This window comes from Coturnix japonica, chromosome 5 (assembly GCF_001577835.2).
Source record: "Coturnix japonica isolate 7356 chromosome 5, Coturnix japonica 2.1, whole genome shotgun sequence".
NCBI lineage: Eukaryota > Metazoa > Chordata > Aves > Galliformes > Phasianidae > Coturnix > Coturnix japonica.
In genome coordinates this window covers 20077868-20149956 of record NC_029520.1, presented here as the reverse complement: position 1 = coordinate 20149956, position 72089 = coordinate 20077868, and the positions used below count along the sequence as shown (strand labels likewise).

Here is a 72089-nt window from a genome sequence, read left to right as displayed (position 1 = left end):
GAAAAACAGTATATGACCTTGGCTTGTATCTTGTGAAGGAATCCTAAGTGAATGTTCTGTACCAAAAGTGGAAAGTTACCCATCTGTTTATTTGTGACTGATTGCTCTCTATCAAATAAGTTTTAAGGGAGTTATTAAGACTTTTTAATTTATACTTAATTTTAGATTAAGTGGAATCTTTTCCCCTGTTCTGTTTGTACTTCTCTTCTGATTCTTCAAAGAATCATTATAGAATGTTTTCTTTTTATTTTCTACCTTTCTGAACTGTGATACATTTTTGACCTGTTATGCCTTAATTGTGGATCACAATTTTTAGTTTCTTTCATTTTTTCCCTTGTTCTAATTGCTTGCATGCTCGCTATTTGAAGAACATTAGTAGATTAATTCTGAATATTCTGAGAACATAAAATCAATTTCTGTGGCAAGAATATCTTTTCTTTCCCATGAAGCAAATGCTGTTTTCCTCTTTGTCAGTATAGAAGAGATCTCATTTCTGACCCATTTTTTATTTGTGAATGAACTGGCCATACACAAGTCCTGATATGGACCTGACTCAGCAAGTGCTGATGAAGCTGATGAAGCTTGCTGATGTTCTTGCAAGGTCACTCATAATTTATTTATTTATTTATTTATTTTTAAAGGTAATTGTGTTTAGGGATGATCCCTAAGGGATAGAAAAAAAAGCAAATATCACTCCTACCATCAGGAAGGGCAAAAAAGAGGAGCTACAAATTGGTCAGCCTCACCTCAGTTCCTGGGAAGCCATGGAGGAAATAATCAGGGAAACTGATTCTAAACAAGTTAAAGACAGAAGATGAGTGATAGTAGCTGGTGTGGATTCATGAAAGGACTAAATATGGTAAATATGGTTATTGAAAGGATGGTTGGCAAGGTAGATGATGGGGGAACAGCAGATGTTATTTTTCTTGATTTTAGTAAGATTTTATGTAGCCTCCAAGTTACATAATTTAGAATAACTTGAGAAGTGCTGACTAGAAAAGTGAACTGTGGATTGAAAACTAACTGAACTGCTGATCTTAGCTGTTTTAGTGGGCAGCATGAAGTCCAGCTGGAGACCAGTCAGTATACCAAGGGTCAATACCAGGATCGATACTATCTAGTATTTTCATTGATGGCTTAGGTTATAAAATAAGAGTGGACCTACTGCAAGTTCTCAGGTAATACAAGATTGAGAAGGAAAATTGATACAGCAGATGGTTATGCTGCTATTCAAAGGGACTTGAGATGGTTATTTGTATGTAGTGAATTTTTATAAATAAAACTGCAGACAAAATATAGAAAGCAATCTATTCAGTGTTTTGAATGTGAAGCTAAAACGTGGATTTTTAAAAATTTTTTTATTTTTTTAAGCAAAGAGGTTTTCTTCTCTAACCAATATATTGAAGCTTGCCTTTGAAAGCAAAAGAAATATCTTAGTAATCTTGAAGGTCTTCAAAATCAAACTGGGAAAGTTGCTGAATAATCAGGGCAGTTGCTTAGAACAGTGTTAATGGCTCTTTCCTGCTATGGTAAGCAAAGCAGCATCTAGGAAACTGCTCTTGTTTCAGGAAAGATCACGTAGTAGATTTACTGTTAAAGGTCTTTTTGATGACAACCAACCTACAAGAAATTGTCACTGATGAAAACTTGCATAATACAACCTGGTAGAGTACTGAAATATAGTCAGACAATGAAAACTAAGCTCTACCAATGTTCCTGGAAAGGTAGCATGAAATCAAGTAAACTGTATAAAAGACAGATAGGTTGTATGATTTGTCTATCTAGATCACATGTGCACTATAGCCAAAAATTAAAAATGAAGATTGAAAATTTAATTTAGTTATGTAAGACACAAAGTGAGAAATGTGGAATCATTGTTACTGGGAGGGCTGGTAGTGAATTCACTCTTTAGATTGTTTAACATTTTCCATTATGTTATAAATTTGTAATACCTTTTTCTTTCTTTCTTTCTTTTTCCTGATGCTTCTTACAAGGTAAAACAGAAGAGAAAAAGGTAGAAAAAAAGCTATTTAATTTCTTCTTTTTGTTCTTCCATGCTGATCATGGGACATCTTTCCTTATCTTCCTCTCTAGTAAGGAAACCTTTCAAGCGAATATAATTTTGGTTCTGGAGTCATGTTCTCAGATACTACCTTTGTGGTTGCCCATGTGAATTTTATTCTATTTCTTTAAATCTCTGTATTACAATACAGTTGGTAATTACATGATCATGCTATTCTTATTTAAGATTTGCATATCGCTTAGTAGCTGAGATTTTTACATAAGGGAAAAGATTAAAGTTTTATGAGGAAATTTTTCCATAAGGTTTTACTTTTAATGCAACATGTAAAATAAAGCAAAGAAAGAAAAATAAACTCAGTGGAATATTATTCTGTTTAAAATACCAGTGCTAAAGGAAGAGAACATTTGAAGGAAATAACTGTAATATTTTAGGAAAAATACAGTTCAGCTGGAAGGTTTACTGCTTTCTGAAAGAAAAATAGTCTAGAGATGCGGGGACCTGATCTGGTGAGGATATCATTTTGCATAATTTATTTGCTTCTTGTCAGTATTAGAATTGTGTAGAATATTTTCACAGAGTAATGGGAAAATGTAGGAAGGGGAAGATGCAGGCTTAGGGAGGCCTGTTGGATGTTTCTGTAGCAGCATAGTCATTTTACTTTCTTTTAATGATCCAAAGCTTCAAAGTGTAGAATACTGAGACTGCAATTGTTAAGGGTGGGGAATTCTCAGAAGGTACGTGTGTGAGTGTTGCTATCTAGCACTTGAATATTCAACTTCAAGGATTGGTATTAGGGTTTATGAATATAGAATGCAAGTAAAGCAGTAGATAAGTAATAGTGATCCCCAATTTTTGCTTGCACAGTCATGTAAGATCCACTGCTTACAATGAAAAATTCCTATGAAATATCTGGTGGTATCTAAGCAGAAAAGAGAGAGAGAGAGAGAGGCTTGGTAGGAGACACCGTTTGTGCTAATTTGGACAAATTTATGTTTGTCTCTAATTTTGATGCAGATGCAGTGAAGGTTGAAGAATGTGTGCATATATATATATGTATATATATATTTTCTGTTATGCAGCTCAAAATGTGAATAATAAATCATTTATGACATTGACCTGAAAATACATCGCAACGTTATGTTATTCAGTCTTCAGCATCTATTCTGAATTTTGAGGGATATAATGGCCCTAAAAATGGTACAGGTCTATGTAAATAAATGCTATGCAAAAATGCTTGATGGGAGTTCTGTCCTTACAGGGCATAACAATTGAATAAGGGAGATTATTTAAAAATAAACAACTATTAGTAACTTCCCTGACACTGGTTTTATAAACTGCTGCTGATATTGTGATGACTTGTGTATTTTAAATTAAGCCAGTTTAGGATAATTTCTTTTTCTACTACTCAAACCCATTAAGTTAGCGTAATTATCACAGTAGGGAACTAGCTATATAGTAAGAATGCCTGGACTCACTTTCTCTAGAAGGAATAAATGACAAATAGAACTCCCACCAACTCTAATACAATCCACAGATTTTGAAGAAAGAACATTTTAATAGGATAGATTTAATATTATACCTCTTGGCATAATAACTAGGATATATCTTAAAAATATCGTGCACAATGCAAACATAAGTAACAAATATGTATATACATGTATATGCACAGTATATAAAGTACAATACTCTGTGTTTCTTTGCATTGTTCACAAGAGGATATCAAAGAGATTTAGAAATGTTAAGTGAAAATATACTGGTTAAATTCAGCAGGATTTTAATCTGTACCTGACAATCTTATATTTAGTCCTCAATACTTCAGTTTATTCCTTTTCTTTATTCTCATGTAACAAACCGAAACACTACTATAGGTTAGAATTTCTGATTAAGCACTTTACATCTTTCCAGATGTCATTACAAATGAATAGAGTAGATGTGCCTAATTTCTGTACCAGCAGACAAGATGTGCAGTGTGTTGTTTAAGGGAAATAGTGAAAGATTTCTACCCAAAGTGCACCACAAAAACTTTGCACCCTTTTATTCTGTTGTCATTATCAAACCTCTGTATAGTTCACAGGGCTGCATAATGAATACCTGTCTGATAGGACGTTAATTGATGGGGCAGAGATCAATTACATCTTCTGTCTACTGTTACCAGAGTCTTACTGAAAGGAGTGTTTTGAGTTGTTTTCAGTGCTTTCTGTGGGAGAGGAGAAGATTTAGTCACATAGATGCCTGAAGTTACATTTTGTATCAAACAAACAACATATATGAATAGGAGAGTTTTTAAAGATGAAGAACCTATCTAACAGTAAGACAATGTGTAATTTTTTCATAGTTCTTATTCTATGGGGTTTTCAGGACATGCTGTCAGATTGAAAACAAAAGATAAAACTTGGCCATTTTTTAAAAGAAAGCTCAGACAGGATGAATCCCCTGTGTCAAGGAGAGAAAGCTAAAATGATGAAAGTGATGGAGCTGAGACAGGCTTGGTAATATGAGATGTGTATGGAAAGGAACCTGTACCTAATGCAGTCCGAAATGCATTATCTGAAAATAAAACAGTTGATGATGGAGGTCCATCTACACAACAAATTGTGTGAACTTTGCGAAGCTCTGAGAGTAAACACTGTCTGGATAATGTTGATTTCTTTTTTTTTAATCCCCCTCATTTCCAAAGCAAATGTTGGCTGAACGTTGATTGAATGTTACTCAGTTGAATGTCTCACTGCTGAACAGGTGGCTAAGACCTGCTTATTCATGTTGTCAACCAGTAGCATTAGCTTAATATTTTGTAGGATACAGTACTTTGCTAACAGTAACAGGAAATAAAATATTGGAAAGGGGTGATCTTTTGAAATTTCTACTTTTTACTGCATAGAGGAGCAAAGCCAGAAAAGCAAGCGGTCTCCTAAATCAGTCTTCAGATCATAAACTAAGAGAAAAAAACGCACACAAAAAAATAAATCATTGTATTTATGTTTCAACACAGTAAATCTCTAGCACAGGTAAAAGGGATGAACTGTAGGAATGAGTTTCTTCAAAGATTTGATCATGAGGAATACAGAGAGGAGATTTGGGAGTATCAGTTGTCAGAATTTCTAGACTACATTTGACTAAGGTCTTTAAGGACAGCTGGGATGTGTAGATCATGTGTTGCTTCATTTAGCTGTGGTAAAGTTAAAGTGACACAGTTCTACATGATAAACTTTTTGACAGTTGTGGTCTAGCCTGATGTGCTTCTGTTGAGTAAGCACTAATTTTGTTCGTTTATGAGTAATGACAGAACAAATTTAAGAGAAAGGCAGCAAAGACTCAAATGTAGATGTGTTGTTCCTCCAAGTCTTCAAAGAAAGCAAAGTAGAACTCACAATTTATTGATTCTTAATCTGCGGTTAACTGATAGAATACTTTTGTCCTGCACTATACCCATTAAAGAAAATACAATTGCAAAGTAGGAAATGAAATAGATCTTCAGAATTTTTTTTTCTTCTGTTTCTTCTTGGAAGAAGTGCTAAATGGTCATTCCTTTCTTCAGGTGATTCTCATACTATAAAAACTGACATCCCTTTTCTCTACTACTAGGCAGGCTGCCCACACACTGCCTGAAGTAAAATACGTGTCCTCCCTGAAACATCAGAATTTGTTGAGGCTATTTATCTGGCACTTCATTTGTGTGTGTCATAGACATTTGAATTGGCACAGCTTTTGTGATTTCACAATTCTCCTTTCTCCATATCAAATACAATTTATATTGGGAATGAAAAGACATAACAAGAATTAATTCTGAGGCTTTATTAATCCTTTAAGTGATGAGATTCAGGATTTTTTTTTTCACTGAGGCAACTATGGGTTCTCTAATTGAAGGCACTGAATGCTAATTAGAATCACACCAATAATTCTGCAGAGGGCAACAGTTCTAATAAGGAAAATCATGGAAGTGGAACATTTCTAAACAGCGCCATTAAGTTTCTTCTATCAGGACTCAGATAACGATATAGAAAGAAGATGAAAATAGATGTTACATTTGGCTTAGGGAAGTCCTAAGCTGCGCTATAGATACCATATGCATCCTCGTGGAGATACTGGGGAGAATCCTGTCCTCATCTCCCTCTTTCTTTACAGACATTTACCATTTTGAGAGACTGATATAATTGTTTAATATAAGAAAGCAGTTGTGGAAATAAGAAAAAATAACATTATCCTAAATATGTTTATCAATTTCAATTGAGAGAGCTAACTTCTTTTTCTGTCCCATTTAGTTTCTTATTCCTTTATTGCTTTGGAATTTGTATGTGAATGAACACAGGCATAATAACTTATAGGTGTTGGTTCATTTAAATTTCTAAATGGAATTGTGTGTGTTGTTTGCTGTCCTCTAAAGATCAAACAAACCTAATAACATGAATTTGAGTGATATCAAAATATCACTCTTGTATTGTTCAAGCTAGCTACTCTTTAAAATATACTCAAGGAAAAGATAATTAGCCTCTGTCCAGGGACTGCCGTACAAACGTCCTTCAGTGAAATATCACTTACACTTTCAATATATCTTGAAAGGCTTTATTAAAGCATAATACAAAATTCTCTCAGAGCACTGACACATGCCAGAGGGCAGATTAATGAGAGCTGGGTAGCCAAGCCACCTGTCTGATTTCTGAACTGAGAATTTGCTGGAGATGTAAGAAATTGCTGGATGAGTCAGTAATTTTTCATTGCCAGAGGTACAGAATCTTAGAATTTCTTTGACTTCCTCTGCAATATAAGGGGCAACAAGTGAAAAGCAGTCTTAGCTGCAGGGACATTTGTACTGCTTCTGGCTGTAATGTCAACATAACTGTCACATTTGTCACCTTATACGGTAATTACTTGTGTCTCAAAGAGGAAGCAGCTGAGTGTTGGGGATTCATCTTCATGGCTGTTTAGCTGGAGTTAGAAAGATTACAATGGAATATTACAAATAATTAAAAAATGACAAGTATCATACGATCAAGACTGATGCATCACTGTTTATGCTCTGCTCTTAAATAGTATAGCCATACTTGTTTGAAAAGGCACACCAGTGCAACATTTGCTCTGCTGTGATTGAATGTATCATAATATATTCTATTTCAATAGTGGATAACTAAAAAACTTGCAGTTTCAGTGAAATATATTATGGCAGCTTAAAATAGTGACAAATGAGAAATATTTACCTTTAAATCCTCTGATTAGAGCTCTGACTATTATTTCCTCTGACTTACAGGTGTTACTGTGATAGCTTCTTGAATATTCTGTATCTGAGGAGAGCTGTCTTCGTCCCACTACACAAGTAATTTTACTGCAAAAAAAGTTTGTAGTTGGAGTGAAGAATTGTCCATAGACAGCAATCTCTGTAGAGGAGACATAGGCTATACTTCCTTCTGAATTCAAGGTGCAATTCTTGTTAACAACTACATTGTTGACGTATTCATGAATGCTTAGTGTAGGAAGTTGGCACTGTCAGCAGCTTCCTCATCCTCAGGACTTACAGATTGTTTACTGGAGCTTGCTACTTCCATGGCATTTTTGTATGGCTTTGCTCTTCCTTTGGGATTTCATTTTTGTGTGAATCCTCTCTGTGGAGTTTCTTGCATGATTCTTGTCAGTCACCTTTTTATTTTATTACTGCTACTTTTTTTTTAATTATTTATTTTTTTAATTTATTAGTGGAAGGAAACTTAGGTGCCTGTAGTTGAAAAAGATTTTACTCACTGTTGAATGTTCGACTGGATTGGTTGCTGAAGATATTTTATCTGTCAATAATATGATAATAACAGTTGTCATTTCTTTGTGGTTTGGTTCTGTGGTGTGGAATCATCATGAAGGTCTCTAGAATAATGAGGATGTTCTATCTGGAAAGAGGTTCAAACTCATGCAACATTAGGTAGGGTCTTTTGACCAATCTGATCTTGAAAGCTTTCAAATTCGAGAATTTCATTGCTGTCCACAGGCTGGATTAGAGTGTGCCTAAGCTTTAGACTTCTAACTTAAGGACGACTTAGGTATATCCTCACCTAAAACATCTCAAAGAACTGGCTTCCTTACCCCAGCTCCTCCAAAATGACTGCATCTTTCACTGTATTTGGGAAAGATGTATTCCCCTTAGGGCTGTAAGCATCTGACCCCTGAATCTGGAGCACCTTTTTCCTTTTCAAGATTTGGTGCAACTGGGCTTTTTCCCTTACTTCATACCTGTACTAAATTGAGAACTTAGAGGGGAGTAGGTGAGATTGAATACAGTATGGGGAATTCAAAGTGAATTACAGTGAGGTTGAATGAGCTATAGGGAAGGGCAAGAATCTTCTACTGTGCATGCCAGATGTGTCATGCCAGAACATTAATCTGGCTTGCTCCCACCATTTTACTTCACAGAGCCCCTCAGAAGACAGGAATCAGTGGGCTACAGGGAAAATAACTTGTGCTGGCAGTATTTATTCCCTGCTATACTGTTCTTTAGTAACCTTGCTGCTGATCCTCCTCCTGTCCCTAGCATGATGTCCCCTATCATGGGAATTACATGACAGAATACAACTGTAGTTAAGGTGTGGGGTGCAGATTCGGCTATGTGGCATGACTGCTTGATTCTCAAGCTATGTCACAGAGACACTCTCAATGTACCACCAGATGTATGCTTATTATGTTATCAACATAGCATATTTTCCATCATATGATCAGTGTTGAATATGCTGATGTTTTTAGAGTAACTGGTATCGCTTTGCTTTTGTAATGAGATGGATGGGGACGCCTGAGCACTAGTGCCTATGTGACTTGTTTTCTTTAAAAATAACCCACACTATTGTAGAATATAAAGTCTGCAGAAACTGTTCTATTCTTATATTTACTAGGAGATCTGAAGAAAGTGGCTTAGAAGGAAGCAAATTTATTACTGCATCTGGTTCAGTTCTTGCCTACAGAGCTTGTCTCAGGTCAATGCATACACAAATTAAAATTCTCAAATGTGACAGATGGTATTTGTTTTTGGTGAGTGTTCTCAGTTGCTCTCTGTGTCCCTTTGAGAAGTAGATGTAAAAGCAGCCCTTGGAAATGACAACAGGGGAGTGGATTCATCTTTGGGGAGAAGGGAGCCTTGTCTGGGGAGCAGTTTCCAGGGCTGTAAGGTATGACATTAGGAGAATCTCGATGGGAGGCTTCAGCCTAGAGGGACTGAGAGACTGCTCAGAGCAGACAGCAGATATCTGAGGTAACAGAGTGAACTTTTTTGTTATCAGAGGAGACTAACAAAGTTCAGCACGGTTCAGAAAGCCAGTGAGTTATCCAAAGCTATGCCTACAAGCAATGATCTGTCTCCAGGGACACAATGGGCAGAGAGCAGAGTTATTTATGAGATTGTTTTACTTTCTATCTGTTTGATGCAATTGCTTTGAATTTTTTTTTTTTTTCACTCTAGGCATGGGTATCTTTATATATATATAAACTTGTCCCTTCCATTTTGTGTCTGAGGTTATCTTGCTATAGATAAAGATCTAAGCAGATCCAAGTCAAAGCTCAAACCATTATCAGCTTCCTTCAAATCAATAATTTCTGTTTATTTACTGTCTTTACAGTTCCTGTCTATAGAGGACACCCTCAACTGAACTTTGGTGTGTGGCTCACTGATAGTTTTGACATGACTGTAGAACAAACAATAATGTCTAGAAAGTGAAACCTTTGATCTGTTGTTTCTGCTATATTAGTGTTCCCCTCTCTACCAGCACTGCATCTTGTTTCAGTGGCCTTTATAGAAAATGCATGATTTTTCTTTTCTGGCCTCTGTATTACTCTTAGCCACTCTTCTACTTACATGCACAACTCTTCAAAGCATTTGATGACTTAGCTTGTTTGAAACATGCAATTTTTCTATTTATAGTGCAAGTAGGAAGAGATCTAAAGAATACAGTTGGGTCTGAGTGATTGTGGGCAGCAGAGTTCTTCCACAACTTCACAGAATTTGCCAAGATGTGTAGGTGGTGAGAGGAAGTGGAGTCTAGTGGCTTGAGGGTAGATTTTCTCAGCCATCTGTGGGACTAGAGAAGTATTTATATTGTGACTTAAGACTGTGTTGGATTTTTCCCTGCTTTCCTCAGTTCTTTTTGCTCATCTCTGGGTTTTCTCACATCCAGTCTTAGCATTTACAGACTTGCACAATGACACACAAGTGAAAAAATCCGCATTAAAGAAACTCACAGAAGTTCTTTAGATCATAACATTATATTGGGCTGTAGGGAATATGGGATAGTTGCTTGTTATGCTGCAGTACATCTTATCTGCTGGTGCTCTTGCCTCATTCAGCAAGTGATAGTTCTATTATTTTGCAGGCAGATGGTCTCAGAACTACAAGTGTTAAGTTGGCTGTAGTGCTTGTGGACTGGATTGGCTGCCGTCTCTAACTACTAAAAAATCAGTAAGTGCAGTGGAAGAATCCTTCCTGCCTTGACTTCTTTCAAGCCATGCTCTCTCCCTGAGCTGTAGCAATGTGTAGTTAGCCAGTTAGTGTTTGTTGTCCTTTGAAATGTTTCCTTCACGGGAACTTTCAAAAAATATTCTCCATCACCTTCAAGTATATGTTTGCAGAACTTTTATTTTCTAAAGAAAACACAGCAGTAAGATAAAGAATTAAAAGTATAAAATCTCCAGAATGAGAAAAAAACAATGAGTAAATCATCAGTGTTGCTTGTCAATTCAGAGAGATGGGACAAAATGAAGAGACAGTTTTTCCCAATCATTGTCGGTCTTAAGGTTGACAAGCCTTAAGCCAAGAATATAAAAGGCACATCCAAACATTGAACAGTGGTTTCCAGTTTAAGAAGGAGCAGGATGATGTTATGAGGACTTGACAACTGCTGTCTTTTTTCCATCATAGCCAGAATACTTGGTGCTTGTGAATATTATGTGGTATGAAAGAATGAGTCTAAAATAATGAATGAGTCCAATCTATGAAATTGCACTCTTAGGCTGAGAGTGAAATGAGTTTTGATGAGATTTCTTTTTCCTTTGTGTTCTCTCATTGAGTTTATTCACACTAGTTGTACAGCACCAGTGCCCAGAGTTCATTTCAGAAGCATAAAACCATTTTTACACTGTATTTATCACTGATATTATGACATTTAGGGAAGGCAGGAGTAGAAACTCATAATATTTGAATATTTACTAAGTGTAAGGCAAAGCTGAAGAATGAGAAAGGGGGAGGACAGCATTATTAGTCCTTTCTTTAGCATGTCAGTAGGCAGTTAAGGAGGTCCTGTCACAATTCATTCAACATTAAAATTATATATTCTGTTGAAAGGTGACTGCTTCTATTAACAGCAATTACAGTCAAGGAAGTTCATTTCTGAGAAGTGATGCAAAATTGCAGAGTTGTAGTTATATGCACTGTTTTTGTATCATTTAGTTTTCATTGTTTGCAATGCTTCTTACCTTGAATGTAGTATTAGACTGTAATCTAGAGTCCAGTTTGCTTTTGAGCCAAATACTAATAGAAAATAGATCGTTCATAGCCTTAGATCACTCTGCTGCTGAGGCTCTCGTTGTGTTTTATCTGTGTGCAAAAAGGAGACATACCAACATTCACAAACTGAAGTGAGATTGAGATACGGGATCATGGAGTAGAAATCACAAACATCTAGATTGCTGTCCTAGACCGATGAATTTCCCCATACCACAGAGAAAGGAACACTGTTGTGGTGCTCAGCACTGGGTTTATGAAATGCTGTGTGCTCTTTGCTATGTCACAGACCCCTCTGTGCCAAGGGGAATTTTGCCTGCTATGAGACATTAATACTGAGGTCACCATCTGCTTGTTTCTGCTTCTGAGTAAAAGGAAGGACTGTCTTTTATCATATTAAGTAGATCTGCAGCCAATATTTATTTTTAATATCTTTGCTAAAAGAAGAGAAAATTATCCTAATAATTATTCTAGAGGCTTTGTGCCCATGAGTAATCCAGGAAAAGCTGTCAGGCTGTGCAACCCTGAAACTAATAATATTTGTGCAATAGAGTTTGCTGCATTTGATAAGGTGACAACACAGGTTCTTCCAGTATATTACAGCACTGTGAATGCTCTGGTGTTTTTCTGAAGGACAGTGGTCCCCTCAAAATATTAGTCACAGACACTCCTGTAGTATCTTCTAGTATGTAAGATGCTTAAAGCTGCTTTCTTATCTAATGTATTTGTGTTTTCTCTACGTAGTCATCTGCACTCTCTTTGCACAGATTTAAAACACAAGGACATAAACATTTTTCATTCTATAGTGTTGCATCTTGGTTTTGCAGAAGCACTAGCTAATAAAGGTGTAGAGCAGTTCACAAGCGGTTTGTCTAAATCAAATTAACTCTCATCAGCTTGGAGAGATGTGCAGTCTCCACTGAAGTACCAGTAGCCTTCAATTCAATACAAGACCAAATACTCTGTAAATGGATAACAATGGGGAGTGCTTGCTGAGTGAAATGCTGGACAGTTGTGATACTTGTTCCAGGAAAGAGCTAGACTAATTGTTCATCACAGAACAAAACTAAACCACTATTTCTGGCCAGAGCACAGGAGAGCTTGATTTGCATTATCAGTTGTAAAAATACAAGATTCATCAAAATATCAAGGTTTCTGTGTGCTCCATCAGCCCTTTGAATCTTTTGAGATTTCTCAGCTATTTAGTCATTAGATTGTGGAGGCTGTGTTCTAATGCCTTTTAAAGCTGGAGAGTCAGTGGAAATATTACAATTAATGTGACAACAGTTACTTTAAAACTAACCTTCTGTCAACAAAAAGCCCTCAGAGCTGCTATTTTGCTTGTTGGCTGTCATGCCTCTTGTCTCAGGGGAACCATCCCTGGCTGATTGTGCTGTGACACTGACAGCTTTTTGCTGCAGGGAATCTTCACATATTTTCCCCAGGTAAAGAGACAGCAATATTATGTCATTTGAGCTGTTTTGGAGAACAGACACAGTAAGACAGGCAAACCTAAAAATGCAAATGCATGGAAGTGGAACTATGTGGCTCTCAGTACTAACAAGTAGCTGTGAGATGCCCGCATTCTATTTCTGGCTCTGTCGTTTTCTCATACCATTGTGAACTAGTAAATTAACCTTGTTCAGTGACTGCAGCACCATTAAGAAAATGGGAATGGTAATGCTTAGCACCATGAAGGGGCAGTGTAATTCTTTGCTAATTAATATTTATATAGTGACAGCTTCTCCATTGCTCTGCACCTTTGCAGTAATTTACATATGAGCAAAATGAAGACAAAGTGGCTGAAAAATGCAGCTGTGTTATACAAACTCTGCCAGTATGAAGGGCTATGCCAGGATTGCAGCAGTGGAGAGTCTGTCTTTAATTTTCAAGATGCTTTTGCCTGTAGACATTAGATCTGTTAGTTCAATAGTGGAAGTACTTGTAATATTTCAAGTGCTTCCTTCTTAGACTATAGCAGATGAAAAGGTTAGTGCGGTGTTAATTAAGGTACAAACTTACAGGACACTAGTTACTTCACTAGTTACGTATATTTGTGCACATGTTCTTACATTGTAAGTTACCATATCTGTCAGTGAAAAAGGAATAAACCATATCTGAATTACTGTTGAGGTGTGAAAAGTCACACTGTAGCATAACCTTGCAGCAACTCCTTGATACTTGTCTTATATTTTGATAAGCTCAGTGGTTACATGTACTCCTCTTGCAGCAATAATGAGTTCTAGGGATGATGAGGAACACAGGAGTTCAGTGATTCAAGAGAAATGTTGGCTTCTGATCTTTTACCAAATTTCTTCTTTTTATAAAGGAAACCTTTGGAGGTGAGGATAGCAATAACTTTTACCTGCTGGAAATCTAAGTGCTCTGACAAGTTAAAAGAAACAGTACTTGCTCATGATTCTCTGCTAGGCAGACTAGAAGACAGCAGGACTAACTGCCATCTTATTTAATTAATGAAACTGAATCAAGGACACAAGTAACAGAAGAATCATCAGGTTATCACAGGTGGTGTCTTTTTTGTCATTTACCAAGATCCTGACAGACCTCTTTCTGCAGGTTCACTGTGAGCAGTGCCTGTTTGCTATCCCCCTGCCTGGAGGATATCCTATCCTGCCTGGTTTTTCTTACAACTAAATGTAGAACGTTTTTGAACTCTTACTGCATTATATATTCTAGGCTGTAAAGGAATGAATAAGGAGTACCAATAGTCTTGGAACTGGTAAGTTATTTATTAGCTTGTTTTTCTACTGTTCTCATAGACTGAAGAGAGTACGTGACTGCAGCTTTATTTCTACTCAGCTTAGATTTTATTTGCAAAATCATGGGAAGAATTTTTTTTTCTCTTTTTATCCACTTGTTCTTCTCAGCACTGTTTTCCATGCAGCAGTGGCCAGAATCTTATGTACTTGTTAGTCACAAAATTTAGTGCACGTTCTTATTGCTTCTTTGATTGTGTGCCTGTCACCTAGAGTCTAGCTATCTGTTCAGAATGCTTTCAGATGAATCATGCTCTTCTTATCATACACTTTACTTTTAGAGTATCGGATAATATTCCTTCTTGCTGAGAGTTAAAGGATTCCCAATAAATAGAAACTTTAACTGTTTGGAATCCAGACAGTGTGGTCTCCATTAATTAAGTGACAGGAAACTATTTAGTGATCAATTTGTCTTTACAAAATTATCACATTACAGCACTCTTTACAGGTAAGAAAAACGCTAGATGAGGTGACATGATGTAAGCATAAGCATGACAAGGAAGTATAAGCTGATATTAAATGAACGTCCTACCTTGTAAACTTTGTGATTAATTCCCATCTGCTGTTTCTGCACAAAAAGAAAAGCCTTTTCTTTTGACATCTGTTCTGTGTTTGCTCCTGGAACACATCATATAATTGAAACAATCCTACTCATCCTGTCATAAAGAAAAGAACAGTGGCCTGCATCCTGTTCAGTCTATCTTCTGGAGCCCCAACAGTATGAGTTGTAGTTCCTTGTCCAGTCTGGAGCTCAAGAAACAGAATTTTTACTGCTTGTCTGTGGAGGCTCTTCTACAGCCTGGAACCATGGATAATAGGTATTTTTTCAGAGCTGAACAAGTTAGAAAATAACATGTTACTCTCTCAAGATCCTTTCGTATTATTAGCAATAAATTGTATTACCACACAGAGAACAGGGAAGCAGTGTAATATAATACCTGATATAAGACTTGAATTTTAGGATGCCGTTGTTCAGTTTCTGCTTTTCCCAGTCAATCTGAAGTATGATGGCAAGAAATCATTTCCAACTCTGCACCTTATTTTCTCCAGATGTTGTTACTTGATAATAATTCTAAGCTGGTCTTAAGACATTTTTATATCTTTTGATCAAAGGTCAAAAGGCCTATCTATAAAGAGAATTTCATTCAGTCTTTGTTATGTACCAGACTCCTTATGAATAGGTGCCTTAACTGAGAAAAATCTTCTGCATTGTTAAGTAGCCAAAAAATGACTCTTAAGTGTGGCTAAAATCAGATACAGTTTTAGTCAGAGAATGAAACTTTTTTGTAAGGGTAAAATTGACCCCTATATGACAAGTTGGTGTGAGATTTGCACATCAGTTTGACTCTGTTCAGGTTTATTTTTTGCAGCAAGGTGACTTCCAAAAACATGGCTAATCGTTCAATTTGTGATTCTTCAACCAGAACTAAAATTCACAGATGGTATGCTGCTCTTCTTTAGTCGCAGTGTTAAAACTCCAGTCAAAACTAAGATTCCTTCACGGGAAGGGAGGTAACATGAATGTCAGACACAGATGCTTCTCTCTCATCCTTTGGGTAGGAGCAGATATCGTGCATGCAATTTGTTCCTGTTCTCATAGGGCATTTAGTGGGAAAACCGGACCATTTCTTCAACTGCACACCCTGTAACGTATTTCCTGAGGGAAGGAAGATCACAGATCTGTGAGTGGCAGTTGGAACTGAAAACAGTAATTCTGTCTTTGGCAGTTGTTGGCACAATCCTCTGACTTTTGCAACACTGTTGCAACATTTAGCCCAGGCACTGTGCACCTTGCAGATAGAGACTTTGAATGGGCCACCCTGTGGAGCTAGGGAGCAGCGCAGATCAGATGCCTTTGTGGAATGAGACTATCATCTGAAATTAAAAGGAGGAATAACAAAATGAAAACTGAGGGGGAAAGGTTTCATTTAGGAGTAATCAGTGGAACTTCAAGTCATTTATTTTCCATTTACATGTCTCTAACTTTAAATCCAATTTTGTAAGTTGGAATTTACTGTTTAAATTATACTTAAACATTTCAATGTATTTTGTATCAATTCATTGAAGTCTTTATGTTTACAATAGATATTTACTTTAATGTGAAACAAAGCCTTAACAGAAACATTATTTAGCAAGTCTGCAGTCTGCTGAGATCTGCCGAAACAAGGACAATATTTTTTCAGCTGCTACATTCAGCTTACTCATGGACTCAGTAAGTTTCTCACACTTTAAGAAACTGAGAGAGATATGAATTGGAGGTAAAAGTACATGAGTTCCTATGAGCCTCTTGAGGGACATTCAGCCTCTTTATTGTGTCTCATTATCCCACAATGAGCTATTTCAGGAGTTAAGCTGGTTAGGAAAAAAAAAAAATAAAGGGTTCAGATTTCCTCTTCAGAAAATATCTGAAGAATTTTACAGGGGCTCAGATGATCAGTGCTGGCAAGTGGTTGAAAAGGGAGCACATGACAGAAAGTGAAGGAGACACTGTTCCTTTTAGCAGTAACATGAAATTTGATTGCTTTAGTCATGAAACCACCAGTGGCTGAAAGAAGTTACTGCACTTTTATTCACTGAAGTCAAAGTGTTTTTCAACTGCACACATGCTGGTGAATAAAATTCCTTTGAAGTTTTACTTCATTTGATGAGATTTTTAGATAAGAATTATACTTTTTCTGAAATGTTGTCCTGAAGTGCTAAGTAGTACATAGACCCCCTCATCAGCACATACAGACTGATTTCTAAATATTTCAGGATGAATGTTTTCAAGATGCATCAGGATTTTCTATATTTTTGCCACTGATTATTGGAGTGTTACTTTGTGTTGAAGTTCCTCAGTAATATTTGTTGAAAGATCCCAGTTAAATCTATTGAAGGAGATAAATGAAGCCTTGTTTTATGTTTAAGGAAATGTAGGAAAGAGAAACAAATAATACTTGCATTTGAATGAGATACTATGTGAGATAATAGTCTAGAAAATCTTATGCAGCCTTATGGTCCAGTCATCTCATTTTGTTACCAAATAAATGATGAGGTTTTCATTCTTGCAATTTATACAGAAGTCACGACTTAAAAATGAACTATCAGTAGGGAAAGTTTGACATTCAAAAGAGATTACAGCACAACAAAAAAGCAAACAATTGCTCAGTGCTGCAGAAATATTAGTTGAATAATTTCTTTATTTTGATGCTTTCACATTTGAATTTAATTTTTATATGTATAAATGAGTGGTTGGCTTTTGAAAGTAGATTTGTTTTTCCTATGTGGTTATGGAATTGATATTCTCATTGGTAATAGAAAAATAATTCAGTTAACCACATTCAACATGGGAATGCATAACTGTTATACTAACTCAAGAGAGGAAACAAGAATGGCAAATGCTGTAGCTTAATTTTAAGTGAAAAATATTTGGGGAACTCTTCTGATTGGTACTTTGTGGTAGAAACTTTTGATACGTTCTATTTGGGTCTCCAAAGATAGATAAAGTTTCGACTTTGCTCTTGACGTGCAGTGTTTGAATGGTTCTCCCTGCCTTCCTTCTATTACTCTTACTCTTGAAAATCAGAGCAGCTCCCAGCTGTTCACTGAGATGTCTCACTGAGCTGCTTCCATGGCAGCATCCTTTAAGAGAAAAAAATCCATGGATAAGATTCACTCCAAAAGTTGCCTCTTGTTGTGTTTTGATTTGCTTTTTTGTTGTTGTTTTTTTTTTCAAGCAACAACTTATTTTTTGTTCTTTTTATTGCCTTTTCAGCCAGTCCCTTTCCTTTCCCTGTCTTTTTTCTTTTTCTTTTCAGTTTTTTAATTTTCTGCTTCTTTATCTCCTTTGCCTGCTTTGTGTGACTTTTTCTACAAAGCAGATATTGCTTTATTTCTTAGATGAATGTAGTATCTTTTTAGCAGTACATGCAGTTAACTTTAAGGAAGAATTTTAATGATAATAAATTGATCTTGTGATAATATCTTTTTTTTTTCTTCCCCAGATATGTGTATGTGCCATAAAACCTAGTAAGCACTGCTTGTAACACAAGCATTCTTTTGTGTACTTCCTAAGGCAACTGTTTGAAGATTTTCATCTGTATCTGACCATGCAGTTGTAAGTTTTGCTGCAGATGCCTTTTCAATGGCAGACTGTTAACATTTCCTTTTGTGAAAATGGCTTCAAAAATAATAGTCCTTGAAGTGGCATTGGACATTGCAAGCCCAACGGTCCATCCTAGAGGGGAGTAAGAAATCATAGACTACCATGTGGATAGGAAGTCGCTATTAACATGAACTTAATGTTGGAAATCACTACCTTTAATCTTGTTGCATCTTGCCTATAGATCTGTTAACAAAAAGCTGATCTAAGATCACTTAAGTCAGTGCTGTTTGTATAAGAATCCCAGATGAAAAGAGGCTTGAATTCCTCTGTCCTCTTCATAATCTCTTTATTCAGTGTTTACTTTCTTTACTTTCTTCTCTGTTGTTTGGTGTTTTTTGTTTTTTGTTTGTTTGTTTGTTTTGTTTTGTTTGTTTGTTTGTTTGTTTGTTTTTAGTTTACCTGTGTCACTATAATGATGCCATAAATAATTGACTCATTTTTTTCCTTTAGTCATTAATTCAAGAAAAGTAGCAGGAATTAAGGAATATGTGTTCTGTAATTCACTGCACTTGAGGGCAGGGGCAATATCATAATTTCTTTGTGGGAAACCCACAGAAGGGTCATAGACCTTGTTGCTTACTCTTACAGCAGATGAGAGAATGGAGGCAGATTTCTAGATCCTGGTGATTTAGATTTGAAAATCCCAGTGTCCATTTAATTCTTTCTCCTTCTTTCTGAAAATAGTTTCAACGTTGAACATTTTCCAGATTGTACAGAAACAAAGAGAAATGAATTTTAGTCAGGATGACTCAGAAGGAAAAGCACAGGATGGGGAATCAGAATCAGTGAGTGCTGTTCCTTGCTCTGCTAAGTTGGAGGAAAAAAAAAAAAAAAAAAAAAAAGCATTAACAAGCCTAGGAGTTTTCATTAGTTTTCCTTCTAGACTTTCCTTCTATCTAATTCACTGAGGAAATATGAGACTTAATATATTTGTCTTCAATAAGTGCTTCATAAATAGGAAATAGGAGGTACTGAAAAATGCAAATGCAAGATTTCAAAAGATGGATCTAAATGCTAAAATACTAAAGATTGTTTGTTTCTTCTTGGTTGAAGGTTTTTGAAGTAAAAAAGAAAAAAAAGAAAAAAAAAAAAAGAAAGAAGAAAATTAATAAAAATGAAGACGAACAAGGAAGTCTGACCCCAAGCTGCTTCAGAGCTTCAGAACCATTTATAATTCCAATGTCTGATGTGAGGTAAATACTGAGGTTCTGTGTGACAATTTGTGTTGTTATTGACCACTGTGTGACTGGGGTATATATTTCTATCTGCATTGGGCATCTTATTGTCTAGCAAACACAGAACATACAGGTTTTTGTTCTTGTTTTTTTGTGATCATGTCTTTCTCATTAAAACCAATCCTAGAAAAAAGCAGAGAAACTAAAATAGAAAAAATATACGTAGCAATTTTATGGGGAAGGGAAGATAGCATTTTACTACTTTACTTGCCTCTTCTCAGGCTTCTCTGCACAGGCAGATCTTTCTTAAAAAATTTATAAGAATCTCCCATTTACAGCCCCAGCTTTCCCATGTTAATAGACTTTAAAGGAGTGGTCAGCAATGAGCAGTACAAGATGATTATAAAAGGATGGATGTATGATAATTTACGTGAATCTCTATAAGCATCTCCTATACATCTCTTTTTAGTTTATCTGATTACTCATTTTATCATTGATATTAGATACAGTTATGATTTGCATTTTCTGGAGGGGTAAATGTGTAACGCTATAAATAATTCATTACACATGTATTTTAATCAGAACGGGCGAAAATAAATAGTGTGAACAACAGAAACAAAGGCAATGAAACGTGTATTAGAGTCCGTTCTTACTAAAGTACAGGTAGTCCTAAGAGATTGTTCCAAATTGTCCACAAACATATTCTGCTTCCCTTTATTAAGAAAGAGCATTTCCATTTAGCTGTGCATTTTACTGATCTCCTGAGGAGCAAGCAACTGAAGTAAGTTTTAAGCATAATTGGCACTTTATGAATGTAGAGAGCTATACTAATGTGTAGCAACTGGTGTGTTTTCTTCACATCTAAATCTTGCTGAGTAAACTCATTCCTCCAGTCAGAATGTTATCTTAATTTTTGCAAGACTGATTCACATCATAAAAACTTAGTGGCCTACTTAAATACAAAATATATTAAAAGTGTGTTTATAAGTAACTTTGTAGTTGTTGCTATTTTGTGCTTTAATAACAAGTTTAAAACTCTTGGCTATTCTTAAGGAAGCATTTAATGCAGTGGTTGTGTTTTGTAAGTGAGCCTATGGCTGTCACTGATGACTTGGAGTTAAATTCAGGACATACAATAAAATCTGTCATTCCACATTTCCTTTCATAATATGAAAAATATTAACCCCAGAATTCAAACACAGCAAAATTGGGATAAGTAGATAGTTTGGGTCTCTAAGGCTTAAATACAATGAATATCCGCAAACCGTACTGAAAATATTAAGAGAAACAAGGATACTCTGTAGATAAGGATAGATCCATACTTTTTCTGACCTTGGAAAACTAATATTTATTGATCTTAAGAGAAACTCAGTGCCAGGCCCTGCTTCCCGAGAGTTTCATCTGTGCAGTGTATGTAATAGAATTTGGCAAGAGAACTTAGTTACGTCTGTAATATCAGAGACAATTCAGATTGCAAGGCAGCAGAAAACGTCTCTAGTCCAACCCCCACCTCAGAGCAGGGTCAGCTATTGGATTGGGCTAGGATGTTAAGCTGTCTCAAACCTCCAAAGATGGAGAAAGCACAGACTTTATTGGCGGCCAGTTCTGCAGCTTGGCTGCCCTCTTGGAAAAAAGGTTTTCATTATATTGAGTCTTAACCTCTTTCTCCAGCCCATTGCACCACACAGCACTGAGAATTTGTTGTGGTTGTCCTTCCCATAACCTCCCGTAGGTGCAGCCAAGCTGCTGCAGTCATCTGAAGCCATCTCTTCTCTGGCTGAACAAGCCCAGCTCCATAAGCCTCTCCTCATAGGATAAATGCTGCAATTGCCATAGCCCTTTACTAAGCATTTTTATCTTTCATCAGGAACTAAAACTGGAATCAGCACCGTAGATGTGGTCTAACTTGTATAACAGAGACATATAATCACTTCCTTTGTGATTTTCCGTCTGTGCTGGTGTTGGCACAGATCAGGATACTGTTGACTTTCTTGTTGCTGAGGTGAGCTGTAAGGCATGTTGCATGCCAAGGCTCCCTGGACTTCATCAGCACAGCAGCTTTGCTGCTTGCTAGGAGACACACTGGAAAGTTCAGAACTGAAAGTGAAGATATGAAATATTTTATTCCAATTTCCAAACAAGACATTTTGATGTGTTTGTTGTTGTTGTTCCTTCTATTTTCTTTGTGCAGTGAAAACCCAATTACATTGATCTAATTTTGCAAAAAGCCAGAGCTACGACAGAATTGAACGTCATCCTATCTGCATTTCTTAAATCAGCTGTAACTATTAACCTGTCCTCTTTCTCAGGAAGGTCCTCTTGTGAATTGTTTAAATAATATTACATTTATTCAATTGAGTTTGACTAAAATCCATTATATTTCTCATACTGATAACTTAAGGGAGGGGAAAATACAACATCTAAGCCACCAGTGCAGAAAGAAAAATGGTATGATGAGGAAAAATGAAGCAAAAATAGTATCTGCCAGAAGTGCAGCAGTTATTCTTTGGCACCTGACTTGCAAAATTGATGTAATTTTTGTACATAGATCATGCTGGTATAAAATAAATGAAGCACACAAGCATTTTGTGCAGGATTCTGTGGACTTCATAGCTCGTTGTTGTGTTCTTTGTCATGAGAAAGGACAATAGACTGGAAGAAGTCAACATTAAACAATAAATTAATGAACTGTAATGTCTTTAAATCCCATTGTGAGCTAATGTTAGATTGTCATTGGTTAAATGCTCTCAAGGACTGATATTAATAGCACTCTGAAGCGAGAGATGTCAGTTCCCTAATGGAATGGAGCCATTCAAGTAATATATTTGAAGACCGGTCAGCAAGCTAGCGAGTGCAAAGTGTATGCATGGAGACAGGGAAGAAGAAGATCAGAGGATCATCACTTAATCTGTCCATCTTAGATTGTCAGAAATGAGAGAAAAGAATAATTTTTCAGAAGAACAGTTTGTCCTGCTGGGCTTCTGTGATGCTTCAGTTCCAGGAACAAAAGCAACAAGGGATGATTATTATTACAATGCTGCACTGAAAATGAAATAAAGGGAATGAAATTTTCTTTTCTCTAAATACAAAACAGAAGTCGGTTAAATATATTTCTGTCTTCTAGTTCTATGCTAACATTCACCTCACAGGTTGTTTAAACATTTTCTTAACAAAACTCCCAATCCTTATGGAAGGGCTTTGATTTGTTCTATTTTTCACTGCATTTACTTGATACAGGTTGGAAATGAAGAAAAAGTAACTGTTCAAATGAAAAATAAGAGGTATTTTAGTAGAATTAGATGGAATGATGGAATTTAGCCAGTTCATGCCATAATAGCTAGTAATAAGACAAGACTTGAAGCCATATACTACTCTGTCTGTATAATTGCAGAGTATTTCTCTTTCATCTAGAGGAGGTGAAATTACATTTAGGTCAGGGCAGAACTCTCTGGTCTATAGAGCTACAGCCTCTTTCTCTGTCTTTCTACAGTTATGATCCATAGGTGCTTAAATCTTCTTTTAGGCTGGAAACCATTCTCTCTGAGCTAAGTTAGCCATGGTAGAAAATGAGATTGGTGTTGGGTACTAGCAGCATGCTACACTAAGAAAGCTGTGTCATGGTTTTGAAAGGCTTTATGATTGCTTGGAAAGTGTGAAGCTGGCTTGTATTGATTCTCAGAAGACAGCATGGGGAATGCTGAGGTGGGAGAATGTTTGATATTTTATTCAGGGAACTATCAGAAGCTCTGTCTAAACCTAGTTGTGTTTCTGGGCAAAGAAACTGCTCATGTATTTACCACAGGTACTAGTAGTGCATGTGCCCAGGCTTCACCTTCACATCTGTTACAAGAAGGGGACTGTTTTGTGAAGGCAATGGAAATGAAGGAAGTGTCTCTATTTTAAACGGAGATGTGATAATTGAGGATGTGTATACAGTTGCTGTTAAGAGTAACATAGCTGTTGAAAGAAAACAAAAACAAAAAAGCAAGCAAAAAACCTCAAACCAGAACTTTGTCATGACAGAGCTCAACTAGCAATTCATCCTTGGCCTAGGAACATATAACACTACAAATGTCCTGAAACCAAATAGCTGCATCTTGTCACTACTGGAAAGAACGAGGGGGGTGAGCAGATAATGAACTTCTGGTGTGGTGTGTATATTTACAAGCCCCATAATAATTTTGGGATATATAGATACATCCTTTGGATGCTGTCTTATGTGTCCCAAGGAAGATCCCCTCCTCTACAACACACACAGTGTGATTCTTGATAGCTTTGACTGAACCTTTGTCATAGTTTTAAGAACATTCCAAAATATGGATTTGATGACATGATTATTCAGCCTTTATTAGTATCAATTGTACATTGGTGTCAGATTCCTTTCTTTGAAAATTGAAAGAAAAACACCTTGTGTGTCCACAGCGATCTATTGAAGACCAAATGGTAAATGTACAATGACCAAAAAGGCAATGTAGTGAATACACAGCAGGGTCATGTTCCAGTTACACTTCTGAGAGAGATGGATGTTCCTTTCAAACAATTGTATTGGTTAAATGTAATCACACAAAGTAGACCAGTCCTCACAGATTTTTAGAAGGCGATACTGTGACCCATGAAAGGAATACAATGTCTTTACGTGAAAGATCGCTGCTACAAGGTAGCATTTTTGTTCTGTTTGAAGTCAGCATTTTGCAGGTGTTGGTTGATAGCGAGAAACAGTGAACTAATATTTTGAATGTAACACAGAGCATATGGCATGTATGTGGCAAAACAGTGAACTCTTCTTGGTGAATCCAGGTTTAAAAAAAGGGGGAGAGAGTTTGTAAGAGCAGTAAATGCAGCGTGTCCAGTGATAGAGGTTCGTCATGTGAATTTAACTGTTTCTGAAGGCTTTTCTATTTTAGTGATATTATCCTATTTGGGAAAATCCAATCAAAGCCTAGTGCAAGCTTACACTCCTTATATCTTTTTCTGAAGAGAAAGTTCAGTACTTCTCATGTTCCTCGAAGCAGTTTGCTTGAATTTAAGTCAGGGAAGGAGAATTGTGCTGTATCATCACAGTAACAACAAAAGCTCAATGTTGTGCCAGGCATCAGTGCAGAAGTTGGCACATAGCTGCCAGAGCCAAAAGGAAAAGGGATGCATGGATTAAAAAAAAAAAAAAAAAGCATGGATTAAAACCAGTTTTAGATACTTCTATGGGTGTTTTGTGTGGAACTTTATAAACAGTCTGAAAACAGGTAGAGGTAGTTCATTTGGTGCCCACTTCAGAGACTGTCAGCCTGTGGGGCAGAGGGTGTCATTCATGTCTTCTGTCTTTGTGCACAGTAAGGACTCCAGGCTTTTTTGTGAAGACAAAAAGCAGAAGTGCAATTGCTGACACAGCTTTATGTGTCTGATGGTCTCCTGTTTCTCCTTTTCCCCTCACCAGATGGACTATCAGGGAAGCAGTGAAGAAAAACAGTTACTTCTGTTTCTTGTACTTCAGATTCCTTTGTGTGCAGAGGGAAAAGAAAATGGAAAGAGAAAATGTGCCAAGCACAAACAGAATCAAAGATAAGTAGGTGGAAATGGTGGCCACCCCATGTCTTATCTTAAGTGAGGGAGAGTAGCATAGCTGAAGACCACATGTATTTACTGAGATTTCTTCCATCCTGTCTGCAACTCCACACCTGCCTTGTCTCTGTTCTATAAGAAATTCCCCATATTTGTCTGTCCTGCTCTGCTTCCATTCTGTTCTCATATATATAATCAGGATTTGCTGTCTTCATCTCTTCCTGGCTTTGTTGGGCAGAGTGATGTCACAGTGTCCTCACACAGGGTGAATGGTGCAGATGAAAGGCTTGTAGGACTCATCTCTGCTCATTCCAGTGTAGGAGTTAGTCTTGAATCAGAATTGGCCTGATCTGCTGAACTTCTCTCCTTTCCTCCAGCCCTTCATCCTGGAGAAATAACTCGGCTCCAAGGAGGAGCTCTTTTCCTTGCTTGGGGGAAGACATTTAGTCATAAGTAGTTTCTCACAGGAAAACTGGAATTCATATGAGAAGCAGAGAGCCACTCAGCCAGCTGCCACCACAATGGCGTGACTAGAGAATAGCACAGGCAATGCTGCAGCAAGCAGGATGCTGCCAACTGTTACTTCATCTGCCTTGAGAGTTTGGGAGTAAAGAAACAGAGAAAGGAAAGCACAGCCAAAGGCACTTAAATATCATTAGAGTTATGTAAATCAGGAACGTTAGAGAGACAGAACTGAAGTGTTATTTCCCTCCTGAGGAGTTCTGAGGATAACTGAAAGGGGAGAGGGATGTCTTGAACAAAGATGAATTGAGTTTTTCTACAGAAAGTTGTTGTGAGTAGACAGGAAATAATCTCATATTAATGTCTCCTTTTTCACAGTCAAATATAGGTACACAATATAATTCTTTAAGAACAATATTTTCAAATCATACTTCAACATTTCACCCGTGCTGAGTGCTGGCCCCTGAAACAAAAATAAATGCATTATGTGCATTTTGTTTGTTGTTACATGCCCAGAATGATTAAAGCAGTTTACCTTCAACTGCATATGACTTGGATTATTGTTGAGTTGTAAACAAGTATTTCAGAAATCTGAATAACTAAAAAAGCACAGCTATTAAGGACTGCAAAGATCTGCTTCCCTAATGCTTACCTTTCAAAGGTAGGATGCGTTACACCATAGCATAAATATTGGGAAATTATTCCCTACAGCTGTGCTAGCAAGGATGTTGTTCAGCAGGGTACCAGAGACCTGTGCAGCTGTACTGTATTGGGCATGTGGCTGGTGAGATGATGAGTATATTTGCTCAGTGCTTGGACTTTGTGGGCATTTCAGTTAGATGAAGATGTGACTGTATTTAATAAACTGTACACCTTGAGGTGTCCCTGATCTTTTGTGTAGAGGTCCAAAAGTAGGAGGAAGATGAATTGTGGTAGCGTAGAGAAGACTACTCAGAAAAGTATGATCAGATTACCACATAGTTCTCTGGTGCACATGGCTATGGACACGCAGTAGCATGTTATGAAACCTAGATCAGTGTTTCCTATACTACAGATTTCAGCTTATGCCTCTTCACATTCATTATGCAGATGTTGGTTCTTGGAAGCAGTAAAATTGCTTCTGATAAATTCTTTGTGATACTAGGCAAAGCATCGTTGGGAACATCAATAGTTACATATAGGAAAAAGTGATCTTGTCCAACTGGTCATAGGATCTCTGGCAACAGAGCACACCTTGTCAGGAAGCAACCTTTATTCAGGAGATATTCTTTCTTTAGTGGCTAGCTCTTGAATGAGGCCAGGAGGGAGTGGACCCCTTCTGGTCATGTGGGAAGCATGGGTAAATTGCTTGCACCTGTGCTCCCTGGGCCAGCCACTCCACCAGCTGTTCAATCATCATGAGCTCAGGCCCTGATCTAACAGTTCCCTTACAATGGGGGGAAAAAAATCTTAGTTGAGTGTAAGGCACTAAGGATGGAGATGCTAACATGTAGAAGCGTGACTTCCTACATGTAACCAGCCTACTGTAGGCAATGGCACTGCAAAGAGGTTGGTTTCCTGTAATCAAAACTTTTGGCTGTTAGCAGAGATACAGCAGATGAGGAGGTGGGAAGTTGACATAAGTGTTGGGGAGCAGTCAGCGAGGGGCAGCACTGATTTCTATGGAAAAACTATGCATACAGAGGAGTCAGCATTTAGAAGACAGAAAAGAGCCTGGGTCCAAAAAGTATGTGGGAACATTTTTGCCTGGAAAATCCTACCACACAGAGATAACCAAGAAAGCTGTGGCTGCAAGGAAGTCTGTCTGGAATCACAAAGCCTAGAGGCTGAGGCTGATGAAGGTTCTGACTGCTGATAAATCTGAGTGTTTGTTACAGATGGTAGCTCTGGCATAAGTTCTGGGCAAGCTCACAACTTCCAGTGGCAGAAGAAAACTCTTCATATCAAAGTGAATGGAGGGATTTAGGACCTGTTCTTAATTTTAAGAAACTTGTCCTATCTGTTGTCTTAACACCGTACCTTATTACTTAAGAACGTGTGATGGTTTTTGTTTTTCTGCAGAGATCTTAGCTGCTGAGCGTTTGGAAAGGGATGTGTTACAGAAGCTGGTTCAGAGCTGCGCTGCCTGCCCTGTATGTCTTCATACATACAAAAAAAAAAAAAAAAAAAAAAAAAAAATCCTTGATATTGAGAATTTTTCTGACCGGCGAAGGGACATTTTGTTTTGTATCCCATCATGTACACAGCACAGTGTCTTCTGAGAACCTGCTGCTTGGGGTAAGGACAGCAGTAATGTAACACAGGTGTGGTACATTGTTATCAGAAATAGCCAGTCTGTAGTGCCCATCAACTCAAGGATGCTCTGCTTGAAAGCTTATGTTTAAATTCTAGGTCTTTCTATTGCAAACACTTGTTCTAACTACTTCATGAGGTTGTATGAGATTCTCAGGGCTGTCACTCACCAGTGGAACAAATTCTGCAATAAGGAGGAATACATGTCAGCATTCTGAAACGTTGCTGTCTTTCAACGATACAGTAAGATGCTGTTTGATGATATTGCCTCATGACTATTTTTCAGACTAATCTGATAAGCGTCTCAAAACATTAGCAGCAAGACACTTTATAGGTACCTGCTAATTGGACTACTCCCCTGGGGAGGCTTTCGACCTCTGTCACAGGTGAAACTAAGTCATACGTTCATAATACTGTTTAATTCATAGCTCTTAGGTGAGAGATACAGAAGTGTGAAGTGTGCTTTCAGACATGCAGAAGAAAAAATAAGCAATGGGATGCAGTTTTAAGAAACCTGAGAGTTGTACTGAAGAGTTGCAAAATGATTCCCAGCTGAACAGAGCCTCACCTGAAGAGCTGCAGTCCTGCTGAGGTCAGCAGTAATGGGGAGTGTAGAGCTTTCACATCAAACAGGCAAGAAATGGGTGACCTTACTGAGTCTGGACTTGACTATAAATAAAAGAACAGCTGCTGCTCTCAGAGTCAAAGTACGATAAAAAGCAGGGATTTACATCTTACAGCGAGTCTGGGACTCAGTGAGGCTCGCAGACCATAACACACAGTGGGGGAAAAATCCTGTGACCTAAATCAGTGGCAGCTGCTGTATAACAGGCTTGGTAATTTCCCACACCTGTGGAAGGCAGCTGTTTGGGAACCACAGCAGTTCCTCGTGCTCTCTGGCACTGCAGTAGGTCCCACCGAGTTCTTTCATGCGCTGCAAATGGAGATTTTCCACTCTGAGAAGACAGCATGGCTGTTTCAGTACCAAGGAGGTGATAACATACACTGTTCTACCTTCGCACTGCCTTGAGGTGCAAGGAAGAGGCAGCCAGCTGTCTGCCCTGTGCCTTAGAGGGGAGTATTATGCAGTTGTCTGAGTTAGCAAACTCAGAGCTGTTCATGCTATTTCTCTGGTGCAAAAATTCCCTAGAATGCACTGGGCAGCACGTAACAAGGTCTACAAACAATTGCTGAGGCATAAACAGCCAAATTTCTTATTCCCAGGTGATAGCCAACTAATTAAAATAATTATACTGCTCCAGGAGGTTTTTACAGCCTCTTTGCAGACATGTAAATGTATACTTAGAATATAAAAACCATGGCAAATCAGAATGTACATCTCAAACTCCACTGTTTTATGCAGCTTCAACTAGGAAAGGAGAGAGCTGATCACTGTGCAGAGGTGCTATGTACCATCCCTTGAACACACTTGCCTTGGCTGTATTCACAAGAAATAAAACTGCTGCTAATTGCCTTCAAGTATGGGACTTTGCCCTTGCGAGCAGTACAAAACCATGGAGATTTGGTTCATAAGATCTTAGCTTGCTTTCATATCTTTTACTGAAGTAGCAAATGTTGTATGAGGCCTCAGAAACATTTGAGCAATTCTCCTGGTGCATTAGGACTGAAAACAAATCCTGACTGTGTGATCTTAGATTCATTCTGCTGTTTGGTGAGCTTTTAAAGTGCCTTTTACTGAGAATAACTGGTCTGTTCTTGGAGTTTCTTTTATTTATCTTCTCCACTGTGCCCTGTGAGAACACTGACTTAATGGTAGTGTTTTCATTGGTAAATGATGTTTTCAGTTCAAATTAGAATATGCATTTACTTAACGTAAGTAGGAAACATCTCATGCCCTGCTTAGAAATGTGAGTTAGAAAGTAGAACAGCATAATGTAAAAGAAAGCTATTGAAGAAAATATATAAAACAGAAGCAATAATTTTTTTAATTGCATGATAGTCCTATATGGGCCCTGGAAAGACAAAGCTGGAAATACTCTCAGAACAAGATCAAAAAATGGAAGGAAAAAAAAACACTCAACAACCACCAAAAACTCAAACCTGACTAACATAGCACACGTCCTGTGACTACAGCCATCTCACAGACCCAAGCTACCTTGCTTGGCTGTTATAGGTAGGGGTGTGCTGAGCAGTACACTCAGGCCACAGGTATAAGGAATAAAACCTGTTCTCCAAGCAGGTGACCAACTATCCATGAAACAAGAGCCTACCTTCTTTCTCACATGGATCTCATGTTGCCTAATGTGCTTCTCATGTTGAGCTCATTTGTGTTTCTCTGCTTTCATTTTAAGTAATGGATAAGCATGAGTGATGCTAGCATGCTAAATTTAACACTTTGAAAGGACTGTTAATCTGTGCCAAGCTGATCACGTAGCAGCTGTAACTTTGCCAAGTGCTGGGCAGTATTTGAGGTAAGATGCTTCTTTTCTATTTTTATGTTTTTCAGATAGCTACTTTCTCTTGATCCAGTGAGTGCCTTGAGGTAGGTACTCTGTCTCTCCTGAGACAACTGCATATTAATGTACTGAAGTGGAAGGAGTGCTATTTCTGAATTCTTGTCTCTCTTTTAAACACTAAAAATTTCCTAATGTGTTGTGGCTGTTGTGCACAGCTGCTATGGTGCGTAAGCTTGTTTTAAATGTCTGCCTGGTGACTGCTTGGAGTTACGGGAAGGCATGCAATCACTGAAATTTTATTTCTGACAGGGCTGCCGCGTGACTTCTTGTGAATGGGCATTTCCTAGGTTGTGTTGCATTGTTCTGATCTTGAATTCTTAGGATTGTCTTTTAAGACAGCTGTATCTGACCTTGATGTAGAATCACAGAATGGTTTGGGTTGTAAGGGACCTTAAAAATGACCTAGTTCCAAGCCCCTGTCATGGGCAGAGCTGCCCCAAACCAGATGAGGCTGCCCAGGGCCCCATTCATCCTGGCTTTGAGTGCCTCCAGTGATGGGGAATCCACAGTTTCTCTAGGCAACCTGTTCCAGAGAAGGGACGGTTTATATTTGATAGGAAGTGCATATAGGAAGTCATAAGAGAATCAGAATTCTTGCTTCTCTTTAGGCTCAGCTGGAACTTTGATACCAATTTATTGGAGCCTGAGAGTGAACAACAAATTTACTGCTTAATTATTCCAAAAGGTAAGGCTCAGAGTTTCATGACTGCTTTCTACTTGCTGTTCTTTCTTCTTCTCCTGCCCCCTTTCCTTAATTTATTTCATTAATATAGTAGTTCTGTCAGTGCTTTTCCTTCTGCCTATACCCAACACTAACTTCAGACACAGGCAAAATTGAGTGTGGCTGCCTACTTGGCTTTAAGTTGGTGCTACAAGTGGTGACAGTGACAGAAGCTGCTACTGAGACGTGTCAGGATGTGTAGTATGATAGGAATGGTTGGATGAATAAGACAAGATGATAAGAATTTTGTATTTGCTCCTCTTGAATATTTACCATAGCTCTTCATTCCAGTTTTGCCCTTCACACTCTGGTAGCAAGAGCAACCTGGCTTTATTTTCCTCTCTAGTGCTAGTTAAATTGCTAAGAATACTCAAGACATTTTTGTTTATAGTAAAGGCCTGGGCTAATTTCATAGGAGCTAAAGAAAAGCCCTTGTTCTTTTGACTTGTAAGCTAGATCCAACAGACATCCAGCTTTTTAGAGACCTATCTATTGATTGTGTCTGCCATCAACTGTGTAATAGCAGTGGGAGTCCTCTCTGCAAAGTGCTCCAGTGTGTACAGACATTTTTGGTAATGTCATGCTCTAGGTTTTTTTAGTTCTCAGTCATTTCACTGTTTTTTTCATTCTCGTCTTAATAGGGGCAAGTGGGAAGAAGTTCTCAAGTGTTCTTTTGTGTCTGTTTTTTGTGTAGATATTCAGAAAGTTAAATTTTAAATAAAAATGCTACTTGCTTTGCTTTTATTAAATTCTAGGCTGTCCATATAAAACAGGATTGTTTATGCCAAACCTTCAGGCTGACTAATAGCTTCTGGACCATGCTCTGGGTTTGTCTGTCTCCTGCACTGTTATTGCGTTGGTCTTGTTGAACACGTTTTGCCTTTGGTTATACATGTTTTTGTTAGTGCTATAGAAAAAATGAGGGAGTTTCTTTCAAGATAGCTGGAGAAAATTACAAAGATATTTGTTTAAAGATTTAGCAATGGTCAGTAGGAGGTGCATTTTTGTCTCCTGGTAAATTTATTGTGAGGCCACAGCACCGGTTAGTTGTGTTATTTGAAAACCATAGTTAGAAAAGTCTACTGTCTTCTGGTTGCTTTTATAAGGGTTTCTGTCTTCAAAGCTTTTGTGTGTCTGGGAGGTGTAAAGCTCAGTAGAAAAATTTATGCAAGTTTATTTTTTCCTCACAGCAGATAAGCTTGAATCAGCTACTTCTGTGCGTTTAATAGCAACACAATGGTTTTCACTTGCATAGTGCTAACTGGGCCTCTGAAGTCAGTTGTGTTAGATGTGGGGATACCCTCAATACCAGATGGGGTGTGTGTGTGGGAAGCAACTCAGCGGTATTCTAGCAAGTTATTTCCACAAGCATCTGTTGATGCTTTTTTTTTAAAGCTATGAAGTATCTCTTACTCACTGGTGGCTTCTTCTATTTTATGTGGCAGCTGAAAGTCAATCTAGGCTGAGGCTTTGAGTTAGTGAGTGCATCTCCAAAGCCAGGCTTCTGCAAATGTGTTTATGCTGCAAAGCTGGTGTTAAATCAGTTGCAGCTGTCCTGGGCTAGTTTGCTAAGGGTTTATTCAGTTTCTTGCATTACCTTTGCAGTCCATGCTGTCACATGTGTGTTGCTAGCACTGCCCAAATGAGCTAATTAAAATCTGTGCTGGGTTGCACTGTAGATGTAAGCCTGACTCAGCAGAAGAATTCTTACTTAACATCTTAAAAACTCAGTCTACCTGAGTAGTGAGCTGCCTGTGGGATTAGGAGGTTCTCCATCTCTGCATTGTGGTTGTTGAGGGTGTGTGTTGGACCCTCAGTTGGGATCAGGCATTGGCATTTGTACACTTATTAAAGTCAAACAACAAAAACCTGCTTGCAAATGTTTACTTCAGAATGTCATTTTCATCCATAATTTTAAACATGGTGCTGTTTCTGTTATTTCCCCAAATTGTAGTGTCAGCTGTCGTTTTCAGTGATCACAGCTACTGAACTCCAGCATGCAATAAATTACCTTCTGATCAAGAAGGGTTCATTTGCCAAATGCTGCAGCCTGTCAAAAACTTGTACTTAAATGAGAAGAAATATCAAAGCTATCTATGCGTTAATTGCAGTGCCAAAAATACACTTACCTCAGTAACCTTGCCTTTATGGGATCATCAGTGTACCGCTTCTGTGAACAATAGAAAAGATTGGTATGGCTAGATCACATCAGCCCACTCTCACGGCCTGTTACAGGATTCCTCTGCCCTCCTATAATGGCTTCTCTGCAGCTTATCTAGCCTGTTATGAAAGAGAACAAGAGATGATAATTTCTGTACAGCTCTTAGAAGGTATTTCTACCACTGAATGTGATTCTTGCAGTGTTTTCCCTGATGTTCGTGTTACATTCTAGTTTCACAATTTATAATAAAAACAAAAAATAATAAGAATCACTGACATAAAAATATGTGCAGAATCAGCTCCATTTTTACACTCATCTGTACTATTTTGAAACTTAAATGATGCACTCCGTAGATTCTGATTTATTTATTTAAATCTAACACATGCTATCAAATATAAACTATTGCACCAGGACCAACTATATTCCACTGTTACCACTAGAAGTATCCAGAAGTGAAAGGATTCTGGTTTTTTTGTTTTTTTGTTTTTTTTTTTTTTCCCTAATGGGTGCCTCGATATGTGAATATTTCAGACAGAAGCAAAGCCAGTGTGGTAAAGTTGGTTGTATTTAAGTATGACATCATGTGGTGAAGGGAGCTGTGCCTATGAGTAGAATGATGGTGATGATTGTTAGTAGTATGGCCTTGCAGATACTTCTAGCAAAATGATGGACAGTGAGGGCATGTGGATAATTCAGCAGTATGCAAGAGTCAATATGAGTATATCCTTCAGCCATTCAGTACTGCCTCAATGGTTAAACAGGGCCAACTGATTTACAAAAGCAGCAGTTTCTTTACCACGTCCACAGGTCATCATTCTGTCCCAGAGTTTGTATTTATTAGTACAGTAAATAGAACAAAACTGCCACTGGGCATTCATATAGCTACTGAGTGTTGAGCTAAAGGAGCCTCTGTCTTCTGCATATGCTTTTCAGATGCGTAAATGTTGTGCTCTGAAGTACAGCATCATCAATTTATGCAATGTAGTTGCTGTCAGTTCAGATCATCTTTTCAAATTGCTTACTGTAAACTTAATGGGACAAATGAGTGAATGCAGTCTGAGGAGCTGGGGATTATGTATCATCAAAGCAATGCATGAACTGTTGCGATGTTATGCTTTGTGAGCTTTGTGGTTGGTTGGTTGGTTTGGCTTTATGTTCGCTTGTTTGGAATGAACAGAAGTTTTAGTTGTGTTCCTGTGAGGTTCCACTGAATTTTGTGGACAAAACCTGCAGTAAGTTCAATTTAATGCGTTCAGAAAATATCACTGGGATAATAAGACTGTGGGTACCCTTTTCTTTTACCTTATCCTGTAATCATATGCAGCTGTCTTCTCAAGTGCTCTTCCTTGTGTAGCCCCCCACAGGAACAAAACAAGTACAAGTTTGTGTGCTCCCACGGTGGAATCAGCAATGTGCTCGTTTTTGCTTTCTCAGTTAGCTTGTGTTCATTTCTATCTAGACAGCATAATATTAACAAATCTACGCTAGATGGAAGCCTGATACTTAGAATCTTAATGCTCGTGTCAAGTGTTGGAAACCTTAGGTTGCTCAGGTGGTTGGATTCTGAAATATTTGGAACTGGAAGTCCTGTATGGTTACCATTAGGTGATAATTAATCTCCATGTTCTGTAGTTTATGTTCATCGGTGCTGCTGAAACTATGTAATTGCGCTGTAGCTGGTGGCATCTGCTCTCAGCTTTGTTGTAACCAGAGAGAATTGCTGCCATGTGTGGCAATATGGTCTGTGTGCTGTAGACTGCAAGACAAGCAGAGTGGCTGCTCCCTCCATTAGAAACTACTCATTCTTGCTCTTAATAAATTGCAAATAGTAACTCAAATACTTGATTAAAAATAAATGCTACAGTGCTAAGGACTTGCAGTTATAGCTTGCTTTGTCCAGTGGGAGCAGTAAAATAGAGAACTAAATGTATTATTTCCTATATTTTACAGCTTTAAGATGCCCGTTTAAGTGGAATCTATCATGGAAAATTGTACTAGAGCCCTTTTTTGGCAAGGTATGGTATAGTGACTCTGTAATGCTGCCTCAGGGGCAATAGCATATCTTGAGCTTGTGTGCTTTTTTGTCTTTGCTTTTATGAGGATATCACTGGAAACTGGTTTCTGTTTAACCCTTGGCCTATTTTTAGTTCTACCCAACTATTTCTGCGGCTCTCCACCATAATTAACTGATTGTTGGTGTCCTCCCTTCATGCGTCATTTCTCTCTCCTTGAATATTCCTTCATTTTGTGTTTTTCTCCCCTGCTTCCTCCTTCTGTCTGCAAGGCTTTGTGAAGTCCTACATAAACAGATGCTGAGATGCATCGCTTACTTGTCAGGAAAATCTGTAGCCCCAGCTCTTCTTTGTGAGTCGTTGATATGCACATAGTTGTTCTGCTTTGCATCTGGTTTCTGAGGCAGACATTTAATCTCTCTTAAGTAAACAGCATCCACAATAGCGGGGAAGCTTAGCTGTAGCACTCTTAGAAAGTTGCGCTTTCAAATCCCTCTATGGAGAAGGGGGAGAAATCAGTAAGTTTACTCAGATGGGAAGTACTGTACATAATCTTGCAGAATCCTACAAACTACTGAGAGCTGCTAAAATGATTTTCTGGGTATCACCTGTGCTTTGCAGTAAAGACAGGCCACAAGAGAGGCCAGATTACCTTCCAGGTAAATAATCCCACAGTCAGGAGGCAGATGAATTTCTGTCTTTTTCAACTGAAATTAATAATTTGCAGGTAGAAACAGTGAGCTTGCTGCATGGTAACAACATACTGTATTGCAAATACGCAGCAACAGTGTGGTCAAAGAGTGCTGTTGAGGTCATGTGGCCAAAACCTTGTCAGATATTTCCATATGAAGAGTGGCTCTGCAACCTTACTTGACCTATAAGTGTGTATTCTGTTCAGTGTAATCCATAAATGCATTTATTGTGGCGTTGCTCCCCTGTGGAGTATTGCATTAGCCTATGAACAACAGGTATCTAATATAGGGATGGACTGGGAATATAATAAATGTTTGTTGCTATAGCAAGCAAGCAGAGTGTACATAGCAATAAGGTTGTTTAGAAACTGTTCCAGGCAACTACTGGGATGTCCAGCTGCGATCTCCATGTCATACAAAGCCTTTCAGTTAGAACGTGCTTTTCAGACATGATTAGTTGTTCTGTGTGCATTTTAGGTATCTAGAAAATCATGAAACCCAGGGTCTGACTTGCAAAAGTACAAACTACATGGAGATGCATCTAGAATCTAAGAGAACAATGTGCAGATAAATAATCATAGAGTTGGAGGAAGATGAGAGAATATCTGTTCTGTATTATGCCGTGTGGTAGCACTGACTCAGCCTTTATCAGCCGTGGAGATGCTTGTCTATTTTGTTCTCCAGATCCTTCAATCAGCATAAGCAATTTATTACAGTGCTTATCTGGGTGGGTTTTTTTGTTGTTTTTGTTTTGTTTTGTTTTTGTTTTGTTTGTTTGTTTTTGAAAGTGAAGTATTGTACCTGATTCACTCTTCTTGCAGTAATGGATAGGACAAGACAAACAGGGTTAAGCTAACATTGAGAGCATATTTTTGATAACAATAAAAAAGGCTATCTTGGACATAGAGAATTCTCTTCCCTCAGTCTTTTAGGGCTCTATGGTGCTTATCTGTCCAGTCTGCTTTTTTGCAAGTGCTGCGTTTTAACTCTCATTTTCATTTCTCTCAACTGGATATTCTTGGGCTCGATTTTATCACTCCTGAAGTACCTTCCCCAGACTGCTGGTGATATTTCAGATGAGGCTTTATCAGTGGCGCTCAGTGCAACAAAAATACAGCTTCACATCTTGCTGGCTGTTTCCAGTGTGATAGAGAGAAGCAGGAATTTGCACTCCTATCTCACCTTGGATTTTAACAAGTACAAAGCAGCATTTTTCAATTGTCTGTTCTGTTTTCAGAAATGGATGAAACAATGAGGTTGTAGCTTTCCCAAATCATTTCATTTGAGAGGGGGAAAAATGTTTCAAGCCAAGTAGTTGGAATTCAGTGATTACAGGCAACAGGAAGGCTCAGATATTAGCTAGACTCAACCTTACCTATAATAAAGTTGTATGTAGTTAAGTATCTTTGCAAAGGTTCAGGATAATATCATTTTCAATCTGGATAATATCTTTTTTTTTTTTTTTTTTTTTTTTCTCCCAGAGAAAGCCTCGATGTCTTTTCTGAATAAGGGAGATCAGAAACTGGGCATGATGACATGAATTCTGCCAGCCAGTGATTTCCATGGGAATCCGCTTCAGTGTTCAAGAAAAATAGCTTGCTTAGTGAATTGCCATCCTCATGTCTTGCACCATAGGGGTCTGTGTGTACGTTGGCTTTATTCTCTTCATATCTTTCATGTAAGATGACTACATCCTTATCAGCACTGAAATCAATGTGAGGGGAAATTTGACATTTCAGCTGTTTTCAAAACACCTAATATTTTTTGGTAGAGTTCGTTTAGTAGAAAATAAATTTAAAGTACTAGATGGTCAGTGTAAACATGTAAGATATACCCAGTATCTGCTTCCCATGTTTTCAAAAGCATTTTACTGTGATAGAAAGCAATGTTTGACTAGGAGGCTCAGTAATTTTAATAAATCTTTCATGTACAAAGCAGTGCCTTCTGTCAGCTGCTTCCTACATAGGTTTCGGGGTATGTGTTGACAGGCCAAGCAGGAGATATGCTCTGGTTCTCAACTCTTCATCAAGAATTTACAAGAATTCTTGTAATACTTTATTCTGTGGTAAAACCTTCTGGTGTCTACTCCTAAGTGATTATATACTGAGAGGTGGCAGAGGAAAAGGGCTTCCATAAAACGTTTTCTGAAAGTTGCAGTGTCTAATTTGTATTATGCCTCATTAAGTGAAACAGTTGATTATTAGTTCAAGGTTCTGGATAGTTTTTGAACGTGGTCAGGCACTGTTGAAGCCTTGCTGCTGTCAGACTCATTAGCGAGAGAGCAATAATCTGCTAGAGAAAGATATTGCTTTATTATTGTGTCATGATCAGTGTCAAGAGGAATAAGATTTCAGTTTTGAAAATGGTTATAGGGAAATATGAAGGGTAGTTTAAAAGTTGTCTTTCTGCCTCATTTGTGGGCTTTCTCAGATTTCAAGCGTAACTGGATTCAGATAATATAAAGGTTAACATTTTCTCTGATAGATGTGTAAGACTTCTCAGCAATGTTTCTGACATCCAGAAACATGAAAGTTATAGTGAAAGGCTGAAAATTTCATCCAGATCAGACCTGTGCGCAGTAGTGCTGAATTCTTACCAGTGGAACACTTAGAGTCATAGAATCACCAGGGCTGGCAAAGAGCACTAAGACCATTGAGTCCAAACATCAGTCCATCCCCACCATGCCCACTGACCACGTCCCTCAGTGCCACATCCACGTGTTTCTTGAACACTTCCGGGGATGGTGACTCATCCCCACCATGGACAACCTGTTCTAATGCATTACCATTTCTTAGAAGAACTTATTTCCTAATATCTAACCTGAATTTCCCCTGGCACAATTAAGGCCATTACCTCATTAGCAGACCATTACCTTCATCTTGCTAGGTAAATGGAACATTTTTCTTCTTTGTTTAATTATCTCTTCTCCATCTTTGGTTATTGTCATTGCTGTGACTGAACAGAAACCATTTATCATAATTCTTAATGATTCATTGTTAACTAATTAAGTCAGTGAAGTTCAGGAAGAGCTTCAAGGTATCCCTGGTACTGAAGGTAGGCATCTTGTAAGACAAATAATAATTTTACTTTGTGACAAATACTGGTATTCTTCTCTTATCTGCTGCTGGGAATCCGCTGCTTCAGACCACATTTGGTTACCCACAGCTGATATACCTGATCCTACCTGAAAGTTCCTGTGGGGAATTGCTTAGTTCTGGATGACTTTATTGTATTCATAGTTGATCCACTTTGGAAACAGTGCAGTGAGGAGTATCAGCATTGCTACCATGTCTGGATTACTTTGATAAAAAGATATAATGCTTTCATTTTATCTGCTCTCTGAAAGCATGAATGAACTGGACTGTTCTGGTATTTTCTTAACCTGTTGAGTGAAGAGAAACTTTCTAAAAGATGATCTTTCTTTAGTAAAGCTTCTTGTTACAAATCTTTATGCCTGGTTGTGTATTTGTATCTCTACTCAACCTGCTTTTGTTCTAGCTGATCTTAGCCTGTGGCGAGCTAAGGGGAATGTGTTCAGCCCTAGCAAAAGTATTCAGATCGGAGTTTTGTGAAAGCAGCTAGCAGCAGATCTACAGGATTTCTGCAGCTGCTTTAAACATCCTCCAAATGCTTTTATCTTGTCATTTATGTCCAAAAGACAAAGTCATATTTTAGCCTTGCTCCCACTGAGTTCTTCAGCTGCCTCATAGTTGCAGTTGCAGGCTAAAAAGTGCATCCAGCCTAACAGTCTGTATTAACAGTCTGTTCTCTGCTAATTGATACTTAATACCTCTGCATATCTGAAACCCCACCACCACAAAAAACAAACAAACAAAACAAAAGAAACCCCAAACCCACAAAAGCCAAACAAGAAAACAAGAACAACAACAAAAAGAAACATCAGCAAGCTTAAAAAACAGGACTCTGCTGAACTCCCTGTAAAAATAACATTAATTCCCTTCTTCTTTCCATTTGCCCTCCACAACAGCAACAGCAGCTCTGTCCTGGTGTGAGTGAGAAGCCTGATATGTAAGGCTTACACAGCTGTGTAGTTTTGGACTCCAAACAGAGGAGTCAAGCATCTGGAGCCAGAATATAATATATGTTTTGGAAACTGCAGTCTTAAGCTAACAGACTAGAGAAAGCTAAAGGGAATAATATCAAGATAAAGAGGATGCACCTGTAAAGTAACTAATAAAAAGCTTGAATGGATCCAAAGACTGAAAGAATCTTTGGAACCCATGTTGCATACAGTTAATGAAATAATGCTATGCTTTGCTGCATTGGGACTTTGTTGTACAGTGCAGGGGTTGCTATTGTTGAGAGCAGAGGGAGAACAGACAAAAAAAACCCCTCTGATCTTTGGCAGTAAGTCACAGAGGTCACCCTCAGGAAGGAGAACAGACAAGGCCTGACAGCTTCTCCACTGTCTCTCAAAATTGTAGATCAAAGCAGTTCTGTTGCTGTGGTGAAGACAACAAAACAACAACTTTCTTGTGCACTCATGCTCTCTAGAGATATAACGGTGCCTGCCTTCACGCTGACACCAGCCATGAGGACTTCTATTCAGATTAAAGGATTATTGAGCGGTGTGCAGTTTGATTCAGAATCTCAAGAATGAAACATGTCTTGAAGTTCCTTAGTAAGTTGTGTACAAATGAGCTTCTTCCTGTTATTGATGGTGATGTCTGATCTTCATTTCAAGGATAATCTGGTTCAGTTTACATAGATGGTAACCAGATTTCAGCGAAGAAAGCAGACTTTACAAGCTGTATTAATGGCGTAAGTGACAATAATGTGTTCTGGCGAGTGAGGTCCTGTAACGTTGTTGTTTTAAAATAAAACTAGTTTAAAGTGGACTTGCTTTCCTGGGAGCAGTAAAATTAAAAATAATTTAAAAACAATTTATGAAGTTTTAAAAACTTTTTTTTTTTTTTTAACTTAAATTGTGGACTTAAAATATGGAGGGTTTGGTACTCAGTAGTTAGAGCTCTGTTCTCAGAAGGTGCCATGGAATCTCCCTTCTAACTTTCCCTTGCTCAGGAGGGAAGGGGAATAAGAGCTACTGTACATAATGTCTGTGCAGCAAAGGAGAAACAGGACTCTGACAGCTAAGGTCATCTGTCACTGAGGCAATGTGTTCAAACAAATGTAGATTAATGCTCAACTTGTTTAAAACTTGATAGCTGAATCTACTTGAAAAGAAAAATATTGAAGCGCTTTCATATAGCATCAGCTTGGCACAGATTGTCATATATTGTTTAGGCTTTACTGAAGGAAAGTTGTAGATCTGTGTACCTTTCCAAGTGTTTCCCCGGAAGATTTCCCTGAAGTAATAGGATTTTCTGCTGAGAAGTGTTTTTCCCCAGCATCTTTCAGGGCCCTGTAAAAAAATATACCAGTTGCACAAATCCCTGTCCTAAGAGCTACACTGCCTGACATTTTTAGTCCTAAGCTCTGAACATACAAATAGAATACATAGTACATATAAATATGGGATTTTGACTACAAGTATCACTTGCATTGAAATGAATCTGGTGGTTGTCTGGCTTATCTTTATCAGGTAAATTACATTTCTTTGAAGTTTCAGGTTGTGTTGGCAAGCTTCTACATTGGATACCAAAACTTCTGGGGCTTGAACCAAAATCTGAACTCTCTGAGAACTGCCTGAGTGGCAGAGATGGCAATCAGAGCCTGAGTGAACCTGAGTGGCTCTGATATGAGATCCTGGGGTAACAAACAATTTAAAAAGGTCTGTGCCCAAAACTGTAGGTTGGGACATCTCATGCAAGGGCTAGTTCCTAACCTTGTCATGGACAAATGTGTCTGTGTAGCCGAATTAAGGCTGAAGGGCATCATAAACAAGCTGAGTCACTCTTCTGGTGTTGGGATGAACTGGCCTTATGGAGACCTGTAAATGGTAATGCTGCCTGGAAGGCTGAAACTGTAACTATTTTCTTTTGATGTGGCTGAGTAACCAGATCATAGAAGGCATCTGCTTTGGAAGTGCATTTGGCATGATAAATAATATTTACACAACTCTTCAGTAAATATCGCAGTGACATTTACTAGGCGTTTGTTTGTTCTTCTGTTTTTTAAAACCTGTATCCTTATCTTACCTTGTTGAGAGCAGAAGATCATCTGCTTTAAAGAGAGAGCTTATATTTTCCTCCTCCGAGCACTGGTTTTCTTACCATTCCAACAGTGCTACAGAGATGTGTGGCAGTTTGCAGATGTTTCCAGATCTTTACTCAGAGGGTTTTATAATTCAGACCCTGATTGTATTTCAGATTTTTCAAGAACCTTCTTCTTTGGATCTTGAAGATCCATGGCAAAGTGGGTGAAGTGCCCAAATGGAATCTTCCTGCCAGGTGTGTGAAGGGGTGGAAAAAGCCTCTGTTGAATTTCCAGATCTTGACTATGTTCCCTCAAGAGCTTCTGAGAAAGCCTCACTGAGAAAATGTATTTGCTTGGGACAGATGTGTGTAGACCTCCCCAATTCTGAGGAACAAATCTTACTACGGCCTCAGACTGTCATGCAGCCAGCCAGGTATGTACCAGCAGCATCCAGTCCCTGCCATTCAGAAAGCTGAAAAGAGAGTTTATAGTGTCATTAAGAAATTTGTATATATGGTCTTTGATGATACTTGCGCAGATGTTTGTGAGGATCTGCTATACTTTTCCACACAGAGATGGAAAATGTCTTATGTATTCTGATATTATTGTAATGACAGCTTGCTTGGTTTACCTTTGTATAATGAATATTTAAACAGTATTTAGTCTATTAGCTGTCAGATGTGCCGCAACTCATAACTTTGTAAATCTTACTTTAGCTTGTAGTAATACACACTTGAGTGCTGGCACAACACCTTTACGGTTTGACATATGCAGATATTTGTACCTGGAGGTACTACAGCCCTGCAAAGTATCAGAGTTGTTTTATGACACTGATAGTGATGAACACTAAAACCTGTTGGATGTAGCATTCAGTTGTCTTTGCAAGTTTGAAATTTCAATTAGATCAAGCAGGAGACTGTTAGAATTAAAGAAAAATAGGGACTGCAGAAAGGGAACTGGAATGATTGATTTCTATTTGTTGTTTTTTTCCATTCTTTCATGTCTTCTGGCCTATTCTGTTCTGCATCTGCTGCCCAGCATGCATTTGCCTCCATGTGCCTTGTTATAACATAGTTTTTCTCCATGATGCTCAAGAGTCATCGCTGTTGAGAATAATCAATAGGAGAACCTATCTTGTTTGGTGTCTATTTCCTTGAGCTTTTCTTGTAAGCAACCTTGTTTATATTAGGGTGAATTAAAATGCAATAAGTTAAAAAGATCTTCACCTTCCCTTGAGCTTACATTCTACAGGAGTCCATACATGATCAATTTCTAGCATGCTGTTTTCCTAGCAAATTTTCTTTCATACCTGACTATATGACTCCTAGCAGAAACTATGCTGAAGTTTCCGCATTTTCTACTTCCTTAAGAGAGGTGGTGGTACAAGACATCTGTATTGGGCTATTTTTCTTCATAGCAGTCAATATGGTGCTTTGTTTTGGATTTTTGACCAAAACAGTATTGATCACACACCAGTGCTTTAGTTAGTGCTGACCAATGCTTTAACAGTGCCAAGACTTTCTCACTCAGCCCCCTCTCCCCAGTGAGTATCTAGGAAGGCACAAGAAGCTGGCAGAGGACATAGCTTTGAGCAGCTGGTTGGGGCTACCAGGGCACACCACAACATCTTGTCTAGATTTAGGAATGCTGATCCAAGGAGTTGGGGCAATATGTAAGTGTATTAAAATGAAGAAAAGCAAAAGGGTTTGCAAATAAGCTAAGGAGTCTTTTTATGTATTTCTCCTCCAAATGGAGATGAAAGCAGCTATGGCTGCTGTGGGACTGCCTTAAAACATCCCTTGGCAAATTGCAGGCCAATTCAGTAGCCATATGGGAACCCTGTTTTGCCACCCTATACTGCTTTGTACCTTTCTTGTCTCTGAATGAGACTTTAAAGTTTGGCTGTGTTCTGAAAATAAAGTAGGAAGGCTTTGAAGTTTCCATGTCTGTTGTTTCTCAAAGAAATGTGCTCAGTTTAGAAGTAAAATAAGGCTTCCTTTCCTGCTGCTTTTTAGAATGTTCAAGTGGAACTTTTTCTTTGGCTTTTACCTGTTACTAAGGCATACTGCCCTAGATTTAGACCCTTAAAAGCTAAAGCTGAACGGGATTTGTGGCCTTTTTTGCTTTGTTTTTTCTTTCCATCTAACTTCACCAAACATTTGTTTGCTAAAACTTTAAAGCAGGTGTGGGGATTAGCAATTCTGGTGTTTTAGCTGGCTGAGATAAAACCATTGGCTGCTCAGTGTTGAGTTTTTCTCCTGTGTAAAGCAAACAAAAAAAGCCAAACTGAATTAAAAACAAAGAACATCATATTGTTATTAATACACTGGAGATTTAAAAAGAATTCAATAAACTTTTTGTGTAATAGTGACACTGGAGTGGTACACCAGTATCACTCCAGTGTGTGAGTAGCTGTGTTGATTTAGATTTACTTCCCTTAGCTGTATCTGCTCTGAAAAAGCCAGCGTTGGCCTTTTTCTGTGCTGACATCAGTAAGCCTAACAGTCACCACATAAGGATAGGTACATCTGAAGCGAGGTCTGTGTGCACATAGAATCTATTCACCTTGGAATCGTTAATGAATTTATTCGCTGTTTTGCAAGGTTGATAAAAGGTTATGGGTTTTTAATTTCCTGGTGGTGAAACTGAGGCATAGACAGTACAAGATATTGTGTAATCTGAGACTTCTGGAATTTCTGTTCTTACTTTTCCTTAACTTCATGTTCCAGAAGGCCTGAAATGAGCACTGTGTATATACGCTGCCTGCATGTGCGTCGTGTGTATGTCTCTATGCACTCACAGTAAAATCTGTATTGAGAGGAGAAGGAAAAAAAATTTTAGCAAAGCTACTTTTTGGAAATCCTGTGTGACCTGAGACTTATTTTGTCACTAATTCATTCACTGTTTCATTTTAATTCTTCCTCCCACTGAAGGCAGGAGTTTTATGCTGCCAAATGACACAACTGGAAGTTCCAGCATGTGTCACCAGGGTGAAATGGTGGACAGAGCCTGCGTGCCTGCTCTGTGCAGGAATCAATCACCTAAAGCACCTGTGAGGTGAATGGCTCACTAGAAAATTAAGCACTTCTGTCATGCTGGGTATTGTGAATCAGGTGAGAGTCAATTGCTAAGTAGATCTGGGACCAACTGTACTTCCCTGGGACTAAGGGCCTGCTTATAGTTAGGCCAGATGCTGGGTCTTAGCTATAGCTGTCTTCATGCTCATAAACCAGTTTCACTGTACTCCTATCCCTTCAGTTCCATTCACTCCCATATCAAATTTTTCATTGTCAGCATTGAGCTTTTCTCCCAGGTTTTCCTAAAAAGAACATGCATTCATTAACTTTAATAATGAATGAATCTGCCCTAATGGTCCTGTTGTGACCAGTGTATTCATGTTTGCTTCAAGCAATCTCAGTTCTATTTAAATTATTATTTGTCTGGTAGTTACTGTCTCTGTCTCCTTACTTTGTTCTTTCCTCATTTTGCTGATTTTAGATTTTGAAGAGAGGTTTGCAATTTCATCAGATGAAGTTCTTCAACTCCTTGATGATTTGCATTTTCTCTTTTATGCTATGAAGGTAAACAAGAAAACTTCATACTTTGTATTACAGCAAAATTGTCCAATAGTTCACAGCAAGGAGTATCCATCACTTCTATTTACAAAGTTAGGCCTCTATCACTTTGTTAGGGGGCAATAAGAATGGACAGATAGCAGGAAGATCTCAGAAGTCTGTCCTCAAAATCAAAGTCTAACTGACATGAAAGAATGTCTCCTACACTTTGTTGATATTTTAATCCTTAAAAAACCCACCAACAAACAGCAAAAGACCCCATGCAGACATCTTACCATCCCCCAAAACATTATACACTGGTTGCACGAGGAAATTTTGATTCAAAGTTCATTCTAATGAGACTAGGCAGATGTTTGAGATTATTGCATAAACCGTGAAAAATGGGGGAAAAAAATATCTAGATTCCATAAATAAATAAATAACCTTATCTGATCTTCTGTTGGTGTGTGAATTACATAGAAAATACTTTGTTATACTGTGCTTCTAAGAGCTAATGGTGTAGCCAGAGCATTTTCTAGTCCTGGATGCTACTTGGGGCATTTTCATGGCCAAGAAGAGAGAAATTCTTCTTTCTTGTTTAAAGGTTCTGGTCAGAATGGATGAACACCTACAGGTACTGCCTTCATGTGATTTGTGTGGAGGATGCTGATGATGTTTTCAGAGCCATGCAGATGTGGAGCACAGTCAATTGTGATAATAGAGGGAAATGTCTTTTATGATCTTTGTGTGTGTTTGATGACAGTTTGATCTGTGACCATCTATAACTATCTGTTGTAGGAACAAATAGAAAAAAATTAGTTCAAAGAAGTTCTAATGTTGTAACTGAAAATTAAAATGCAGTTGAGAGTAGGGTGAAGGCTACATACTTTGATTTCTATGTTAAGTTTATATTGCTGTCATTAGCAGTTGGCAACCAGTGAAATACTGCAGGGAGTAAAAAAAACCTATATTTTAGGGAACAGACTGCAGATTTGTATCAGAGATGGGGATAACATGGCTGGTTATTAAGACCAGAATTATTTTATCTTCCGTTAAGTATTTGGCATACCTGTCACTCAGCTACATTCTACTGAGATAGATAAACCAAAAGCTTGATCAGGTATAGCTGATAATAACTAGTCAATAATGTTATTTCTTGATCAGTATTGGTCTCCACTTTGTATTGCTTTACGTAATAGCATTTGTTTCATGTTCTTTAGAGCCTCTACACAGAGGCTTTCTTCATCTGATTCTCTAAGAACTTGCTCTTTATTTTTTTTATTCAGCCTTAAATTTCTGTTTAAATGTGTTTAGCAGTAGTGCTATGTGGACTGTTTTCAATTTGTGCAGGTTTTCACTCTGATTAATAATTTCATATCTTTATGTAGTGTAATGCATATAGTAGATGCCACCATTTAACTTCCAGCTTTTTGGAAATCAAGAAATGTCACAGTGAGTGATATTTTTCCTGCTGTGGGTTTGTTTGGAAATGTTTCTAGATTTTTTTCCACGTCTTTTGTCGTTGATGTTGTCAGTATTTGCATATCATGTTCATTCTCTTTGCTTTTTCTGATTCTTAAAGTAATGGGAGTTCACCTGTAATTGCTCTGCTACAAGCAACCACTCAAGTACCTGATACAGTTTCTGCTGAAACACCTGTGGTGTGCAGTATAAAACAAGTCCAGTTTATAAGCTCAGATGCCTGCTAAATGAGATTGCAAAGAGCTGCTATGCACGATACACTACACGCCAAAATCCATTTAGCTGTTCCTTATTAGCAGCTCCAACTGAAAGAACATGGAGTTCTGTTAATCTTGCCTAAGTAACATCTTGTTTCCCAATCAAGTGCAATCAGGATGATCTGATCTAACTGTATTATCAGAATGACTATTTTGATATGCTTCACAAGTAGTTGATTAAATTTACTGGGTGTTGCTGTTGTTGGGCTGTTGTTTTTTTTGTGGGTTTTTTTTTCTGTTGTTTTTTTGAATATTCTGTAAGAACAGGGGTCTTTGTGTTTGGTTGGACGTGTCTGGGTTGTTGAGATGTTCTTGTTTGTTTTGTTTTTACTGCAGAATGAGTTTTGTAACATTTAGTGGGCATAGAATTGTGTCACAAATTTGTGATGTCTATTAATACTTCAAAATGTACAAATTATGGTTTCCTAGTATTCATTAATTTTTCCTGGCTCCTGCTCCATTGAGAATAATTGACTCCTTTTTATTGTTTCCTTCATCTGGAGTTACAGAATTAATCCAATATTACAGTTGTCTCATCTGCACTTGTCTGTTCTGCTACTTTCCCACATTACAAGTACTTGAATGCACGATGATCTTGGTTTTAACCAGAGAACAAAAAGTTTCTGCTTTTCTTTGTGTTTTCTGACTTATTTCATTCAATATTCATCTTATTTTTTATGACAGAAAACTTTACTGCTACTGTACAGCAGTCACAGAGAAGTGCACAGGCTTTTTCTTGATTTAAAATTTCCAGTTTTTCAGAATAATATCCATCTGCTCCCTTCTGACACTGGAGGACAGCTGGTGTCACAGAACAAAGAAGGCTGAGTCCCGGTAAGCAAATTGCTTTGGACAGACGTCAGCAGGCTTCCCACTTGTTCAGAATTTAGAAAGAAAAAGTCATTTCTGTGATGTAACTATGGACCCAAGAGCAGTGTTTGTTGAACTAGGAGTTATGGCCAGTTGTAGAAGGATTCATTTTATCAGTAAATTCAACACCTTCATGAGAGAACAGGTGTATTTAAGGCCTGGTTAAGAGGCTTCCATATTGTAGTTTGAATACTTTTCCCCCCATCCTGTCCCTGTTGTCATTAATATCTGTAAATCTTGATAGAAGTTACAGAGCTGATTAATTGTGCTGGTCTGTAGTCTGTGGCGATAAGTAACTCTGATACTGGCCCAGCAAATGAAATGACATTATTTAGCCAGTACCAAGTACATACGATCAGTGCTTTCAGCTTTGATACAAGATGGTCACGCTTCAGCGCTAGTTAACCACAAGTAAGGGAGACGGAAGGGTGGTGGGGTCCAATGCTCAGAATTATTTACACTGTGTGTGTCCGTACATGCGCCCATTATAATAAGCTTTTCATTTAAATGCTCATGTCTTCTGGCTGTGTGTTAATACTCAGAGTTAAGTCTTGGAGATAGGATGATCTCTGAATTTAACCACTGAATGAATAATGTCAAAGTAGATGCCAGGGAGCTGCAGAAAATACTTGCTATCTACTGAGACACAGTATTTTTCTGATATAGAGTTAATGCTACATTTAATTTTTTGTTCACAAACGGAGTGGCTGAGGTGCTTCAGACAAGATGAATAGTAAAACATGGGACCAAGACTTTGTGCAGGAATTCAACGTCTACATAAGCTCTGAAGGAAAACTACTGGGCGAACTTTCTGGAATTCTGACCTAGGTAGTTGTTATATTTCTAACTGTGCCTGTGTGGCTCCCTCTGTCTTTTCCCTACCTTGCCATTACAGTGGGGACAGCTGGAGTGCAGGACAAGTACCCTTCTAACCATTGCTCTCATGGTTTTGAATTCCTCACGTAACTTTTCTTTGGAGTGAGGCTGTCCTGTGAAGAATATCCTACCTTGTCTTGACTTTTCACTAACATTTTCATTTGTCCTCTGAAGCCCAATTTAACTTTTATAGCAAACGCCACCTCTGCTGTACCTCCTGCTCTGAGGTCTTCATGGTTGATAATACATCCAGGAGTCTCAGCAAATTTGAAAGAATATGAAGGTTTGTTTCTTGTTTTTCCCATTTGAACTCTTACTTAAACACTTTGCAGGCTCTACTGACACCAAGTGCCCCCTCCTGCCCCTGTTTTGTCATGCAAAGGGTGTATTTAATCTCCCGCATCCCAGGTGTGTTTTGAGGGCTTTTGCAAACTACTGCCATCTTCCTGGGGAGAAAGAGTTGTAGGGAAAGACATGCTAGACTGAGGGTGAAAGAAAAAGGAGGCTTTAAAATATTTTGTATACTCTGACAAAGGAGAGAAACAACGACGAGATAGAATAAGCAGGAAAACTCTCCAGGGATGTGACAGCTGAACTTTTGAATGAGCTGTGAAGTGCTTTTCAGCTCTTCTGTGTGCTGGTATTCAAGATGGCATCTCCTCATGAAGGTGAGTACTCTCTCTGCCTTCCTGTGCCTATCAGTGTTCACCCAGAATACTGGAAGGTATGAGAGGAATGAGCAGTACTCTTAGCTTCCATAAATTAAGGCACTCGAGCTCAATTGGCTCAGGTCTACTACTTCACAGTAGAGAATGCTATTTATATGCAAGCATGCAAAAAGAAAAGAAAAGCCTGTCAGTCACTGACTGAGGATCAGAGCCAAATTCTAGAATTCAAATGCTAGGTCTCAAGGATGCTTAGAAAAATATCACTGCGTTAAGGTTGTCTCAGCCTATGGAGAAGTCCAGAAGTTCAGTGAAACTTTTTCCCCCCTCTGCCTTCTGATAAAAGAATTCAATAAAAGAATTCCCATCTATTTTGCAAATATTCTTCTTCTGCCATTTTAGTCAAGATCTTAGTAGTTTGTCTTGCAATATCTAATATGATTTATCCAGACAGGCTTTTTGTTTTTACTAGGAAAGGGACTTTTACTGAATACAGACCTGGATTCTGCTCTATCAGTGTTTGTCTGATGCCTTCAGGAGGTGAGCTTCTACACATCAATTCTGCAGAAGTGAGTACAGCTATTACGAGGTGTACAGATTATTCTGTTTAGCAACAAGGGAAAGGAGAAGGTTTGGGGGGGTGGGATTTTTTACCATTTTGCTTTTGATCAGCATTAACTGTAATCTTTCACCCTACCTGCTTCTTTCTGTCATTCAGCTCTGTTTCAGAAAAGTATGGTCCCTTGTACAGCAAAGTGACTGGTTCCTCCCAGTAGCAGTAGGAATCCCCTTAAGACTGTAGTAGTGTAAGGATAATGATGTTTTAAATTGGAGCTGTTATCCCATTCGTTTGTTTCATCTCAGTATTTTGTTTTCTAGCACAACAGTATTCACTTTTGGTATTGCTTTAACCACTCCTAAACAAAACAAAATTAGTTTTTTGTGAAACACTCTCTGATCAAATCATAGCCCTCCACAGAATTTGGGGACATGGGATACGATGTGTGCTTAACATTTCAGTGGGGTTTGATTTGTGTTTTTATTCCCTCCATTGAGCTGTCCTGGATGAAATTCAGTGTGATGCATTATTTCATAATTTTTGCACCCTAAGTGAGGAAGTTACTCATGCTGAGATTCGAAACTTTTAATCTTATGGCGAATGTGACAGTACATAGTTTCAGCCAGTGCCATGGCACATATTTCAAGTTTTTCTGGAGTGAGAACTTTGAAGCTGAGGGTGGCAGCTGAATTACCCACATTCAGTGAGAAGAAACCAACTCCTTTCTTGTAAGTGATTTTGTAGGGAGAACTCTTTCCTTTGCCACTGCTATCCTTGATAGATCTGTTATAAAAGTTAAATCATTTATCAAAACTGCCACAGCTCCCGTGACCCGTAGAAGAACAACCATCAGACCTTAATTGCAATAGCCATGTAATTTCAGAACTTCTCTTCCCCTGTTCACCTACTCTCTGACCTTTGTGTCAGCTTCTAATTTCCTTTTGTAATTGACTCTCTTTCTCATAGTGCAGCGGATGCATCTTCCTAATATGGTGTAAGATCCAAATAGTGTCATTGCATGCCTAGCAAATTTGCTTGTATCAATTTAATATTCAGGTGCCTGAGGGGAAAAAGATACAGATTAAAATATTACGTGTCTTAGCAGGATAGTGATATACCTCCATTTAAGATACAAGTCTACTTAGCTTCTTTTTTCTGTCTCGATTTCCTTTCAGGGGGTTAGAGGTCAGCTAATACCATTATGGTTGAAAACAGCTTTAACTTGAAGAACAGCAACAGCTGGAGGTCAAGCAGCTATCATCCCTGAAATAGTTGCCTCATGGATTCAAGGGATACTTCAGAGCTTAGCACAGACCAAACATTCAACTTAAAAATCTGAAATTGCGCAAGGTAACTTTGGAGGTTGGAACATTAATTAAAGCTGGTTTTGCCTAAGATCAAAATGTCTCTTGGTACTTATGGCATTAAGTGCCATTGTTGAGATAATTATTTGGAAGGAGAATGAAGACTTCATGAACATTCAACAGAAGAAAACTGAATCTAAAATGATAAACTAGATATGAAGATGCATCTTCATACTGCATTTTTGATCCTTGCTTCCAACCTTTTTTTGTACCTAGGGCAAGATAAAGCTCTCTTATTTATTTATTTTTAAAATGCATTATAGATCAGCCTTCCAGTATGAAAGTGCAGAATTCTTACAGTGCCAGTGGATCTTTGGAATCATAAAATGGTTTTTAACTCCTGTCTCTTATTCCTCATTGGCTTTTCTCTCAGCTATAACTTCTAGAAGACAATACTGAAAGCACTTCTGGAATTCTAAAGGAAAATTAGTAGTCATTACTTTTCAAATACAATGACAGGGCTTTATATACCTGTCCTATTATGTGAGGTGTCTAAGATCTGTCCTCTTCAAATCCGGACTGATGACCCAGACAGCACAGAGAGCTGTTCAAAGCAGTCAACATTCAAAGGTTGTAATCTCTGATATTCTACTCATAATGTCATATTGTCATAATATCATTCATCATAATGAAGTAATGCAAAGACTGTAAGAAGCACTACACTGTATTGGTTTTTGTCCACTTTCCCGAACATAAAATCTATCCCGGTCTTGCATATATCTTTGAAAGCTAAGGCACACTGTTTTGCAAAGAGAAATAGTTATAACAGAGTACGAGTATACTTGGAAAAAGAAATACTTCGCATTTTGCTTCAGAGAGTACAAAATATGTGTTACCCATTTCATAAATCTTTTGTCTACGTCTCCTTAAGTCACACTTGAATAGCATGGTTCTGAGAGAAATGGATAAGACCAAGTTTTGATGCCTAAGGTGCTTCCATTCTGGTGATAGGTTGAAATAAAAAAGCATAGGGAAGATAGCAAGAAAATAATAGAACCATAAATAATAAATGTATTCTGCAAGTGTCATAGGAAAGCATCAGAAGCCACTTTAGTAAGCTAGAAATGTGCATGCAGATGCAAAGCTGTGAGTGAAGCAAGATGTAGTGAAGAAATAGATCTGGTGAGAGCTCAGACAGAAGGGGAAAAGTAATATTCTATCAATAATGCAGAAATAGGATACATGTTTTGTCTGATATAATTGTGCCTCTTTGGTATGACTGAAAGGTAGAAGCAGTAATTAGTCATGGCTTGAGACACGCTGGGTAAGCTGAGCAATGGGAAGTAGCAGAAGAAATTATTTTCTCCAGAGAACAAATGATGCACATTGGTCTAGGCATACAGCCCTGCTTTTGCACTTTCTTTCCTTGTAATGCAGCTGTTCCCAGCTAACAAAGAAACTCTGCATGATAAGCTCTAGTCATATCACTACTGTTGCTTTATATTTAATGAGGCAAGTATGAACTGTGAACTAGGGAGTAGATTAAAGTTTCTCAAGCAGACAAGAGAACATTTCAAACTCAGCCTAAGAAAGTGTTTGTGCTACTGGTGTCCAGTCCAGAATTAGTACACTGATAGAGATTAAATTGCATTTTCTCTGCCTGTAAAAAAAACCCATTTACTCCATTATATTATCTGAAGATAAGCAGTGATCCAGATTGCTGCTGAGAAGAAATAAGCATTATAGGCCGTAGCTGCATCTACAGCCTGAACTTTGAATCTATCCCTTTTGTAACAATGGAAAGCCACTGGGGTCTACGGATGGAAAAAGTATTGATCCAGTATCTTAAGGTAGTTACAGTGATTTTGTGTTTGTGACCATTTTACACTGCAGATTTTAGAAAAGATTATGGAAAAAAGACAAACTCTTCATGTAGTTTGCTAGATGTAGATTTCCATTGTTTTGTCTAAGTATTTCATTTCCCTCAGTCAGGGTTTCTTGAGATGGTTTTCTTCCTAAATTCACTATTATTATTGTCAGGGGCTGACTGCTTTGATAGACAGTGATAACTAAATCTACATAATCTGGAGAGCCCCTGCAGGAAGCTGAAAGTTATGGGACACAAAACTGCAAGAGAGACCCTGTTTTGAGGGAGAAACAGGTAAAGAACCTTCATTTCAGAGACTGTAACTTATTTTTTCTTCTGGGTGCTAACTTTGAAGAGAAGATTTGTCTAAACTTTCAACATTTTGTTCTTCTTCCCTTCATTATTTCCTTAAAAATTTTTAAGAACTCCATTGGGATTATAATAGCTGAACCCTTTTTAGATTAATAGCTTTCGTTTAAACAAACTTCCCCCTTTTCATTAAACTCACTTTGCTCTTGTTAATTAAAACCAATCTTTGGAGTATAATAGTGATTACCACCTGATTGTCTTCTCTGCATACTGAACTGGGACACCAACTGTAGTTCAAAGAATTATAAAGAATGTTATGATTTAACTACAGTTTAAATGTGTGGAGAACAATGTAAACCCAATTTGCTAAACATTTGGCAGTAACTTAGGAAATAGACAGTAACTAAGATGGTACGGACTCATTTTTTTCAACTGTTGAGATATCATGCTACAAAGAACTTGTCCTACTTTAGAATTTGACTTTTCATTCAAGTAGCCCTGAAGGAAAGTTTATTCTGTTAATACATATGACTTCTATGCAAATACATTAATTGCCTGTTAAGAAATGAACTTTCTAGGCAATATTGTTCTGTGCAAAAACCAAACTGTACAATCCTTATCCCTGGTCAGAAAAAAAAAAAAAAAAAAAAAAAGCAAACCAATCCTTGTTTCATGTAACACACAGCATTTAAATCACTTCCTCCCTGTCTATACTAGCAAGTTTACCTTCTGGAACACAGAGGCAAGATGACTCATGACTGTAACTCATGCTTCAAGACAAAACTTGTTGCTGACTTTTATTGAGTGAGTCCATGTGTACCAGTATGGCTTACCATGTACTGGGGGGAAAAAAGAACAAACCAAACAAGGAAAGCTTACCATCAAGCTCTTATGCTGAACCAGATTACAGAAATACCTCTGGCTTTAGCTGCATTTTGGTACTCACCCTGCATATAGATGAACCCTAGTTGAGAACTAAGGATCCCAAGCAGCAGAAGTAAAATGTTAAAAATGGAAGTTTGTTTTTTATACACTAAAGACACTTACTTGTCTTGGAGCTGTGGATGGATGTCAGCATATTTCTGGTTAGGACACACCATTAGCAAATAGTGCAAGTCTAGCCAGCAGAGCCGCTGCAGATAAGTTAAAGATTCCATCTGTTCTGTACAGATTTCTTTAGGCAGGTTTACCAGCTGGAAAAGAAAAAAGGAGGCTAAAGGGGATTTTCTGATTTTTCCCGCCTCTCTTTCTCCCTCTTAGATATACTTAATTATCCACTTCCACTCTAAGAAGCAGGATGGCCAACATCTAGATAAATGGAGGACTTAGGATAGATAGTACTTCTCATTCCTCTTTGACATTTTTCTGTATTTTCTCTTTCCCATGTCATTCTGGAGTGTCTGAAGCAATTGTTCATTCTGGCACTTAAAACTGTGAGGTTCAAGTACTGTATCTGCCTGACAAACAAATTGCATGGCCATGAGGAAATGCTCTGGGACACTCTCCATAACGGCATCCTATTTTGCTTTTAATAAGTTATAAGCAGGTGGGACAGGAACAAAGCACTTCATGGCATTAAAGCTAGGAAAAAACATGACCAAGTGAGCTGAGCAGAGCAAATGTCTTTAAGGCAGTATATTTTAAAGGTGACCGAAAGATTTCTGTGTTCTTCTCTATTTTCTTTGCAAGGAGTTTTTAGTGCTAAGATTAGCAGAAAGAAAGCAAGTCATGGATACAAAAAGGGTAGAAGCATTTTAAGCCAAGGAGCCAAAACACCAAACTAAATTCTACCTTACCACCCAAAGCCCTCACACCTCATTACTCATGTGGCACCTGGCAGCTCCATTGCTCTGGTTTAGGAGTGGGTTTCTATATTCTATTGGGTGCAAATTGGTTCTATCTTTATGCTGTACTCACACTTGCAAAAAACACCAAATGCTGCACAAGTATCAGAATTGTTTTCATTCTGACAATTTCCAGGTGCCACAGCACTTAAAAGAGCAGAAAGCACTGTTTACTACTCTGCAGTAAATAAATGTTCCCTATCTACCATCCTACCCCAGTTTGTTAGAATTGAATTATTCCCCTTCCCAGAAATTAGTGACTGATTGAGGAATTGTAGATTCTGAATGATGGGAACTGGCTCTATTGCTGCCCTTGTTGCCCTGCTGGGGCTGAAGCAGGATTCTTACAGAAATTCTTCCAACTACCATGTGCCGGATTTTAAAAGCCTTAATAGTGCTGTTTTTTGTTGTGGTTTTTTTTTTTTCATTCAAATTACTTTCTACCTCGTTTTTATTAGCGACATTTTCAAAGATAGCTGTGAGTTAGACTCAAATTCATCATTTTTTTTAGTATAAGAATGAACAGATACAGCTGAAGTGGTAGTTTGCAAAATAATCAGATTCTCCCCGAGACTTACTAGAAAGTGCAAAATTCATTTGTCGCAATCTTAAATTCCAGTTGTTTCTTTAAACGCTGATTTTTGCAGAGGCTTTAACTCTCCATATGGAGGCACTAAGCACCAGCTCATTTTGTTCCAGGCAAAACTAGGGGAAAGCTTATTTCAAATTTCTAATTAAAATTCTTTCTTGCTGCATAAAGAGTCCTGATGGGATTCCTCAGGGTAGTTGGATGGGTTTTTGATTGAATTACAACTGGCCTGATTGTGTGAATATTTCATTAAAATGTTCTGAACTGAAAACAGCAATTAATGACAACCTGAATAATAAAAAGCACCATTTTACCTTCAATCCTCTCTTCTCCCACAGTTGATTCAAATTAGATGCTTAGTCACTAGAAAAAAAAATAAACAAACCAACCAACCTAGAAACAAACAAACAAACAAAAAACGATTAAGCAGGCATCAGTGCAGGGAAAGAGGAGAAGACTAAAGACATCACCCTTGAGTTCAAAAATGCTGTGGCTGGAGGCAATAATTGTATATGTGATTTTGGCAGAGCTGCCATCATGAAGCATAACTACACTCCTGATCTGTCATTTTTTCTCTATTCTATGCTAACTTTGGTGTCAATTCAATCTCACGAAGGGTAATTTCAGTCTACCTTCTCTTGTATTTATCAATATCATTGCTGAGTTTTACACTGTAGAACCACACTGTCCACTAGGAAAAATCTGGTTAAAAAATTCCCTAATAAGTAAATTAGCCAAACCAGGTTTTGGGGGTGAATTGCCTACACTTACAAATGGATATTCTGGTTGGAGCATTTAGATATTATCCAACTGCATATTATGGCCTGGTTGGATTATGGCTGTCTCCAAAAGCTTACAATCACCTGCTGACAACTTTGACAGGCGCTGTGTGCACCCGGCCTTCTGAGAAAATTAGTTGAACTTAAGGCCAGGTTTAGACCATCTCAAATATGTTCGTAATTAGTAGCTGATGATTGATACGGACCTTTACAAATGGAAGAAAATAATACTACTAATGATAACCTTTACCATAAGGTATTAGTGATCCAGTCTTAATCACAATTTTAAATTAACAACTTAATCATCACAATTTTAACAGCACAGTGACTGAACTTGGATAAATTATTAGAGGGAATAATGTGTTCCTATTACAGAATATTCAATGACTTTGTCAATAGCCTTAGACCAGAATAAAATCTCTCCTTATTGTCATAGATCAGCAACGCCTCAAATTCACCTAGCAGAATTATACTGGCACACATGCATGCAAAAGAAAAAAAGCACGTGAGAAGGACAGCAAAGAAACGTACCCACAAGCTATTTAGGCTTCTGCAACACATGCAATGGAGTCAGCACAAGGTATCACACAAGGTTTAATGCTACGTTTCTCTGTTACAAATATATGGGCATATTCTGGCATTGGAAACCATTCTCGCCCTGTCTGGCCCTTGTTAGCCAGATATTATCTTTCACTTGGATTTACTTGTATGCTATTACCTCACAGGCAGATTCTTCAACATCAAAGTGAGCTGTTTCCTTACTTCAAGAGCGTTTGAATTGATTTTTAGACAGAAATGCACCAATATTATATTATTTAAACATACCATTCTTCTTCTGGGGTTTTATCTCAGTTTCAAAATTCTGCAGATCATATCAACAATTTATTACATACAACTTTACACATATTCTACACCGTTCTTTTTCTGCAGAATAAGCTTCACACTTAAGGTGTGTTTATAAAAGTACCTGTACAGCTTTTTGAGCTCCTATCCTCACAGTAGGAACAGTTTCTTTAAACATATTCTCCCTCAATTTCTCATTCTAGCTTTGGTTCCAAACAAATTCAAATCTGTAAGTAAAACACATCTGTTACATAAAGAGGCTGAGAAAGCTGGTACCAGTTATGCTGAAAGACAAGGCTCAGGGAGATCTTATTAGTACATATAAATACCTTATGGGATGATGCAAAGATGATGCAGCCAGGCTCTTCTCAATGGTACCGAGTGAGAGGATGAGAGATGAGACAGGTAGAAGAGGAGTTTGTTCTTGGGCATATTCAAAATCCAATGACTCAGTCCTGCACAACCTTTTCTAACTGACTGTGCTTCAGGAGGGGTGGTTGAATGGTGTCCTCAATTAGTTTATGATTCTATGATACCTGTTATGCAGAAAACATGGAATGTCATTGTAAGGCTATACACTGCATGTTTATTTAATCTCTTGAAGCCTGCTACATGCTTCCCCTGCCACCATGGAGGAGAGTGGGCAAGATAGAGAGGGCAGAGAAAGCATTGACTCCCATTCCTGGAAATCACTCTGCTGTCATTACCAAATTGAGTTTCATTGGCTTGCACATGGACTCACATGCAAAGAGGCAAAAATTCGTCATTATCTTGATGACAAAAAAAAACCTTGAACACATTATAGAACACTTCTTAAAGAGTCAAATATTTACCCTTGATGGAAAACAGTTGAGTCAGGATTTCCCCTCCCCCATTATGTTTCTGTTCCCCATAACTTTTAGATATGACCTTAACATTCAGATCAACTGTACAAGACTAAGCTATATCTTCTGGGTAAGCTGGTTCAGAAACTTGCTTGGTTTGGTTTTCATATGAAAAACATTTTCATCAACTTTTATATTTAAGCTATTTCAAAGGAGTTTCATTTTGGAAACTTGATAGAAACATTAAAAGGACCCCGGCTTTTGTTTCAAGAGTAAAACGTTTTGATTTGAATTCAGAACAACCTGTCCAAATTAAACTGATATTAAAAGTTAAATAAAATTTATAAGAAGTCGAATTACATTGACGTGATCTGATTTTAATTAAACGAAAAGAATTTGAGTTGTCCAAGACCTCAGTTTTCCTTCATGAATTTCATTTTACAGCATAAATGAACCATTTCTTTTCCTGTGTTCAGATGTGTAAGAAAATTTTTAGAAGTAATAAAACCTCCAGCTAAGCACAAAGCCTGCTGTTCATTCACATTCCTTTTATAAGAAAAGCTGCTGCATTTCTGAGATTAGATTGCTAATTCAAAACCTCCAACCAGGAGTATAAATTAATACAAAACATCATTTCAACAACTATCAGAAGTACCCTACAAATGAGTATGTACAAGTGTCTATTGCTTAGATCATTACTTGTTTAATTTTTCTGATATTAAAGCATTCTTTTTATTTTCTGGTCAGATTTAGACTTCTCCAAATTACCGAGTATGCAGGCCCTGGACTATTCTAGAAAGTCTTTTCCATTCCATGACTTTTCTATCTGGTCAGAGACTCTTTTCCTACCACAAAGGAAAAACAGTTTGTCTGGTACAGGCAAGGTGCAGGTTATAGAAACAGAAGAAGAAAGGTGGAAAGTCTGCTTTGTCTTACCTGCATTAGAAACACAGTCAATTAGATTTTAGATTTGTAGCACTTTTATTTGTAGGACTAAATGAGTCAGAGCCAGCTGGACAGCAGTATTTCCAGAGCTCAGTTGGAAGTCCTGGTGCCAATACTTAATCTGTCTTTTCACTGCAAGCGTAGAGCATGTCTGATTAAAACACAGCAAAACTGGTGTAAAAATCACACAACTATAACAGCTTATGAAAATAAGGTTATGCTAAGTTTTTGTTCGTTTGCTATAAATAAGGGAATGGAAGAGCAGTTAATTTAAGAATGAAAAAAGAAGTCTTCATACATTCTTCATTTATCTGCTTCCCTAACATATAGAACTATTTTAGTTAAGGAGGAGCATTTTTATCAAATAAATACTGAGCTCTCAAGGCTCATGTTAAGTCATGTTTACATTTTTGAAGTTTCTAATGTACTATTAGCTACATCCAAACAGGGTGCAGTCATTCAAGTACCACTTTACACACAAACACAGAGATCAGACCCTCAAGCTCCCTTGCTCAGTTGCTGTTCTGGAGATAACTAAAAACGGTGTTTAGCCATTAGACTCACAGAGCACTCCACAGTCGAAGCCCTGATGGTGATTCCATTGCATGGTGTCCAGCACCGGGACGTCTGTTACATGAAGCATTTCTTCGAGCTTGAGGAATGACACAAAAAGGTAATTATGGTTAGAATATTCCAGATATCTTTGACTTCCCAAAAAGTACATAATGGCTATGATGTTCTCCTTCTCCTTGATATGTCCTTCGCTCTGGTTCTAATCAGTGCAGTTTTGTAAGCAGTACTGGTCACCTTTCTATCCAGATTTGTCCCCTGCTTCTGATTTGTCCTGCTTGTTTGTGGTGACTGAAAACTTTGGCCAGAATAAATTACACCTTTGCTATGGGAGAGCTGTGAGACCTGGGATGTCACATGGCCAACAAGCTGCAGAATGCTGGTAGTGCTACAGCTGAGTGTGCCACTATAAATATTTGACAAACCAACAGTGCAAATAATTTTCAACACTGCAACAATTGCCACTCAGAAAATTTATGATTTTGTGAGTTTTCTGTTTTGTTTTGGGGTTTTTTTTTTTGCATGCTTGTTGTGTCCTACAGAGCTGTACAAAGCAATTTATTATCCATTAAATTCAATGAGGACCTGCTACAACTGCTTAACGCTAGTATAGTGACAGGTGAGAAAGAAACCTAAGGAAAGAAAACGACTAAATTTGCACTGATGGTGCATGCTGCAAAACATAGAAGAAAAATCAGAATTGCTTGAAGCATCTGTCACTTCTGAGATATTTAATTTTTAAGTTACTTCAGATGCACACACAGGACTGTGTAAGAGAATCCATTACCATATAACCCCATGATAACTGGAGACAAAGCTTCTCAGATTTGCTTAGAGTTAGGAATACTCAAACCGATTTAAAATCCTGAGATACAGAAGACAAAGCCCTGATACCATTCTGTATTTATGGCTTTCGTTAAATGTAACCTGCCTTACTTTGTTTTGAAAATGTTACAGAAATTTTAGCAAAGTAAGTGTCCCACGCAATCGAGCATGGCACACGTTTATACACCATGCAGGTGTTCCCCAGCATTCAAGCAAAGCAACTCTATCCCACAAAGTGGGCAGGAAATGAAAACACTAGCATGTTCTTCTTATTGAAATAAAAGAATATTATAACGCTTTGGAGCAGGGATACATTTCATTACATGGCTTCAAAAGGTAAATGTGAAAACTACCTGCTCAGTGATTTGCATCCTAACAAGTTTGGCAAACTGCATATAACTGAAAATATTTAGTTTGTGCCTAGTCTTATTAAATAGCTAGAATAGAATAATATTCATAATGTGTCTCGTGTCTCATCAGACATCCTGTAGCTGTAATGCATTTCACACAACTTTATATATGTCAACTTCATGCATTTCCCCAGGTAGGAATTTTATTTCCTTATAATAAGAAAATAATTGTTTTAACAGCTTAAATCGTATTCACATGGATTTCATTGTTTAACAAAAGAAAGCGTTTCTATTTCAACATCCATAACAGTACTTTTTATACATTGTTCAGAAGTGTGTGAGCTGAAAACAAGAAAAAAATTGTTTACATGCTAAAATGCCTTTCTCAAATTCATGTTTTTAGACAAGAGAAGTGAAATTAGATCCCAAGGGCACACTGAGTGATTTTCAGAATTTTTTTGAATTTTAGAAGACATACATAATACCATATCATGATGACTGCGTTATCTTAATGCTTAGATAACACCGAACTCTTTATTAATAGCTGTCATGTACATCATGTGCTTGAAATCAGCTGCAGTGTGGAACAGTGGACATTCAGATGAGACTGCTAAAAATCCGGAGCCCATTCAAAAAAATAAAACAAATTCCCCACCCCAATTTTAATCAAAAAGGCACCATCTTACTGAAAACACACTGACAATCTAAGACAGTGTGACCTGCCTTTCTGGTTTTGAACAAATTGCCTTCTTAGTATGCTATTCTGTTTTTACTTCAAAAAATGATTGAAGTATTCCCAAATAGTTTTTCAGCTGTAACACAATTCTTAGTCTAGTAGCTTAGAGACGGTAGGTTAAGAAAATGCATTTATTACAAAAGACCTTAGAATGGAGTAATTAAGTTGCACAACTGAATCATAACTAGAGGAAATCTCAAATCATATTGCATGCACACAGCCATGTTTTTGCTCCCAGACACACAATATACATTTCTGCCATAACTGTAAATTTGCTCCATACCACAGCAGCTCTCAGCAGGAGCACTTCTACAGAAGTTATCTGGGAAACCAAACCCATGGAGTACACCGATCCTGGATTAATTTGTTTTCTACTTAAGAGATGCATGTCTTGGTAAATTTGCCCACAGAGCACATCATCCATGAAGCACTGATGTGCCTGGGAAAGGAGCATGGACCTCTGAGTAGCACAGCAGGCTCAAGAGTCCAGACCTCCACTGCCTGCTCTTTCAATACTATTAATTATAGTAACCACCTCAGAGCCAACTTTAAACAAGGTGCCCCTTCTTACTGAGCATGTTAATGTGCACTGTAACTGAGACCATGTCTGTGTGAGGATACTCAGGAGAGAGCTAATCTCAGTTCCCAAGGCTTTACATTTAAAACATTCTAGAACCCCATTGTAGACAACCATTTGGAAATAAGTTTAGTTCAATTAGGTTAATTCACTCTAGCTGTAATATTGTGTTTGCCAGAGTGTTATATTCACATACGTACATATAAAAATACAGCATGTATGTTTGTATGTATACTTATGTACACATTAAAGCCACAGGATTGTTACTGGATTTCAAGTAAAAAACAAGTAATAGGAACTCAGGGTATTTTTCTCCCCTCTGATTAAAAACAGAAGTATTGGGAATTCATGGCTGACAGGTCTCTCAGTTGCACACCACATTACCAATTTTCAACCAACAAAACACCATGCTGGCAGCAGCCTGCAGTACAGCCTGCGCCCTTTTATTTAAAATTCAGCTGAAATGTTCCTTTGTAGATATGCCCAGAAAAGGAAGAGCACAGGGGAAAGGCACAAAGTACTGTGGTTGCAAAGGAGGCAAGCTGTTACATTGGACACCACTATAATTTTCCTTCCCCCCACCAATCCTCCATGTCCCCATTTCATTCTTTTTGCTAGTGGCCACACAGCAGGACACTAGAGTTTCACATCTTGCTGCTGCAGCACTGGCAGGAGCGCAAATTGTGTCACACTTTCCTGCAAGCTTTGGCATTTTCAGAGCATGTCTTCTCACCACAGGTAGCTTAGAAAATAAGGTGCCCCACCTTCAACTCAGCATTGAAATAGAACATTTTCTTTCTGTATTATTAGCAACAGGCATTCAAACCTGCCCCAGTCCCAAGTAAAGGTATGAATCCAGTTCTCTTCCTATGTTCTAAAAGTACTAAGATTCAGGATATTCATTGGTATCTAAATTATAAAGTTCTTTTTCTTGTCATAAAACATTGAAACAAGATCTTCCCAACAAGTTTTTCAGCAGTCACAATAGAGTAATATTTCTGACTTGCTGCATGTTTTGAACTCAGAGATGTAGCCTCTTGAAAATGAGATGTTTTTGATCAGGGTACCATCTATTGAGCAATACATGTACCTCTCTATATGAAATTAAGTAGAGAAAGAACATTAGTTTTGGTCTCCTACCAACCATATGTGGGTCCTTAGTACTGGCTGTTTAAGATAAGTGAGGCACTGGTGCTCATCTTTCTTTTTTTGAGGAGATCTAATTGGCCAGGTTTATAAAACTAATTTGGGAAGAAGGTTCACAGCTGTGAAGCCAGATGGAATATTTCTCTTAACCCTGGGGATAGTTGACTTGATCTTGAAAGAAAACTTTCTTAGAAAGCCTCCCCACTTGACTCCTTCTCCCAGCCCCCAGTGAATTTTCTGGTATACATGGATTCCATTAGTATTCGGACTTTCTATGCAATGCTTTGAAATATTACCAGAGCTCTTAATATGCTTTCATTTAAAAAAACAAAAATAAAAAAGAATCTCTCACAGCCACTGCAAAATGACATACTGGTTACCAAACAATGTTCTGATTATAAAACTGTGCAAACTAAGTTTCTTGCCCACCCTGCCATCCCTACACGACCCCAAGCAAACAATAGCAGAAATAAATAAATAATAAAACAGCCAAAATCTTTACATTCCTCCCTAATGTACAGCATAATTTTGATTTGCAGTAAATTCTATTTGTTTCAAGTTAGGATGCTTTGGTTAGTCAAAGGTGCTGGTCAGGCTAAACAACAAAACAATATAGAAAGGAGTTAGCTTTGTAGCTCTTACTTGACCCAAAGAAGAACTGAACTCAGTATCTCACAGTGAATATGTTTTAAATATGTGTTTTTTTTAAGCGCAGAACTCTCAGTAAGCATTAGTCAGCTTAGCTCTGCTGCAGTGAATGCTCATTTGCACCACTGGATACTATGGACACTGGCAATTCTCAGAACTCCACTGCTACCCACACTGTAGATTCCCAACCTCTGTCATGAAGGTTGTGTTAATACAAGTGCTGGTTAAATCCCCCATAAGATACTGGAGGTCTCAGCATGTTTAAAATTCAGCTTAACATTAGAATGCAGATAGAGCATAAAACCAAGTTTTTGCTTGCTTCCTTTAATTATTTTGATTCTTGTATTCCCATCAGCATTTGAACAAAGCTAATCTACAGAAAGGACATAAAAGTTTAAACTCTAATTTGATTAATCTGAGGACACACAAAAAAACATTTTCTAAAGAAGCCCTTCTAGCTTTACAAATTTACAACAATGGGAATTCTAATGGACTAGATCTTGTTTAGCACACTGAAAAACAAATTCAACAGTTCTGCTATTCTGCCCCTTCCTCCACACACTTACTTTAATTTGATCCTCTCTCTTTCAAGCGGAGCATTTTTGAATGTGTAGCTAATACACACTCTGTGTCCCTCTCCCCTCTTAAAAGCAATATTAGGTTCTTTGTCTCAAGGAGATGATTTAATCATGTAATCAGTCATTGCAATTTCTAGGGAGAAAACTTTGCTTAACATACCTTTCTGCTGTAGTGCACACAACATCCTCCCATAAGTATTTCTTGAATTAAGAGAGAAGGCAGACAGCAGTGCCACTTCCAACAGCTCTTGGCAAGTTTAGTGTATTCATGTGGAAAACCACTCTGCCTTCTTTTAGGTGGATGCTAGTGCTAAGACCTGGGAGGCCTCCTACGTTGTTTTGCTAAGGGTACTCAGAAACCACTGTGCACCACCCGCCACCTCCCTGTGCTCACATCCACTGTTTGGTCTCCAGCAACATTCAGCAAGCATCTGAGACTAATTTCAGCTTGTTTGTTAGGGGGTTGAAACTAGATGATCATGGTCCATTTCAACCCAAGCCATTCCGTGATTCACAATAACTTAAAGTAAAAAGAAAGAAGAGGTTGTAAGATAGATATAGAGCTATACTACAGTCCTTCTCCAATTAAACAGACAACTTGTGGCTGCAGTTTTTATCTGGAGAAATTTGTTTAATGTCAAGAGATCAGAAGGAATACTAGTGTGAAGAAACCTAATCTCCATAAAATCCTATGATCAGTTTCTGTGCAAAATTGAGCACTCGTCTGGATGGCTCAGCTGTCATTTAGACCCAGAAAGAATGAGCTGTCTCTACCCTCCAGCTTTCTCCCAGTCTGAGCTCTTCAGGTTTCTGATGGTCAATCGGGTTCAATCTCATAACCAAGTAGATTTAAAGTGCAAACAAAATTCTGCACATACTCCTTTAGTTCTATAATAAAATATGCAGCAGGATCCACCATCCCACACATCTGGCCTACATACTCTTCTCAGAAGCCACTTAAAACTATCTGCTGTCCAAAAATCATATACAAATCCTTCAAAAGCTTGTTCTGCCTGACCTCTTTGGATCAGCTTTTATTGTATCGACTGCTCCTTCTCAAAATTATTTTGTCGTAAGCTCTTGCACTGGCCACTTAGCATTTTTCCCTTTCCTTTATTTTTGATAGCCTTACCAATGAATTAAGGAAGCTATGACCAATTTCAGTGCATAATCTATTAAGTCCTTCTTTCCCAGAGACATGGATACAGGCAGAATCTGTAGTTCATGCTGAGCTTAACACTTTGTGTAACACCACAGTCCTAAGATAAGCACCCACCTCTATACTGAGACAAGCACTTTCTTTCCCTCCAGTTACTGAAAGCTGTATTCAGATCATATTTTCAGCATCAGTTTTGATTCAGACTGATGATAATAATTTTCCAGATTTCTCTGACCTTTTTCTCCAGGAACTTATCCCAGTTGCCCCATGGGGATGACAAGAGACAGGCCATTACAGAGCTGGGACAAAGTGCTCCTTTAGAGCTCAATACCCGAATCAGCAGTATGCCACTTTAACTAGCTGACACAAATTATTTTGCCTTTCTAGAAATAAGTGGGCTTCCTGTCTCAGAAGACCAAAGTGAAGTGACATGTTGAGGCAGTACTGGCATTTCTATTATCACCATTACCAGGGCTTGAGTTTAAGAAGGATAAAGGTATAGTATGTAGCCATGAGAAAATTGACAGGTTATAGCAACAAAACATCACTTTGACTTTCTATGAGTCACAGGTTAAAATGATTAAAGGAATCTGATAAGGAAAGCATGTTTACTACATAAGCCTTTATATGGAGCTTTGTGTGTTCTCTCTGGTACCAAGAATAAAGCCTGGGAAACAAGTAAAAGGACAGGAAACAACAAAACAAAACGAGGAAAGCCAGTCATTTTCCCCATCTACACCCCTTCTTGCTTCACCCTACCCCCTCCCTCAGCTGATTCTCTACAGATATTGGTCCAAGTAACACGTGCTACCAGAGAAAGACACATTATATGTTTCTGAGTTAATAACCCTGTCAACACCAATCTTCAGTCATTTCAGTCCAATGTGAGTAACCAACGCTTACTGACCTATAAGATGCTGAGCACATGGTACAGGATTCTGTGGGTGTCCCTTTGAGCACAAGCTGTTGTATTAACTGTCCCAATATATAAAAAATTCACTCCAGAGGAACAGCTGTATTAGCTATCAGTGAGCCACAGGTATTCAGATTATTACAAGAGCTTTAAGGGCAAGAACCAACTTTTTTGTATCAAAAATCTCTTTAAGGCCAAGAAGCTTGGTTTACAGACCAGAAAATCTCAGTTTGGCCCATTTTGATTTTATACCAGTGTACCTTTATACCAGTAGGGCAGAACACAGGTGAAGTTGAAGGATTTAAAAGAAGGGGAATCATAAAGACATGACCTAGAATTTGTACAAGAGCTCCCAAAAGATTTTAGTTATTCTTTTTCCCCTTTAGCCTTATTCTCCCACATTATTTCACACAGAGAAACACAATGCCAAAATACAGAGATTTTGCCAGACAGCTCAATGTTCATAGCCAGAAGTTGTTGGGTGTCATAATTTTAAAAAGAAAGAAAAAATATAGAGAGAAAAAACAAATCCCTACAACCCCACAGACACTGAAGTATGGAAGTGCCCTTACTGCAAAGAAATAGGCATCATAATTACGCAGGCCACTCTGAAAGCTATTCCTTCTATTTATTTCCATGGAAACTGCAACAGATACAAAAAGCACAATAACACTTTTTCAACATAGTCAGCACCATTAGCAATGCATTTTTGCCAGTGATGAACAAGAGCCTGCCTACTGCACTGAAATATCTGTACAGGTGGAGGTGACCCACTTACTATTGCTGAAACACAGCACCTGACAACTCACTGTGCTAATATCCACTTGTTTGGTCTTCATAAACATTCAGTGAGACCCCTGTGCTCTTTCTTACTACTGGTTATAGTCTGTTTTAGGTAATATGTGAAAGCACTTTAGGAACCTGGTGTAAATCCAACTCACAGCAGAAATTCTGCAGGCTAACTCTCGTCCACTCTGACATGAAAAAGCTCCTTGTGGAAGTGGCCACTGTTCTGCTGCATTTTAGTTCTTGAAGGACTCATTGGTGACTGATAATTCTATGAGACTCTCCTTCTGTTGCAAAAGTAATTTCTCACTAAAAAACAGGCCCTTCTTCATAAACAAAGAAATCTTGCATTAATCTTGCCATGCCTTTGTTCCCCAGATAAGCAGAGAAGCATTACCTCAGTTTTGCAGGCAGGATTTTAAGAGAATAAACGTAGCACTGTTTAAAAATGACTTATATTCTGTAGTCACTGGAGAATGCTAGATGCACATAACCTAAGCAAAACAAAACACACACACGTTCTTTCCTATCTATTTCTTCCCTTCTCAGCTTATTTACAAAACTTCATTCTGGATTTATGGTGGCAATATTGACGTACAAATCCATCACAGCATGCTACTGGGGTCCAAGCACCTATAAGGAGCTGGAGTTCAAGCAGTAAATATCTTGCCAGAGCAGCTCTGCAAAGAGCCTTCTCTCTCTTCCCTACATGCTGGTAATGTTAGGCACTAGCTATGCTGGAGAGTGCAAAGTTTATGGAGAACAGAAGCGAAGTAGATAACATGTTAAGCCCCATATTCCTTCATCACTTGGTTATGTTTTGTATTTTATATTTTCTAGAAGAATGTTTTGGAGTTACTTCAGATTTTACTTCCAGAGCTCATCAGTCATCACCACTCTGTCTGGGCAGAGAATCTGACATAGATGTTTCAGCTATGACTGGACACTGTGACCTTCTAATAACGTCTAATAAAAATTTGTGCCCACTTCCTCTCAAAAAACTTGAAGATCTGAAGAGCAAAATTTGATATTTCAGATGTAAGGCATCACAGACTAGTATTTCTCCCTGTTATTGTTTGCCCGTGTCAGACTCTAGAAGTTGTTTAACAGAACCAACAGATTAACCACTGTGGTCATTCTGTGACCAAAGTGGTATGTTACACTGCACAGTTCTATCTCCATCAAATACATCTCACACATATGTTCCACCTCAGCTTCAGGTAACATGTTATGAGGTGACATTAATTCTTTGACCATTTGCTCTACATGGAAGGAATTTTCCCTTCTGAGCCCAACACCATGACTAAGAAAGGTGCTTCATCTAGAGATCATACCACAGTTCCACAAAGCTTACATCTCTTGTCACAACGAGCTTAATCTTTATGTTGGAGCCCTGAAACTGTCTCTTCTGATGGAGACAGACAATGGGAAAATTGCAATAGGATTCTGTCATTGACTGACTGCGTATGCACTAGGGAATTATAAGCAGTCATTAAGATGCCAAAACAGGAAAAATATATCATTAAAAAAAAAATCACACTAGTTTAACTGGATTTTACTTAAAACTGAAACATACAATTGCTTATTCACATTACAGATATCACAGTTTTGCCAGAGAATACCTTCTTGTCCATATGGGCTTTCTACTCCTGATCCTGATGGATTTCTCCTGTTAAGCTGTGTTAGCTAAGGTTAGTGTTTTGATATGAGAACTCCAGTATGAGGGAAGAGGAGAGGAAAAAAGTCAGGAGACAACTAGAAACATAAGAATGACTGAACAAAGCATGTTTTTGCTTTTCCTTAGTCTTGAAGCAACACACAAGAGAACTACTTAGTCAAACAGTTTACTAAAATCTTATGTTGCTAAAGATTATTTCACATCTCAAGATGCTTGCCATTTTCAATCTAGAACTGTTAAAATAATCTGGTTAACCAACTCTGTGCTGTGTCTTTGCAGGATTTTTAATTCTAATTTGAATCTAAATGTGTGTAATGTTGCCATGTGCTGTTGTAAATTGAGCGTTCTTCCCAATTGCTGCTTTTCAGTGGCTACAGAAATGAACTGTCTAGAGCCATTGTATGAGAAGTACCATTACCTGTCATGTTTAGTCAGCTCCACTTGCCATTCAAACCCCAATACTCAAGAGCCTTACTATCTCTAGTGCATTTTTTCCCCCTCAAATTACTGCTTTGGTTAGGAAGGTGTTGTTATTCAAATGTACAGATTAAGACACAAAACCATGAATTATCTGCAGCCATACAGATAGGGAGCAAAGCACCCCAGCAATTCTTTCATGATTCATTAACAGTCAACAAAGGATTTTACAAGTCTTCATTTGCAGCAAACTTGAAGATCTCAGCTGAATTTGTTTTAATGTGGGACAATGACATATATTCTCAAGAATTGTTATTACTTCCCAAAATTGTTCATGGTATATAGTGTTTGCAATCAACTGGTTACTTTTGGGATTCAGCAGAAACAAGTAATGGTATGGTAAACCCACTCAGAGAAGCTCTGACTCAGGACAGGGATAGAAAGTTAGTCTATTGTATTGCTTGCACTGGACTTGAGAAAGGAAAATAATAAATAAATAAATAAATTAAAACCCATAGTGATCCTGGTATCCAAACTTCAGAGAAGAGCAAGCAGAAAACCTTTTACAAGAAGGCCCTAGCTCAGAGCACTGAGGAGGAGACAGCCAGCCAGTGGCAGTCCTAATTATTTATTTGGAGGCTCTGTATTTTAGATACCAGTAAGACGGGACTGAAAGAAAAAAATCCGCAGAAAAATAACTTTTCTTAAAAGCTGTATAATCAACCAATATACAGAGTGGTAAGGTTAGGCTGGTATCTACAGATTATACAACTAGAAAGATTATCATGGCAGAAAGGGATATTAAAAAAAAAGATAAACTCACCTATGTCCTGAGCTCACAGGAAAACTCCAAAGGGAGCAATCTCCAGAAAAAGATGCTCCTCCAAGGGCAATCAGCCCTTAAATGGGGTCCAGGAGAGATGCAGGCAGGCTCTACCCCTTCTGGTCACACAGAGTTGTCTCCACCTGTGTTCCCAGGGCTAACTCAGTGCTTGTTCAGGCCATGATTCAACAGTTCCCATACAGAAGCAATTGAAGCTCCACGTCCCTGTGAAACTGGCTTTGAGCCATCAGTCTTTGAGATGCCTTGCATTGCTACATAACACAATGGCCTGAATGCCAGAATATTTTGTTGGCAATGCCCAGTGATTAGCCTACATCTGCTGTACACACAGCCTGCTTCCCCACCAGGTGTCCAGATCCTCAGACTTGGATACACCATCTAAGCTATGTAGACAGAGTTCTTGGGCACACAGAATCTATCACACAAACTTTTCAACAGGGCTGTTTTGCCACATCTATTTATTAGGGCAACAGCAGAGCTGAAGCTGCCCCCTTGCCATGCTGCCTTTAAGGCCTTTCTCTTGACTATGCCTCTGTCTCCATCCACAGTGATTCAGAAATGAAATTAATGCTTTGAGCCTAAGTGGATTTACATAATTTGTTTTAAACATAGCATGTCATCTCCAGATGAAGAGAATAATGCAGAGAATACATCATTTGTTCTTCTTCCCCAGACAAAAGGCAGAGCTGAGCCAGAAAGATACAAAAAGCAAAGGAGAACAAGCAAAGTGGAGCACAGAAGCAAAACTGACTGTTATCTGATAGCATCTTCCTAATTCTGAAAGCAAGCATTTACTGCTGACTTCTGGCACAAGCAGGATACCTGCTAGGAGTGGGCATGTTGAATTATTCATGCTTTTGGTTATAAATAATGCACTGCCTGCATATATCTAATTTAAATAGATCCATAAAGCCCAGTGGATTAGTCACTGCATGCTGCCTCAAAGTAACAGACCATCTAGCCAAAGTCTCCTGGCTATTAACTGCCCTTAGCAAGCTTCTTTTAGAGGATAACATTTTAAAGAAATTTGCTCAGCTGCTTTTGTTGATGCAGCGATAATATTTCATATGGAAGAGCTTAAGAGACTGAAGTAGGAGTGCAGCATTGTACCAAGATACTGTCTGCTTCAGATTGTTCCTGCATAATTTTCCCATATGATCATATAGTAAAGAACAGTGCTGTCATTACTAACAAGGAGACTGCACATCTTGTACTGCAGACAGTAA

The 72089-nt window shown here is 38.1% G+C and overlaps 2 long non-coding RNA genes across 9 annotated transcripts; one reads left to right on the top strand and one right to left on the bottom strand.

Annotated features, from left to right (window-relative positions):
• Positions 1-19242: 19242 nt before the first annotated feature.
• LOC107314796 lies at positions 19243-54465 on the top strand. 6 transcript variants are annotated; one of them, XR_001555625.2, is made up of 8 exons: positions 19243-19597; positions 27659-27874; positions 30357-30392; positions 30975-31051; positions 35199-35263; positions 42243-42323; positions 42432-50342; positions 51508-54465. It is a non-coding gene; the product is annotated as an uncharacterized LOC107314796 (long non-coding RNA). The 6 variants fall into 6 exon arrangements; XR_004307489.1 differs by having other exon boundaries at positions 42243-45650; positions 46228-50342; XR_004307491.1 differs by having other exon boundaries at positions 42243-49060; positions 49302-50342.
• On the bottom strand, positions 32818-71082 carry LOC107314795. 3 transcript variants are annotated; one of them, XR_004307485.1, is made up of 7 exons: positions 70843-71082; positions 60201-60288; positions 59628-59787; positions 58197-58403; positions 56560-56638; positions 54860-55005; positions 32818-33367 (listed from the first exon to the last, which is right to left on the bottom strand). It is a non-coding gene; the product is annotated as an uncharacterized LOC107314795 (long non-coding RNA). The 3 variants fall into 3 exon arrangements; XR_004307486.1 differs by having other exon boundaries at positions 59628-59768; XR_001555622.2 differs by lacking the exon at positions 32818-33367 and adding an exon at positions 40876-42541.
• Between the last annotated feature and the right edge of the window lie 1007 nt (positions 71083-72089).